Source organism: Narcine bancroftii, chromosome 5, assembly GCF_036971445.1.
Source record: "Narcine bancroftii isolate sNarBan1 chromosome 5, sNarBan1.hap1, whole genome shotgun sequence".
Lineage (NCBI taxonomy): Eukaryota > Metazoa > Chordata > Chondrichthyes > Torpediniformes > Narcinidae > Narcine > Narcine bancroftii.
In genome coordinates, this window is record NC_091473.1 from 127,346,026 (window position 1) to 127,418,114 (window position 72,089).

The 72,089-nt window shown below is 42.0% G+C and overlaps 2 protein-coding genes across 8 annotated transcripts; one reads left to right on the top strand and one right to left on the bottom strand.

Annotated features, from left to right (window-relative positions):
- Window positions 1-332: 332 nt before the first annotated feature.
- On the top strand, window positions 333-42,773 carry ap1m3 (adaptor related protein complex 1 subunit mu 3). 7 transcript variants are annotated; one of them, XM_069939020.1, is made up of 15 exons: window positions 396-466; window positions 3,005-3,118; window positions 7,267-7,339; window positions 12,301-12,387; window positions 13,380-13,536; window positions 14,878-14,945; window positions 15,830-15,960; window positions 24,107-24,254; window positions 30,194-30,320; window positions 30,983-31,125; window positions 32,125-32,196; window positions 35,493-35,651; window positions 37,075-37,200; window positions 38,987-39,062; window positions 41,946-42,773. In XM_069939020.1, exons 5-15 carry the CDS (start codon window positions 13,401-13,403, stop codon window positions 41,969-41,971), a joined length of 1,212 nt encoding a protein of 403 aa, XP_069795121.1. In that variant the 5' UTR covers window positions 396-466; window positions 3,005-3,118; window positions 7,267-7,339; window positions 12,301-12,387; window positions 13,380-13,400; the 3' UTR covers window positions 41,972-42,773. The 7 variants fall into 7 exon arrangements, with proteins under 7 accessions (XP_069795120.1, XP_069795126.1, XP_069795119.1 ...); XM_069939024.1 differs by lacking the exon at window positions 12,301-12,387; XM_069939021.1 differs by lacking the exon at window positions 3,005-3,118 and having other exon boundaries at window positions 401-466.
- Window positions 42,774-65,917: 23,144 nt separating this feature from the next.
- Window positions 65,918-67,137, bottom strand: LOC138762798 (transmembrane protein 125-like). Its single transcript, XM_069936358.1, has one exon. The coding sequence runs from the start codon at window positions 67,028-67,030 to the stop codon at window positions 66,368-66,370; it is 663 nt and encodes a 220-aa protein (XP_069792459.1). The 5' UTR covers window positions 67,031-67,137; the 3' UTR covers window positions 65,918-66,367.
- Between the last annotated feature and the right edge of the window lie 4,952 nt (window positions 67,138-72,089).

Sequence of the window (72,089 nt, forward strand, 5' to 3'; positions counted from 1 at the left end):
CCATCAGAGTCCTCAAAGACAAACTCAATCAGGGTCCCTGACCTCTGCACTTTATTGGTTTTTCTCTCTCTGTGTTGCCCAACATTTCTTTATTGTTTACATGTGAGCAACTGAGTACAGTTTTTCATCCATTACCAATAAGTGGTAATTCTGCCATGCAGAGAGAGAAAAAAAGAATCTCAGGGTTGTATGTGAAGTCATGGTGGATGTGAAATCAAAAATCTGAAAAATGCATCTGCAAGTGGTCCCTGCAGAGACCATTTCCCGCGTATGCGCGCGTTTTATTGATACACGCCGGCTCCCCTGGAGTGACAAAGGAGCCAGGATCGCTGTCCATGACGCGGAGGACGCGGAAACAAGTTACACTACCTCCAGCACGGCTGCAGTCGCCAACAGGGATCGGACACCCGGCTGCTGAGCTGCCATGTCAGCCTCGGCCGTCTTCGTGCTGGATCTGAAGGGAAAGGTAAGGTCCCGCGGCGTGCTCTTGCTGGCGAGGTCCCGTACCTGAGGGCGCACAGGTGAGTGGGGTTTGGTGGGGGAGGGGGGTCAATTTCTGCTGCAGGAGAAATTAAGTTTGGAGCCAACGTGGGCGAACTTGCATTGGACCGGCAAGTCTTCTCATGGAGGGAAATCCACAGAGGGGGGTTCTTGTGGCAAGAGAACGGAGCCGAAGTTCTGGCTGAATTTCAGTCTCCGCGACTCATTGCGATCAGTGTTGATCGTGGTTTCCCAGCGCACAGCCTGTCCTTGAGACACCTCCTCATACCGGCTGATGGATGAGTCCCTGAAGCTCGCTAATATTCAGAGAAGACAGTTAAGAAGAATGTGTTTCAAATCTTTTCCCCCCATCAGGACTGCTGACCTCAGTGTTAACTTTCTGCGGGGGATTTTCACATCCCCCCCTCCCGCCGAAGATTAAGGAGCTGAGATGTTAAACCCTGCCTAGTGTGAGCCTTTAATCCTGCATTGCAAATCCGAACATCTGTCCCGCCGTTGTCACTCTCTTCTTGAGCTGGGCAAGGTGGGAAAGAGAAACTGCTCACTTCTGGGATGGCCTGGACCCACCACTACTTCTCCTGCATGTTCTGCCTTCTGCTAATTCCACCCCCCCCCCCCCCCCCACACACACCTCACTCATTGGGAAGTAAGGGCAGCAATGCTGGGGAAGAGCTGCCCCTCTTGTCCCATCCCGGTGGGTCCAAAGGTGTTGCAAAAGGCGATGAGGACAAAATTCAGTGCCTCTGCCCTATTCAGAGGAACAAAGGAGCCACTCAATTCTTCAAGCCAGCACCATTACTCGAGGGTTTCACCTCCTCCTTACTGCCAGTTCACCATAGCCCTCAATTTTTTGATCTTTCTTTTTATTTGTTTTTGAAAATATATATCGGATACATATAAAGTTCAAATAGAAATAAATTAAAATCATAGATAATAAACAATGATAAACAAGATATGTATGATCCATGTTATTGATTAAAAAGGAAAAAAAGAAATCTATAACTAATCTAATTTTGAACCCCAAGCTATTATATAAGCGATTATTATAAGAGCCAGGCGTCAACTACTAGTTTCAATGCTAATTGTTCAAGAAATAGAAAAAAAAGATTTTTAAAAAATAAAAAGCAAATAAATTTTGAAAATAATTGAAAAAGGAACCCCAGAGAGAAGAAAATGTAATGCTCATTTTAGAAGTTGAACACCTAATTTTCTCTAGAGAAAGGGATGCCATCAAATCCAATAACCATCGGTGGGAGGGACGACATCTTTCCACTGCTGCAGTATGAGCCTTCTAGCAATCAGGGAAGCAAAAGCAACCACATGGGATTGAGATGGAGTCAAAATTAAGTCCATTGCTCCACTCATTCCAAAAATAGCAATAAACGGGCTCAGAGACAGATTACATCAAGAATTATAATGTACTAAATATCTTTTTCCAGCATTTACAATAGCCAGAACATATATATTACATTAAAAGGATATATTGGGGTAAAATTGAGCTCATTAAACTTTGGAAGAGTGGACCTGATGGACTTCTTTAAATTGTAATAAGCAATGTGTAGCACAGAGAGAGGATGAATGTGTATTTTTCGGAATAGAGTATCTTCAGCAAACAGTTGTTGAAAGTCATGTAAATTTCTTGATCTTCAAAGATCAAACCCCCACAATGATCCAGGGCAGAGAATTCTCAAGATTGACTACCCTGCTCCTAATCGGTTTCCTCCTTTAAGATTCAACCATGACTGGAACCAGCCCAACATTCACACCCCAAAGGCTCCTACATGTTTAAAGAAGATCACCCTCATTTTGTAACCTCCAAATAATACACAACAGTTTCACTGTTCCCCAAATCACTACCCTATAAACCTTATCTTTCTTGGCTTCATTTATTTTTGACTGCCACCAAAAGAATTATTTTTAATGAGGGCGAAAGAGAGTTCCGCATTTCATTTTTGTGAAGAAATGCTGTCGAACATTTATTATTGAATAGTCTAGCTCTGCTCCTTACTTTATTATAGTCTATCCCTTGGAAGGGAACAACTGTTCTTATAAAGTTTAAAGTCCAAATTTATCAGAGTACATACAGGACATCAAATACAAATGTGAAATTCTTTTCCCTGTGTAAATCTGGCAGATTTCTAATTACCAGTAATTGTAAATTGTATCTAAGGAAAGGAGAAATGTAAACAAAAGAAAGAAATGTAAACAAAGTGTGCAAATACCGAAGTACAGTATAAATATTCAGTAAAAAATTAGCAAAGTGCAAGTCTTTCAATAAGTCTTTTGTTCAGGAGTCTGATGGTAGAGGGGTAGCAACAATTCCTGAACCTGGAGGTATGAGTCCTGTTGTGTCTGCACCTTCTTCCTGATGGCAGTGAGCATGTCTTGTGTAGTGTGGATCCTGCTGCTTTCCAATGTTAACATTTTATGTATAGTAGATGTTCTCGATGGTTGGGAGGGTTTTACCTGTGATGTATCGGGCCGTATCCACTACCTTTTGCAGGGTTTTTCACTCAGAAGCCCCCATACCGGGCCATGATGCAGCTGGTCGACACAGTTTCCACCGCACAACTGAAGGTTCCAAAGACATACTGAACATCTGCAAACTCCCAAAGAGGTAGAGACGCTGACGTGCTTTCTTCACAATGGCATTAATATGATGGGTCTAAGACAGGTCTTCTGAGATAGTGACACCCAGGCATTTAAATTCAGTCACCCTCTCCACCTCTGATCCCCCAATGATCACTGGATCATACATCACTTGTTTTCCTTTCCTCAAGTCTACAATCAGCTCCTTGGTCTTGGTGACATTGAGTGAGAAGCTCAATTTATCCTGAACATGTGTCATGAAATTTGTTGTTTTATGGCAGCAGTGTGGTGTAGAACAAGGTGCAAAACTGGCAATTTCATAAATACAAGATATACATAAATAAATAGTGCAAAATAGAGAAAATGTAGGCCATGTCTGTGGTTCATTGTCCATTCAGAAATCTGATGGTGGATGGGAAATAAGCTGTTTTTGTACTGTTGAGACTGTCTTCCTCCCTGATGGTAACAATGAGAAAAGGGGATGACCTGAATGGTGAAGGCCCTTGATGATTGATGCTGCTTTCTTGAGGCATCACCTCTTATAGATGTCATTTCTGGTGGGAAGCCTGTGATGGTGCTGGCCAAGTTTACAACCCTCTGAAGTCCACAATTAATTTCTCAGTTTTATTGATGTTGAGTGCAAGGTTGATGTTGTGACTCCACTCAACCAGTTGATCTCTCTCACTGTATACGCCTCCCCATTGCCACCTGTGCTTCTGCCAACAGCAGTGGTGTCATCGGAAAAATTTGTAGTGTGCCTGTGTTGATTGTCAGTGAGGAAGAGATGTGGTGGCTGATCTGCACTGAGTGTGGTCTTCCAGTGAGGAAGTCAAATATCCAGTTACAGATGGAGGTTCAGAGGCTCATGTTTTGAAGCTTGTTGACCAGTTCTAAGGGATAATGGTGTTGAAAGCTGAGCTATAATCGATGAAAAGCAGCCTGATGTAGGTCTTGCTGTGGTCCAGGTGTTTTGGGGCTGAGTGGAGTGCCAGTGAGATTGCATCTGTTGTGGAAAGATCATGGTGGTTGGCAAATTTTGCAGTGGGTCCAGGTCTGTGATTAGGTAGAAGTTAATTCTGGCCATAATTCCCGTGCTGTCTGTAAGAAGTGTGCACATTCTCCCTGTGTCTTTGGGGGCTTCTGTTTCATCCCACCATTCAAAATATACTGGGGGTTGTAGGTTAATTGAGTGTAGTTGGACGGCATGGGCAAGTGGGCTGGAAAGGCCTGTTACTGTGTTGTATGTCTAAAAGTAAAATAAAATAAAAGTAAAACCAACTTCTCAGAGCATTGCATTACAGTAGCTGTGAGTACAACTGGGCGAGAGTCATTGAGGTAGCTCACCCTACTCTTCTTGGGCACCAGTGTGATGGATCCCCTTTTTAAGTAGGTGCAGCAATGAGAGGTTGAAAATGTCTATGATCACTCCGGCTCATGGTTGGCATAGATTTTCAGTACCTACCAGGTACTCCTGATGCCTTCTGAGCGTTTGCCTATTGAAATATGTTCTGATGTTGGCCTTGAAACAGCTATCACAGGGTCACTAGTTTCTGCAGGGATTCTGCATGTTGTCATTTGGTGCGCCAAGTTTTCAGTCTCCTTCCAGTAGGCTGTCTCATCATCCCCTTTTATACAGCCCACTACTGTGATATTGTCAACAAATTTGTATATGGGGTTGTTGTCGCACCGAGCCACACAGTCATAAATCTAAAGCTAGTAGAGCAGGGTGTGAGAAGTACACATCCCTGTGGTGTTCCATTACTGATGGAGATTGTGGGGGACACTGATTGCAATCTGGAAATGAGGAAATCCAAGATTGCACGGTGGGATATTGAGGCCCAGGTCTTGGATTTTGCTGATTAGTTTTGAGGGGATGTTGGTGTAATCAATAAATAGCATCCTGTTGTATGCATCTTTGCATCAACATAATCATCTTAGTTGGATGAAACCTTGTCTACTCAAGCCTGACTGAGGTAAGTTTTCCCCAGAATTTAACTCTTCTACTCCTGGTATCATTCTGGTTGATTCATACTTCAATCCTGAACCAACATATTCTTCGAGGTGCAGGGCCTAGATCTGAACTTGGTACTCTAAATGGAACTCAAGCAGAGATTCATAAGACAGTAACATGATAATAACCAACCCAAATGAAATAAATCTTTGGCCTTTTAAACTTCTTTTATATCTACCTGCAGTAATATAGGTGCACAGGCCTTTAAATATCTCTGAACATCCACAGGTGTGATATGACTTGTTTATTTTCATTCCTTTTAATTTAGTTTCCCCACTTGCCTTCTATCTTTATATTTTCAATAGTTTACATTTGAAACTATGGTTTCAAATTGAATCTGAAATTAATTTTTATATAAAATTCCTTCATGTACTTGAAAGCCCTTAATCATGAGACCATTAATTAACAATTTAGGATTGTATGATACTCAATGTGAAACTGCTTGCTCCCTTGATAATTCCTTACAAATACTCGTGTGTAAAAAACATCTTTTATACACTCCATGGATTAATTCTCCACCTTATCACAGCTCATTGATACCCTCCATCATTGTTTCATGTAGCTCCAATTTCTTGATTTATACCCACAATATTTAGGCAATACCCATCAATGTTTTCTTTCTCTTACTGTGCATCAGCTCCATCCAAATGAATAGGAATGCATCTTTTTTAGTTAAGATATTTTCTGTTTACTGCTATTATTTTTATCAGCATTTTTTAATTTTCTTTTTTGCCTTTTACTTCTAAAACATTCTGGAATAGTTAATTCCCAGCCTTGGCCACTTTGTCCCTGTTAAGGCAGTTAACAATCATTAATATTGGCGTCACTTTATTATTTTATGTTACAGAATCTGCATGTATTCAGGTAAGGTGTCTATAGTCTTGTCTTTTTACCATTTCGCCTGTGAGTCTAATTGGAAATATACTTGAATATTTGTGTGCTTTATTCCTTCCTGTCAAACTTGGGCAACATTATCTATTTTGCTAGGTTGCCTTGTCACTTCCCTTTAACTTCCAAATTTCCTCTGTGCAGATCCTTCCCTTCCACGAGCCCAATATTTGGTTTAAAGCAAGTTGACTGATTTAAATATTGCATTTGCACAGGCACAAGTTCCAGCCAATAAGGTGGTGTGATTCTGACCCCAAAGATTAGCTTCTTTTTTTCTCCAATATGGATGCCAGTGCACCATGAATTGAATCCTATTTCGCCTGAAACCAATCCTTGAGCCAGAGTTTTAACGCTCTGCGAAGGAGTCGTAAGGGAGCTGCTGTGCACCTCAGCTATCTGGGATGGGACCATGTGAAGGCCAGGTGCAAACAGTGTAGACATGCACCTATCCTGTTAACCACCAAATACCCCACCCATCGCTGGACTGATGGGATTTAAACTGAGATTTTTAAATCCTCACTGACTGCAATGTCTTCATTTTCAAAATTTAACAATGAGAAAGACCATCAGCAATCACATTATCTTTCCTCCTCTTTATAAGTTATTATTAGGTCATATTCTCGCAAAATCAAACTCCAATTCAATAATCATCTATTCTTATTCTTCATTGTACATAGAAAAACCAGTGGATTGTGATCTGAAGGTATAATAATTGGTCATTGTGCTGTACAAATATAGACATTGAAATGTTATAAAGCCAACACAAGAACCAACGGTTCTTTCTCAACTGTAGAGTAGTTCTTCGGGAGTTTATTGAAATTCTTCGAGAAATATACCACAGGATGATCAACCTCGTCATCTTCCTTCTGCAGCAGCACGACTCCCACGGCTTTGTCACTGGCATCCACAGCAAGAGAAAAAGGTTTCCTTAAGTTCAGAGACTTAACTATGGGTTTGTGGCATAAAATGGCTTTAAATTTTATGATTGCCTCTTGGCAACCCTCTGACCAAATGAATTTTTCACTTTTTCTAAGTAATTTCATGAGAGGGAGTGCAATATCTGCAAAACTTTTACAAAATTTTCAGAATTAGCCAATCATTACTAAAAATCTTCATAGATTCTTCCTGTTAGTTGGAGCAGGGAACCTAGACATAGTTGCAACTTTTGCCTCCACCAGCGTTAATTGTCACTGTCCTACGATATAATCCAGGTACATGACAGTTGCATGTCCAAACTTGCTCTTGCTCAAATTAACTGTGAGATTTGTTTCTGACAGATGAGTAAATAATTTTTTTCAATTCCACCATATACTCTTCCCAAGTGTGAGTTTCTACAAGCAAATCATCCAGGTAAGCACTCGTGTACCTCAATTCCTGAAACACCGAATTCACCATTCTCTGAAAAGTCCCTGAGCATTTTTCATCCCAAAGGGCATCATATTATACTCGTACAGCCTTGTTGGGCTTATGAATACCAAAACCTCTCTTCCTCTTTCTATTAACATCACACACCAATACCCCTTTAGCAAATATATCTTAGTAACAAATTTAGTTTCTCCCACTTTGTCAATACAGTCATCTATTCTAGGAATCGGATAGGCATCCATTTTCGTCACCGTGTTAACCTCTCTATATACTCTGTACAAAATATAGCCATGCCATCTGCCTTAGGTACCAACACATACAGTGAACTCCAATCTGAATTTGGCTTTCAGATCATTCCATTCTTTATCATATAATCAAGTTGCTGTTTCATTAATCTACTCTTTTCCAAGTTTATCCAAAAAGGATGCTGCTTAATAAGCCTAGCATCACCTATGCCCACATCATGGCATGTTATGGTAGTTTGTTGGGGTACATCTGGAAACAAATTCTTGATTTTTAGATGTAATTGTTTCATTTCTTCCCTTTCTAAAATTTCAAGATGAGCCAATTTTGTTTCCAGGTCCCAAAAAACTATGGAATTCTCCAATCTCGGACTTATCATTATCTGTGTCCCATGGCCTTCTTTGAAACTAGGTCTATTTGTTCTTTCCTGGTTAATCACCATCTCCTCTGGCGAGGGATTCATCTCATTAGGAAGTACCTGCTCAAAATGTGGCTTGATCATATTTACATAGCAGACTTGACTCTACCGGCTGTGATCAGGTGTTTTAATTACATATGTAACCTCACTAATTTTAGACTGAACCTCATATGGTCTGGAAAACCTTGCCATTAGGGGATTCAATTGAGTAGGAAACAATACTAACACCCTTTCACCAGGTTTGAAACTCCTCACTTTTGCCAGACTTTCATTCTCTGCTGAGTGGCTTTCAGATTTTCCTTTCCCATTTCACAGACTTTCTGTAATCGTTCTTTAAATTTAGAGACATAATCCAATAAGTTCAAATGTATATCCTGATTAATCCATTAGAGGACCTCTCACCTCTTGTCTGAAAACTACCTCAAATGGACTAAAACCAAGTAATTCTTGAACTGATTCTCTTGCTGCAAATAAAAGTAAGTGAACACCTTCATCCCAATCTCTATTGTGTTTGGAACAATAAGTTCTCATCATATTTTTCAGGCTGGAATAAAAGCTTTCCAAGCCTCCCTGATTCTCTGGGTGGTAGGCAGAAGACATGGCCTGTTTAATCCCCAACTCATGAATCACTTGTTGGAATAGGCCTGATATGAAATTGCTCCCCTGTTTTGATTATATTTCCCTGGGATGGCCAACTAAGATGAAAAACCTTTAACAAGCCTTGGCTATCATTGGTTTTGATATTTCTCAGAGGAATGGCCTCTCAAAACGTGAAGCGGCATACATAATTGTTAGTAAATACTAATTTCCAGCCTTTGTTCTAGGCTAGTGGTTCTCAACCTTTTTTCTTTCCACTCACATTCAACTTTAAGTATTCCCTATGCCATAAATGCTCTGTGATTAGTAAGGGATTGCTTAAGGTGATATGTGGGTGGAAAGAAAAAGTTTGAAAATCACTGTTTTAATAATTCCTAAGTGACTCATTATGTGCACAGTTTCATAGCTCCAAAGGAAATGGGCCAATGACAATTTTTCTCAAGCAAAACTCTAGAGCAGTGATTCTCAACCTTCCCTTCCCACTCACATACCACCTTAAGCAATCCCTTACTAATCACAGAGCACTTATGGCATAGGGGTTACTTAAAGAGGTATGTGAGTGGAAAGAAAAAGGTTGAGAATCACTGTTCTAGACAATGGGCCCACACAGTCCTCAACTACCTTTAAAAATGGTTCACTAAAAGTGGGGATTGGCTGTAAGGGTTTACCAACCATCTGACAGATGTGACAAACCCTACAAAAACATGTAACATTCTTCCTTACAGTCAGCCAATAAATTATTTATTGATCTTATTTACAGTTTTATTCACCCCAAAGTGACCTCCAAAAGGGGTGTTATGACCCAAAGTCATAATTTCATTTCTGTAAGCTCTCGGTACCACAACCTGCTGCATCACTGCCCAGTCTTCACTGGCAGGAATATCAAGTGATCTCCATTTTCACATTAGCACTCCATCCCTAACATTATATCCTACTGGCACTTTCTTTAGTTCTTCTTCAGAGAGGGCCTTATCCCTTACGTCTAGCAGTTCTGGATCCTTCTTTTGTTAGATGATCAATTCTTGTCTAGACAATGACAGCTTGGGACCCTTCAATCTACTACCTAGACTGGGATTGGCTAATGATAATTTCTCATTTTGAACCAGGTCAGTTTTACTTGAAACTTGTTCTAAACCACTACCAATTGCTTTATTGTTTTATCTAGACTCACCACATTTTTAGACATTGCCCTGCTTATCGCATGGGAGTGGCGGGGGGGGGGGGGTGGTAGGGTGGGGTGTAAATATCCAAGTCCTTCCTAGACAGCTCACTGACTGGCTTAACTAGCAATTGTACTGTGGGAATAACCTTACGTTCTGCCAAATCATTACCCAGTAACAATGAAACTCCGTCCACTGGCAGGTTTGCCCTAGCTCCTATGATAACCGGTCCATTGATCTTAGCACTATTCAGTGCAAAGGAATAGGTTTAATGTCACTCCTGATCCCTCAAATTAAGTTTATCTCACCTGTATCAGTTTCCTCAAAAGATGCTATCCAGCACGAGTGACTGAGCCACTGCCGTATCTCTCAAGAATTTAACTGGCATTGGCTTCAACCCTTCTCTGACTGACACCGAACCTTCTGTCACAAAAGGTTTAAATATTTCCTTAACCCCATCAGTAAGTTTGGATCCTTCCCAGTTGTTAGATCTCCTTTCACTTTGAATACAAGCATTTGGGGCTACCTCCCTTTCCTTCTTTCTCTTCAATACGGGGCAACTGGCTATCACGTGAGCAATCTTTTTGCAGTAGTAACAAAGAAGGCTCAAGCTTTTCTCATATCACATTCCCTTCATATTTGGGTCTATTACTACTCTCAGGTTTACTTGCTACCTTACTCTGACCTTTGTGGAAATTTTACTTGACATCCACCTAAACTTATGGGTTAAATCATACTCATCTGCTCTTTTAGCGGATTCCTGCCAAGTTGTTGTCTCTTTCTCATTCAAAAAGGCTTTGATGTCATCAGGGACACATTTCTTAATTTCTTCCATTATTATTAATTCCCTCAACTGTTCATAATCATTATTTGTGTTTCTGGAAGTACACCATTGTACTTTCTCGTATGCAAAATTGGTGTACAATTGGGTTGGGGATTTATTTAAGTTCCTGAACTTCTGTTGGTAGGCCTCTGGGTCTAGTTCATAATTCACAGCTTGTGCAATTGTAAGGGCAAAATAAGCATATTGAGCTTTTCCCCTAATCACACTCTACAGCATAAGGGACTTCTGACATTTTGGCCAGTTCAAAGTCACAGCCACCTTTTCAAATTGCTGGAAACACTTGTCTATTCCAGCTTCATCAAATGTTGGAACTAGCCTCATTTCTCTGCTACCTATAAACCTTCCACCGAGGCCTGGAGGTGGGTCTTGTGGCATTACTTCTTTCCTTCTCCATTCTAAGCTTTTCTAACTCATATAGCCTAGTTCTCCTCTCTGCTTCCATTTCTAATCTCTTTTGTCTCTCAATTTAAGTTCCATTTCCATATCCAATCTCTTTAGTTCCAACTGTATTTGCCCAGAAGTTGTGCAAATGTTTTAACACGTTTCCTTCAAATTGTCCTTCTGCTATGCAATACTTTGTAATCTTTCTCCCAACCTCCACCTTTTTCATTGGTGGTTTTACTGAAGTAATTTCTAATTTTTGAGCAATTTGGTTCATATTTGGGTCTATTACTACTCTCAGGTTTACTTGCTACCTTACTCTGACCTTTGTGGAATAGCCACCAATTTGTGGTTTCTAGGCCTCCACAATTCTTCCAGAGAGGGTGACTCTATAAATTTCTTCACATTCTTGCTGCTGATCTTTCCACACTCACAAACCTTTTAATTAGCTTGTCAGAGGAATTTAACCGATCAACCAAAATTCAATCGACTAATAAGCTCCATATTCTGTGCTCTTCCTATAGCACATACACAAATAAGCTTTCCAAATTTGGTTAACTATACCCCCAGACATGATCCCCCTATTTATGTTACACCTCACCAGCAGCGAATAAGAGATAAATAAACAGGTGAGTTAAGTTTAACACAAAATTTATTAACAAATTAACAATAATAGAATTACTCGATAAACTTAACACAATGAACATAAGCCTTTATAGTAACTCTAGATTAACAAAAGATGTGTATGTGGGGGAAAAAAACCCCAGACAATTACAGTCCAAGCTCAAAATGCCCCAAAAGCAAACTCCCAAAACAAAGCCTCGAGTCAATCACGTGAAGTCTGTCAGTCAAAAAGGAACAGCTCACAGAGTCTGGTCTCCAGGCTTGGGATTCTTAGTTTGGTTGCACGCTGGTCTTTTAGTTGGATGTGGAGACAGATGGCTGTGCTCACTGTAGACTTAAGATTTTCTTCAGTTTTGAATGGGGCAACACCTCCTTTGATTTCTTCAAACAGGAATTTTCATCCAGTGACCTCCTCGTCACTAAATGAGGTTCCCACCTCCAAAGTCCATGGAAGGGATAACAAGTGACCTTCTGTCATACAAGTTTTCCCCTCAAAACACCAGTCTTGGGTTGTCAAGTGACTCCTGTCACATGAATTCCTCCTCTTGGAAGGGGAATGGGGAAGCCCAGGTTGGACACACATTCTGGGTATCAGAGTGGTGCAAACTGCAGTCAGGTCAACAGTACTGGCACCCGCAGATAGAGTAGCTCAGTCTCCTTTCTCCCACTGAAACTACAGGGTGAATACAATGACAGACAGTTATGGACAGCAGTGCTAACACCCATGAACAAAGCAACTCGGTCTCTTGTTTGCTGAAGCTGTCAGGTAAGCACGCACACTCGGACCAAACGTCTGACTGGCTCTCCTCCGACCAACCAGCTAAACCGACCAACTTTTTCAAAACAGCATGCTGGGCTCTTCAACAGCCCTAGCACTTGCCTTCAGCTCTCCCGATTGTAGAGAGAGGTTGACTACAGCCTGGGCACTCTCCTTGAGTCCACTGGCTTGCAGCGCATGGCTCTCGCACTTTCCACACACCTGTCAATTTTCCCTGTGCTACTTGAGTGCTTCACAGCAGCGCATGATCCTTTCTCTTCCACTGTAGGTTCAGACCTGTCCCTAGTGCGAAAATAAAATTGTCCAGGGTCCATAACAGTACCAAGGGAGAAATTGGTGGGAAGGGAGGAAAGGATGAAGGGAGTAGTCCCTGCAGAAGGCGAAGTGTGTTCCTTTTCCTTCTGCCAATCCTTTTCCCCCATTTCTGCATATTCCCTGAAATAATGGGCAGCATGGTTAGGGTAGTGGTGAGCACGGTGCTGTTACCGCGCCATTGAACAGGACTAGGGTTTGAATTGCAGTTGGGCAGCATGGGTGCATGGGTCGAAAGGGCCTCTTACTGTGCTATAGGTCTAAATTAAAATAAATTAAATTAAAGCTGTTTGATGCAATGGGAGATTTTTTTGTGGCTCCTCCAAATGACTTGCTCCAAGTCGTGTTATCTGTGAATTAATTAACTATCACCCCATCAAAATGAACAATTAAACTGTTTTGGCCTGTGGTTTGGTGCATGACTTGAATAACTACTCAGACTTATTGTACTTTATGTTAAACGATTGTGACTTGTCTGGTGCAATATAATTGATAACTGCTTACAGCCCCAAATGAACACCATACATGTCCTAGAATTCCTAACTTATTTTGATAATATCATTCACCACCTTTTCATGGGAATCTGTTCTCATCACTAATAATTACTGCCTCCACCAGTGATGTTTGTTTCATACACAATTCTAAACTTTAATCTATTCTTTTGTTAGGTTCTAATATGCAGGAACTACATGGGTGACATGGACATGAATGAAATTGACTACTTCCTACCTATGCTGATGCAGAGAGAAGATGAGGGGTCATGTTCTCCATTCCTCATTCATGGACATGCTCATTTCCTTTGGATAAGGCACAATAACTTGTACTGTATCCTTTAAAACAAAACTCCTGTGGTGGAGCACACTTGAGAAATCCATTTACATGTGGTTGATCCAAGGATTTGGTGGTGGTGGGGGGGGGGGGGGGGGAGATGATTGGAGATTCCTGTTATGTTAACCAATGAGGTACAACCGTACAACACGGAAAGAGGCCATTGTCTGAACAAATAACTCCTCATATTGTCTCACTGACATCAAGATTAGCTAAAGAGATCTCATTGTTTTTTATTTAAAGAGATCTTTCATCAATTTTATGCAGATCTATGGTGATAACTTTGTCTTATTTAGAGGGGGACACGATATTGTAACTATAAGGCAAAGAACATGGCAAAATCTCACTGTAGGGGCAGATGGAAAGTAGGAACCCCTTTTGCTTATAACTACGAGAGCAATGAATCTTCTACACATTAGGGATAATAATCAACTTTCAGCTTAAAGCAATACAGATGTGGAAATGAGGGAAATGGTATTGGAACTTAGGAATCAGTTGACATCTCCAATTGGAGAGCACTTGGATGAAAATTAAGGACAGTTTAAAATTATTCAAAAATTGAAAATGATTGTAAAATATTATCATACAAAAGTGCTGCAGAAACTCAGCAGGTAACATAGGATCCATCGGAAGCAAAGATGTGTAACCAACTTTTCTGGCCTGAGCCCTTCATCAAGGTGTGGAAAAAAAAGCAAGCAGATGACAGAATAAAAGGGTGGTGGGAGGAGGGAAGAAGGGGCCAGGGAAGGAGCACAGCCAAGTGGCAAGAGGTTATGGGTGGGAAGGCAGAAGAGAAAAGCTAAGATGATGGAGGAGGGGGTAGCTCTCCAAATGAAGAGACAAGGGGGTGGGGAACTAGATGAAATGAGAGAGGAGAGGGAAAGAGAGAGAGAGTCAGAGGAGGGGGCTTAACAGAAACTGGAGAAGTCGGTTAATGCCATCGGATGGCGTTCCTCCAATTTGCGGGTGGGTTTGGATTGGCAGAGCACGAGGCCAAATGCAATGTTTATCCAACAGAATTACAGAAACAATTTCTAACCTATCACAAAATATTATTGTTGTACTGGATTCTTTTCAATTATAAGTGAACACATTTTCATGTTCAGCTCCAAATTGAAGTCCTGTAACGCTTAATGAGTTTGTTACTCCACAACTGTGAACTAGAGTGAAAAAATTAATTTTTGATTCTGATCTTTATTGTAACAAAATGTCATTTGGCTCTTTCTAAGATGTCCAGGGCTTAGAGATTGGCAGATTAGATATTGTTGCTGGAAAATGCCTGCTCTATTGTCTAACCTGCTGTTCAACAATTTATTTTCTTTAACCTTGATCACCAAGTGGTAGCAATGACAAAGAAAAACGCGAATGCAGCTCTGGTTTTTGCTTTTTTATATAAAATTATTCAAGTATGTGTTGTTCAATTGTTTCTTGTGCTTTTGCAATATTAATATTAGTCTCTATGCCTATGCAACTGAATTTTTCTGGCCTTGAATTTGAAAACTGCACTAAACTGAAATAAAATTTTACTCTCGTTTTTGTATTGTGGCATAATAGCCAAAAAGTGGTTAGATTTGTTTACTGTCATAAAATGAGCTAAAATATTGTGGAATTGGAGAAAGTTCTGGAAGAGCAAACCTTTATCTTGCAGGCTCTTAGCAAAATCTATATTTCAGAATTAACAGTGTTAGGTTGTTGTTAGTTACTGTTATTCTTTCTTCATGAGCTTATGACTGAACCAGTTCACTGATGCTGTCATATCAGACAGGAATCCATAGCTAACAGTCGAAGTCTCTCAAACCAGTTGTTCACTAGATTATGCATGTTGTTATAGTTCTCAATGGAAAGGTAACTCAAGCATGAGTGAATGATCTTGCTATACTGCGAAAATACCTCCTGATGAAACAGCAGCACTCTCTATCTAATTTCCCAACATCTCCTCCATTCCATCGAGAGCCTAACATCTGGACCAGGCCTCGCCGCCCCACCGCCCCCCCCCCCCCCACACCCTCTATAGCTTCACCTTGACAAAAAGTAGGTGAACCACAGGTAGACAGAGTCGCATCAGTGATTCTGATTCCTCTGCCTTCAAGTCCTCTGACCTCCTATTTCCTTGTCTGTTATCCACACGGACCCCAGTAGCCTAGCCCCATTCTGCCTGACCAACCATCCAATCTGAAGTTAAGGTGTACCCGTTTCTTCAATCACTGTCACCTGATCTATCCAGTCATATTTTCTATGCCATCATTCGAATATCATCCATTCTTCCACTCTAAATATTTGTCACCCTCAGGTTTTCACAGAATATTTTAAAGAGGTCGAAGAGGAAAGTATTCGAGACAACTTTGTTACTATTTACGAACTGTTGGATGAGGTCATGGATTTTGGATTCCCACAGACAACAGATAGTAAGATATTACAAGAGTAAGTGTAGAATTGTGGGATTTTTTTTATCTATTGAAAGCAAATGTATTAATTTTCCCATCTGTACTTCTGTCTTTATTTTCTTCACTTTGCATTTTTGTTTCTACTTCAAATATATGGTTACATGTACCAAGAGGCAGTAATGGAGGTTGTTTAGTGAGCAGACCAGTTGGACATCTCATAAACAGTGCAACAAGTAAGCCATGACTCAGAAGTGTAGAGTTACAGAGGGATATCAGTTGGTACAGAGCAAAGGGAATGTAAGTTTATTATGTTGGTGTACATTCAGGTGCCTGACAATGGCATCAAAGAAACAATCCTTGAATTTGATGCTCTCGTACTCATGAATATTTTCCTGACAGCAAAAGCATGACGAGCATGTGGCCAAGGTGAGATTTATCTTTCAACACGATTGCTGCTTTTCCCAAGCAACAGGACTAATCGATGGAGTTTATGGAGGGGAGGGGGCGTGTGTGATAGGCAAAGCAATCCTCTGCAGTTTCTTGATGTCTTGGGTGGAGCAGTTCTCGTATCACTCAGTGATGCCCCCTGATAGGATGGTTTGAATGGTGCACCTGTAGAAGTTGTTAAGGGATGCAGATGACATGCCAAATTTCCTTAGGCTGGCGTGCCTTGGGTAGACCAGGGCAAGTCACTGGCAACTTAAAGCTGTCTGCTATATCCACCTCAGCACCAATGATGCAGACTGAAGAGTGAAATCCACCCTTCTTCCAGAAGTCTATAACCAGTTCCTTAGTCTTGCTGACATTGAGGGAGTGATTGTTGCCCTGGCACCAAATCACTAGTCCCTCTATCTCTTTTCTTATGTTCTGCTTTGATCCTATGTGTCAATTCTCTTCTTATCCTTCACCTTCTACATGATCCTCATTCAATCTTTTAAAGTTCCATGTACTGTTCCACCATATATGGATCATGATCACTTTCCCTTGGCAGAGACAAGGTAATAAGCAAACTGTCATTCACCATATTCTTGCCTATTCTATAACTAGTGGGAAAAAGATTCGTAGAATTGTTATGGCATAGTAAGTAGGAAGCCACTTATTCAACAACTTCATGAGGACTCGGTGAAGAACATTGTCATAAGTTACTTCTCTCTGCCACTTCCCCATGGCAACCCACATCACAATCCCTCAAGGGCCTAACCTGAGTGCAACAGTCCCGGTGGATGGACGTGCTGTAGAAAGAATGACCGGCAATGAATTTTTCCGGTACAATTTACACTGCAAGCTTCCCCCTAAAAGTTGTAGCAGTCCTGCAGGATAAATCGCGGTGCAGGAATTGACTCAAAATTCCTTGATTGTGCCATTACTTGCCTGCAGGCTAAAAACCATAATCGACTGCTTCCAGGCTTGAAGCAGGTATAAGTAATTCACCCCTTCAAACCAGTCCTGCCATTCAATAAGATCAACTGATCATTTTTATGAATACTATTTGCCAGCTTGTAGTGATATGATTATATGTACTGGCTGGTCCGCCCTCCTGGTGTCCTCCTACCTTGGCTCCTCCCTTAGTCCTGCCCATGTGACCCCGAGCCATAAAGATAGAGTCCCCTCTCCTTCATACTCATTCCTAGGCTTGGACCCAGGCCAGCAGTCTCTAGTACAATAAAGCCTATTGTTCCCTTCAGTCTTTGTCTGTGTCATTATTGGGGCTACTGATAGCACCCAACAATCTATTGTTCTAGATAATGGCTAGAAGTTGACCCCCAAGTCCCAGGTGCTTCGGTGCTCTTCAAACAGTGGATGAACTGCTTCAACAACTTCCTCGATGCTGCTGCTGAGGTGGTCAACTCTGACGAGAAGAAGTTAAAGATCTTTCAGGCATGAGTCAGCCAGAGGGCCTTCCTGACCATCCAAAGCAGTGCGACCTACAACGAGGGGATGGATGAGCTGCGGGCGCTATACAAGCCTAAAGTGAGCGTGGTATACCCCCGTTACCTTCTGGCATCCAGAAAACAACAGCCTGGTGAGTCCGCTGAAGAGTTCATCCAGTTCCTGGTCACACTGGAAAAAGACTGTTTGGGGGAACCCACGGCCACTATATCCCTAACCCAGTACGTGGAATAACTGATTTGAGACGCCTGCGTGTCGGCTCTGAGGTCGGATTATATCCGGCAACGACTCCTCGAGGAGGACCCGCTCCCACTCAAAAGGTTATCGACTTGATCAGGACTTTAGAATCTGCCCAATGCCACGCGGTGTCGATCGCGGGCAGAAGCGGGCCATCTCCGTATGTTCCACCACGACGGTCTTCGGCCTGGGACTCAGCATCGAGTGTTACTGACCCGACCACGGCTGCAATTACACCGCCAGCATTGTCGAAATGCAACTTCTGCGGGCAGTCCAAGCATTTGTGATGCCTCTGCCCTGCGAGGGGGGCTACATATTCGGGCTGCGGGAAGAGGGACCATTACCAGAAGGTCTGCAGGTCCTGACTGCAGTCCGAGAGCAACGCAGCATGTGTTCCAGAGGAGCTTCCGGCGCTGACCACGTGCACGGTAAGGGGAGCGCCATCTTGTCGGCCATCGCTCCCAACCTCAGCACCTCGGCCTAGCACACCGACGACATCACTTCCGACTGCCACAACTCCACTTCTGCCTTCTTCCTCATCGAACATTGCGTGGTCAACATGGAGGTCGTCATCTTGGGAAGACCTCCCCACCGATGTCGACGATGAAGGGATGCCTATCTTGGCATCGGTGACTCTGAATCAAGCCAGCTCTCACCCGATCTCGAACTCCATGAAGCAGATTGAGGTGAATGGGCATAAAATGAACTGTCTTTTCGGTAGCGGCAGCACGGAAAGTTGCGTGCACCCCAACGTGGTCCAGAGACTCTCCCTGTCCGACCCATGACAGGATGGTTTCAATGGCTGCAAGGGACCAACAGACCAGTATCCGGGGGTATTGTGTAGCATCGCTGATGGTGGGGGGGGGGGGGGGGTAGAGTCTTATAACGATTTTGTATTGTTAATTATGCCTTACCACTGCATGCCGATTCTCCTGGCCCTCGACTTTCAGAGTCAGTTCAGGAGCATGACGATGGTGTTCGGGGGCCCCCAAACACCACTGACCGTCCACAACCACAAGTCCCCGGCACCACCTTGTGGTCCCAGCACTCAGTCTGTGGCACTGTCCTGCAACCTCACCACTCTATGGATGCCCCCCTGTCACTGTTCACAAACCTCACCCTGGATTGCAAACCAATCACCACCAAGAGTAAACGCTAGTTCAGAGGACATGCAGTTCATCTGGGCTGAAGTTCAACAATTCCTGGTGGAGGAGATCATAGCCCCCAGCACCAGTCCCTGGAGGCGCAGGTCCTCGTGGTCAGAGGTGCAGGAAAGCCCTGGATGGTAATTGATTATAGTCAGACCATCAACCGCTTCACCCAGTTGAACGCATACCCGCTACCCTGGATAGCCGACTTGGTCAATAAGGTGGCTAAGTACAGAATTTTTTCGACCATTGACCTTAAGTCGGCTTACCACCAACTCCCCCTCCATCCAGCCGATCAAATCTATACGGGTTTTGAGGCGGACGGGAAACCTTTCCACTTCCTGCGGTACCTTTTGGGGTTACTAATGGTGTTTCTGCTTTTCAGAGAGTGATTGACTGATTGGTGGAAGAGCATGAGCTGATGGCGACGTTCCCCTACCTTGACAATGTCACCATCTGCGGCCAATACCAGCAGGACCATGACACAAATCTCGCAAAGTTCTTGCGTACGGCCAAGTCCCTCAACTTGACGTACAACAAGGACAAGTGCGTGTTCAACACAAAGCGCCTGGCCCTTCTTGGATGTGTCGTGGCACATGGTGTCATTGCCCCCGACCTAGACCGCATGCGACCCCTCATGGAGCTCCCTGTCCCAAACTCCCAGAAGGTGCTTAAGAGGTGCCTGGGACTTTTTTCATATTATGCTCAATGGGTGCCCAGCTACGCCGATAAGGCCCACCCTTAATTTGTACAGCCACCTTCTCATTATCATGGAGGCCCAGGCTACTTTTGACCAAATTCGAGGAGATATTGCTAAAGCCACGACGCATGCCATGGATGAAACCATCCCCTTTCAGGTGGAAAGAAATGCCTCTGATTTCGCACCGGCTGCCACATTAAACCAGGCCGGCCGGCGGGTAGCATTTTTTTCCCTCACCCTGCATGGTGTTGAACTCCGGCACTCCTCCGTCGAGAAGGAGGCTCAAGCTATCGTTGGGGCGATGCACCACTGGCGGCACTATCTAGCCGGTAAGAGATTTACCCTGTTGACTGACCAGAGGGCAATGGCCTTCATGTTCAGTGCCAAACAAAGGGGTAAAATCAAGAACGACAAGATTCTGAGGTGAAGGATTGAATTATCCACCTGCAACTATGATATCTTGTATCGGCTGGATAAGCTCAATGACCCCCCCCCCCGGATGTCCTATCCCAAGCGATGTGCGCCTGAGCGCATCTCGACCGTCTCCAGATCTTTCATGATAATCTGTGTCACCCCAGAGTCATGAGGTTGTACCATTCTGTCAAGACACAAAACCTCTCATACTCCCGTAGAGGATGTCTGGTCCACGACCAGACACTGCCAAATCTGCGCCAACTGTAAGCCTCAGTTCTACCAGCCAGAAAAAGCACACCTCATTAAGGCCACCCACCTTTTTGAACGAGTTAGTGTCAATTTCAAGGGCCCCCTCCCGACCACAAATAGGAATGCCTACTTCCTGACGGTGGTGGACGAATTCTCCAGGTTCGCCTTTGAAATTCCCTGCCCGGATATGACCTCGGCTATGGTCATCAAAGCCCTGAGCAGTATTTTCACTCTTTTCGGGTACCCCAACTACATTCATAGTTACCAGGGGACCTCATTCATGAGTGAGGAGCTGTGATGGTACTTTTTGGTCAGAGGCAAAACTACCAGCAGGACCACCAACTATAACCTCAGAGGTAATGGCCAGATGGAAAGGGAGAATGGCATCGTCTGGAAGGCGACGCTCCTAGCCCTTAGGTCCAAATATTTGCTAGTGTCCCGCTGACAGGACATCCTGCCCAAAGCTCTCCACACCATCCAGTCGTTACTGTGCACCGCTACTAACGCCACCCCACATGAACGCCTCTTTGCTTTTCCTAGGAGATCGGTGAATGGTTCTTCCATCCCTCCCTGGCTGACAACCTCAGGGCTGGTTCTGCTTCGGAAGCACGTCAGGGGTCATAAGACAGACCCACTGGTTGAAGCGGTGCACCTCAAACATGCCTGAATACACCTGAAATTGTCTGATCTCAGAAACTAAACAGGCTCAGGCCTGGTCAGATCTTGGAGGGGAGATCGCCAAGAAACAGCAGGTGCTGTCGGTTTCTGTGAGGGGCCCTGGACAAAGTGGTATCTCCCTTGTCTGCCTTACAGAAGACAAAAGTTAAAGAATTTCATGTAATACTACATTGAGAATGTAGTAGTATGTGAAAATAATGTTACTTGCGGCAGAGTTTGATGAAAGTAATACTTCCACTCATTTGAGAATGCCTTAATTCAGTGCATAAGTTTGAAATTGGGAATATGTATGGTGAAAATCCTATTACATGAAAAAGATATTTTCTCATATCTAATTACATATACAAAAAATTAGTTATTCACTGTGATTCTAATCCAGTCTTGACCCTATAATGGAGATTGCCCATAAAATATACATGTTGCCTTATCATTTGTTCCTGCAAATATTATTTAACTTTAAACCAAAAATTATGACATAATTGATAGGTAGCTTTGTTATACAATCTTCTGGTGGAATTCAATGGGTCGAGCAACATCAGTGGGAGAAAAAGAATGATGTGTTCATAAAGAAACTCTCCTTTTTCTCACTATTTTTGCTCAACCCATTGAATTCCCCCAGCAGATTGTGTTTAGCTTCAACTTCCAGCATCGGGCGGCACAGTTCGCGTAGCAGTTAATACAATCTTACTACAGCACCAGCTGTAACAGAGAGGTAGAATCGGAGGGGTAGAATCTATATTCCCAGATCCCTCTGTCCTACTGCACTTCTCAGTGCCCGACTATTTACTGTGCATGTCCTTTCTTAGTTTGTTCTTCCAAAATGCCACACTTCACACTTATCTGCATTAAATTTCATCTGCCATTTTTCAACCCATTTTTCCATCTGGTCCAGATCCCTCTGCAAGCTTTGAAAACCTTCTTTGCTGTCCACAATGCCTCCAATCTTAGTGTCATCTGCAAACTTGCTGATCTAATTTACCACATTATTATCCAGATCATAGATATAGATGACAAACAACAATGGTCCCAGCACCGATGTCTGAGGCACATCACTAGCCACAGTCCTCCAGTCTGAGAAGCAATTATCCACCACTACTCTCTGGCTTTTCCGGTCCAACCATTGTTGAATCCTGTTCACTATTTCACCACAAACACCTTCCTGACTGACTTCCCATGTGGGACCTTGTCAAAAGCCTTACTAAAGTCCATGTAGACAACATTCACAGTCTTTCCTTCATCAACTTTCCTGGTAACCTCCTTGAAAAATTCTATAAGAATAGTTAAAGATGACTTACCATGACCAAAGCAATGTGGACTATCCCCAATCATTTTCTGGATCTCCATATAATTGTATATCCGATCTCGTAGAACTCCTTCCACTAATTAACGTACTACTGATGTCAGGCTCACCATCTATAATTTTCATGGTTACTTTTGGCACTTTTTTTAAAGAATGTAACAATGTGAGCTACCTTCCAATCCTCTTGCACCACACCAATGCCTAAGGACATTTAAAAATATTTCTGCCAGAGCCCCTGAAATTTCTATTCTACCCTCCCTTGAGGTCTGAAGGAATATCTTGTCAGGACCTGGTGATATATCCACCCTTATTTGTTTTAAGACAGCAAGGCCTTCTTCCTCTTTTATCTGTATAGATTCGATGACCTCACTGCTTGTTTTCCTTATTTCCCGTGACACTGTTCCTGTTTCCTGAGTGTATACTGATTGGGGATAAAAACATATAATATCTCCCCCATCTCTTTTAGCTTCATACAAAGCCGACCACACTGATCTTCAAGAGAACCAATTTTGTTCCTTAATATACCTGTAGAAACCCTTAGGATTTTCCTTAGCATTGTTTGCCAAAGTAACCTTTTGTCTTTTTTTGCCTTGCTGATTTATTTCTTGAGATTTTTATTGCTTTTTTTTTTATAGTCGTCAAGTACCTCATTTGCTCCATGTTGTTTATACCTGCTATACACCTCTCTCTTCTTCTGATCCAGATCCCCAATGTCCCTCAAAAATCAAATCAAAGTTCCCTATACTTGCTACCCTTGCTTTTAATCCTGACAGGTACACACAAACTCAGTACTCTCAAAATTTCACATTCAGACATTGATGTGAAAATTCTGAGGTTCTAAAAGATCCACCATCCTGATAATGATTTTATGTAACATCACAGCATCTGCCAGAACTTCACTCATCTGAAGGTGACCGAACACTCCCATTGAAAGGTAATCCCAACAGAGATGCAAAGTGAAGATTTTTCTTTGACCAGGCGGATCTTTTGCCTAAAGGATGTTTTTTTGCAAGGAATGAACTGGCTGACCTAAACTGACCCCAACAATAATCTTTGTCAAATGTAGAGCATCAGGTGGGACTTAGATACAGTGAATAAAGAATGGAATGGAAGGGTGGGGAGATGGATGGTGACTGAATTCCACCAATCCTCAAAAGAAGAGTGGAATATCAGGAAAATTTCCTCACAAGCTCAACAATTGAGGTATCTCCGATTGCCCTTTAATTATGTATTGTCACTACTGAAGGACAGACCAAACTGTAAGATATTCAAAAATAAATAGTAAATTACCAATTTGAAAGCAAAGTCCCCAAATGTTGAAATTCTGAAAAAAAAATAGAGAATGCTAAAAATACTCAACACCTGCCGGCATCCACAGTGAAGGAAACAAAGTCAGTATTCCATTTTCTCCCTGATTTGCTATATTTTAAGAGTTTTTCGTTTGTAACTACTACATTACTGTTGCACTAACCCGAATCTTACACCACTTATGTATCTTAATCAGATTTAGAGTGAATTGAAGTGCTCATTAAATGGCCTCTTGTCATTTTTAACCCTTAATTTTCAGGTACATCATTCAACAGGGACACAAGCTGGAAATTGGAGCACCACGTCCCCCTGCCACACTCACAAATGCAGTGTCCTGGAGATCAGAGGGCATTAAATACAGAAAGAATGAAGTATTCATTGATCTGATTGAATCTGTCAACTTACTGGTGAGTAGCAGTGAGTGTTATAGCAACATCTTACAAAAGCAATTTAAACCTTAAGTATTGGAAGCTTTAACACAAGAAGGGGAAAGTTTGAAGGAGATTTATGAGGCGAGTACTTGTTTTTAACCCAGAGAGTGGTAGGTGCCTGGATCATGTTGCCAGGGGATGTGGTAGAAGCAGAGTTGATAGCAACATTTCATAGACATTTTGACAGATGCATGAAAGGCAGGGAATGGAGGGGTATAGACCACATACAGGCAAATATGCAGTTTAAACTGGCATCATGGTCAACACAGATAATGTGGGTTAAGGATCCTGTTTCTATGCTGTACTGTTCTATGTTTAGTTAACAGTCTCTTTCCAAGAATTACTGTTTACATGAGACTGTGATGCTTATTTCTTTATAGGTCTTGAATGTGTTCCCACTGATTGACATAATTTACATTCCTTATTGGATGACCAAACATAAATGCATGTGTGTGGTGGATAATATTTATGCTCATACGCTGTCATGTTGAAGTGATAGGAATAACGAGACCATACCCGAAGTTGTCAACCAGAGATGAGTAGAAGCATTTACTGACATGCTGTTAGGCTTAATATAGACACACAACATGTGACCTGGCGCCATGACATCTAAAGTGAGAACAACCTCATGACGTGGCTACGCTGAGTAGGCCAGGGCTTCTCAGTAGACCTGTGGGTTCTGCTGAATCATTGTGCCTTGTGGCTGTAATGCCAGTAGATATGACGCTGTTGTGTCTAGCTGTCACAAGACGGGAACTGTTAACGTTGGTTCTGTCCAATCCCTCCAAGTAAACCGCTTCACAGCTCACCCCCAGAACCAGCGGTAAGCAACCAACTGGCTCTGTGGTTCTGAATTAGTGCGGCCGTTCTGCCGTAGAACTGTGCAGGGGAGCGAAACCGACTTGCCATTTGTGGCGCCATGCCGTGTAATGAAGGCTGTTGGGGGAGTAAGTGAAATTTACCATACATATTAACAGTGCTCTATTAATTAGAAAGCCAAAAAACAATAGTTGACAAAACGAATAAATTATAGTAACAGTCATGTGAGACACTTAACCTCTGCAAAAGGCAATCACAGGCAGTTGCAAAAAGTCGAGTTGTTTACATATAATTACAGTTAAGGCACATGAGAAATCCAGAACAGTATCAAACATTTGAGATGCATTACCGAACTTGAAAGTCATACTGTAAGCAGATTGTTGGTAATTGGGAGAGTCCATAGTACTGATACCAAAGTCTGGTAGGAAAGAGTTAACTTTTAGAATGTCAAGCACCAGCTAAAGTCTGCAATAACACATAGGAGCCTGTAGGCGGCGCTCTGCGGAGCAGCTGTCCATTGCTGCTTAAAGGCTATAGTGTTACACAGGAGCTGGTAGGTGGCGCTCTGTGGAGTGGCTGTCCATTGCTGTTTAAAGGCTATAGTGTCACACAGGAGCTGGTAGGTGGCGCTCTGTGGAGCGGCTGTCCATTGCTGCTTAAATTCTATAGTGTCACACAGGAGCTGGTAGGTGGCGCTCTGTGGAGCGGCTGTCCATTGCTGCTTAAATTCTATAGTGTCACACAGGAGCTGGTAGGTGGCGCTCTGTGGAGCGGCTGTCCATTGATGCTTAAAGTCTATAGTGTCACACAGGAGCTGGTAGGTGGCGCTCTGTGGAGCGGCTGTCCATTGATGCTTAAAGTCTATAGTGTCACACAGGAGCTGGTAGGTGGCGCTCTGTGGAGTGGCTGTCCATTGCTGTTTAAAGTCTATAGTGTCACACAGGAGCTGGTAGGTGGCGCTCTGTGGAGTGGCTGTCCATTGCTGTTTAAAGGCTATAGTGTCACACAGGAGCTGGTAGGTGGCGCTCTGTGGAGCGGCTGTCCATTGCTGCTTAAAGGCTATAGTGTCACACAGGAGCTGGTAGGTGGCGCTCTGTGGAGCGGCTGTCCATTGCTGTTTAAAGGCTATAGTGTCACACAGGAGCTGGTAGGTGGCGCTCTGTGGAGCGGCTGTCCATTGCTGCTTAAAGTCTATAGTGTCACACAGGAGCTGGTAGGTGGCGCTCTGTGGAGCGGCTGTCCATTGCTGCTTAAAGGCTATAGTGTCACACAGGAGCTGGTAGGTGGCGCTCTGTAGAGCGGCTGTCCATTGATGCTTAAAGTCTATAGTGTCACACAGGAGCTGGTAGGTGGCGCTCTGTGGAGCGGCTGTCCATTGCTGCTTAAAGGCTATAGTGTCACACAGGAGCTGGTAGGTGGCGATCTGTGGAGCGGCTGTCCATTGCTGTTTAAAGGCTATAGTGTCACACAGGAGCTGGTAGGTGGCGCTCTGTGGAGCGGCTGTCCATTGATGCTTAAAGTCTATAGTGTCACACAGGAGCTGGTAGGTGGCGCTCTGTGGAGTGGCTGTCCGTTGCTGCTTAAAGTCTATAGTGTCACACAGGAGCTGGTAGGTGGCGCTCTGTGGAGCGGCTGTCCGTTGCTGTTTAAAGGCTATAGTGTCACACAGGAGCTGGTAGGTGGCGCTCTGTGGAGCGGCTGTCCATTGCTGCTTAAAGTCTATAGTGTCACACAGGAGCTGGTAGGTGGCGCTCTGTGGAGTGGCTGTCCATTGCTGTTTAAAGGCTATAGTGTCACACAGGAGCTGGTAGGTGGCGCTCTGTGGAGTGGCTGTCCATTGCTGTTTAAAGGCTATAGTGTCACACAGGAGCTGGTAGGTGGCGCTCTGTGGAGCGGCTGTCCATTGCTGCTTAAAGTCTATAGTGTCACACAGGAGCTGGTAGGTGGCGCTCTGAGGAGCGGCTGTCCATTGCTGCTTAAAGGCTATAGTGTCACACAGGAGCTGGTAGGTGGCGCTCTGTAGAGTGGCTGTCCATTGCTGCTTAAAGGCTATAGTGTCACACAGGAGCTGGTAGATGGCGCTCTGTGGAGCGGCTGTCCATTGCTGCTTAAAGTCTATAGTGTCACACAGGAGCTGGTAGGTGGCGCTCTGTGGAGCAGCTGTCCATTGCTGCTTAAAGGCTATACTGTCACACAGGAGCTGGTAGGTGGCGCTCTGTAGAGTGGCTGTCCATTGATGCTTAAAGTCTATAGTGTCACACAGGAGCTGGTAGGTGGCGCTCTGTGGAGCGGCTGTCCATTGCTGCTTAAAGGCTATAGTGTCACACAGGAGCTGGTAGGTGGCGATCTGTGGAGTGGCTGTCCATTGCTGTTTAAAGGCTATAGTGTCACACAGGAGCTGGTAGGTGGCGCTCTGTGGAGCGGCTGTCCATTGCTGCTTAAAGTCTATAGTGTCACACAGGAGCTGGTAGGTGGCGCTCTGTGGAGTGGCTGTCCATTGCTGTTTAAAGGCTATAGTGTCACACAGGAGCTGGTAGGTGGCGCTCTGTGGAGCGGCTGTCCATTGCTGCTTAAAGTCTATAGTGTCACACAGGAGCTGGTAGGTGGCGCTCTGTGGAGCGGCTGTCCATTGCTGCTTAAAGTCTATAGTGTCACACAGGAGCTGGTAGGTGGCGCTCTGTGGAGTGGCTGTCCATTGCTGTTTAAAGGCTATAGTGTCACACAGGAGCTGGTAGGTGGCGCTCTGTGGAGCGGCTGTCCATTGCTGCTTAAAGACTATAGTGTCACACAGGAGCTGGTAGGTGGCGCTCTGTGGAGCGGCTGTCCATTGCTGCTTTAAGTCTACTAGCTGGCCGACAGGCCAGTAGGCAGTACTGTGCTGTATGGAAGACTGAAAAATCTGTTGCAAATCTACCTTGTCAGCAGGAAAATGTCTCAGAATTATCATCGACAGGCGACATTTAAAAAAAAATTTAGTTCTCAGGTTAATACCTGGATCTCAGAGTCTTCCATCGGTGGGGTTAGAGGGGGTGTGCCCCCCCCGGATCGTGTGATCTTCCCTCGGAGGAATAAGTGGTCATCCCCCAGAACACAGGCTTCTTCTCTAGTGAGGAGGGGTCGCTTGTTGTTGGTCTTCCCGGGTTGAGTGGTCTATCTTTCGGGGAATTAACTGGTTCTCACGTGGATGGGGGGGGGGCTCCCCCTCCCCCCGGTCCCAGCCGCTGAGATGCAAACATCCCTAAGTTTGAAAAGGCAAGCTGCGCTGTCGAATGCAGACAACTTGCTGATGTATGACCACTTCCATCAAGGGAGCCCAGAACCAGTGCATGGGGAGCCTGGAATCAGTGTGTGGGGATCCCAAAACCAGTGCATGGACATTTTGAAAAACTGAGGCTCCAGTGCTATGATGTGATGAGCAAATACATGCAGCCTTTTGATGTATGCAGTCAATTTGAAATGTTGAGGGTGTTTCCCCTGACGTTACAGCTAGTTGGCCAGACTTGCTACTCAGTTCGTGAGGCACAAAAAAACAACAGGTCACTAAAGTAGTGAGTAAGTTGTAAAACTGTCTTTCATACTTGTGGCAAATTTAGAGTTTTTCAAACCATTATCTTCTACGACGCCATGCCCCTTGCTGTAGGTTCAGTCGATCATGAGGGTAAAAGAAACTGGCCTCCTGATCATTTATTTGCTGGCCTTTGATGTTACGCCAAATGATTTGTAGTCAATATTAAGATCAGCTGGGTAAGGCGGTCATTGTTTGTTGTTAGCACGTTGGCTCGTTGCTGTTTCTACAAGCAAGCTGCTTGTTGCAGAAGCTTGCAGAATGTCTGTTGTAGGGTCTAAGCCGGCTAGACCTGTCGGGGTCACCAATATGGTGGATACTATTTAAGCTCATATGCCATCATGTTGAAGTGCTAGGAATAACAAGATCATATCTGAAGTTGTCAGCCAGAGATGAGTATAAGTATTAGTCTTAGTATAGACATACAACATGTGACCTGGCGTCCTGGCATCTGAAGTGCAAATGTCCTCATGATGTGGCTACGTTGAGTAGGCCAGGGCTTCTCAGTCGAACTGCGGGTTCTGCTGAATCATTATGCCTCATGGCTGTAATGCCAGTAGATGAGCTGTTGTGTCTAGCCATCACAAGACAGGAGTTGTTAATGCTGGTTCTGTCCATTCCCTCCAAGCGTACCACTACACATGTTAATCAATGACGTTCTATATAGACTGCAGATACACATGTAGATTCTAAAAGCTGAAGAGTTTTTAAAAATTCCCCTTGTCCCCAGAAAAAAAATTAACAGATGGAAAGCATATTATAGCTTAATTCTCAGGTTTGCTTTCAGTGGTCATTGACATTAATAATTTGAGTGTCTCACTGCATTTCTAGAATGGAGGGCATTTCAACTATTGAGCTTGTGCCAAGTCCTTGGTAGAGCTATCCTAATCTCAAGCTTTTTCCCCACACACACCCTGCATTTGTTTCCTCTTTATGTATTTGTGCAGTTCTACTTTAAAATTTCCCATTAGCATTTTCAGGTCATCCATTCTGACTTCAATAACTCACCTGCATGAAAAATTTCCACTGACAAGGGTTTCTCCTCATTTTGTGCATTACCATCTCTCTTCTGAACCAATGCAAGCTAGCTGCTGTTGGATTGACTGATGTTGGTTAGGTTTCAAGCAATAACTTTTATTTTCACTCACAAGCTCAAGTGGGCAAACAAATCTAATAAATCAGTGGGTTTTTTCTATCTATCTATGAGAGAGAGATATCTATAAATATGTGTGCACTATACATATATAACATACACATATACATGTCCGTACGTGTGCGTTTTGCTTGTTCTTGCATGAATGCACATATGTGTGGAAGCTTGTGTGTGTGTTCTTGCGTGTAAATGTGTCCTTTTGTTTGTCTGCATATGTGGTTTATATGTGCATGTCCTTGTACATATGTTTGTATAGCTGGAGTTAACCACATTGCCTTTGTGGGTGAATGCATGTGATAGAAAGTGTGCAGGTGATTAGATGTGGTTAGATGTGTGTGTGTGTGTGTATGTCTACTTCATTGTATCCTCTTCCTTCAGGTGAGTGCAAATGGCAACGTCTTGAAAAGTGAGATTGTTGGGAATGTAAAGCTGAAGGTTATACTCTCAGGAATGCCAGAACTACGACTTGGACTTAATGATAAAGTTCTGTTCGAGATTTCTGGAAGTAAGTAAATCTGAAGATGCAAACCAATGAAATAGAAGCAGGAATAGACCACTCTCTCATCTAGCTATTCTTGTGCCTAGCTGTATATTCAAAGCCCCTGCTTTCCTTCCTTTTGAAGAATAGTTCCAAAGTCTTCTAACCATCAGGGAATTAGAATTTTTGTTCCGAGGACCTCCCTGTATTTTTGAAGTGGACCATGATCTTACTGAGTGATGGACCAGGCTTTCGGCCTATGTAGCATACTCCCACTCTTCTTTGTTATGTTCTCATGTTAGGAACCTTGCAGGTTTATTGTTAGAATACCATTAGCTACACTAAGCCAACAACATAGCTCAGCATAACTACACATGTCCTAGAAGCAAAGTAACTTGAGCTCATTAGCTCCCAGACACTGGGATGATTCATGGGAAGGAATGTTAATCACTATAAAACAGAAACATTGATCACCATTCATTCCATTGTTAGTGACATGATTGACCCAATAAAAAATTTCATTCACAAATCATATTACATTGGATGCCATACTCTGTGGGTGCTCTGTGGTTACTAAGGGATTAATCAAGGTGTTATGTGAGTGGGGGGAAAAATGATTGAGAACCACTGTTCTTAAGGATTTAGTTCAGGTTCTCCTTTAACTGTTCTTTTGTTTTAATTTATATCAGGGGACAAGACTAAATCTGTAGAACTAGAGGATGTAAAGTTTCATCAGTGTGTGCGCCTCTCCCGCTTTGAAAATGATCGAACGATATCCTTCATCCCTCCAGATGGAGAATTTGAACTCATGTCATACCGGCTGTATACTCAGGTATGTGTTTAGAGTAGTGCTGGGAGTAAGTGTGCAGCTGGGCATGAAGCATGCTCATTATTATTAAACTGGCAAATGTTCACTTAGCAATGATTCACCACCTGTATTCTTTGGAAACATAGAACATTACAGCACAGTACAGGCCCTTCCACACCTGAAGCTGTGCCGACTTATATAATCCTACCAAAATAAAATACTAAACCCTTCTTACCTCATAGCCCTCTATTTTTCTTACATCCATGTGCCTGTTTAACATCACCACCTCTGGCATGGCATTCCAGGCACCCAAAACTCTCTGTGGAAAAAAAAAACATATTCCTGATGTCTCCCCTAAATTTTCCTCCCTTCACTTTGTAGGGATGTCCCTTGGTTTTTGCTATCCTGCCCTGGGAAAAAGGCATGGGCTGTCCACCTTATCTCTGCCTCTCAGAATCTTGTAGACCTCTATCAAGTCTCCTCTCATCCTTCTTGCATGGTCAGAAGTAGTGCTGGCAAATGCATCGCTCAACTACATGATGCATACATTGGTATTAAGAATAATGTTATCTTCAGTAGGCACACAAGCACTTCTGCACTGGGAGAACAATTTAAGTAATATGCTGGAACATATTTTGGTTGCAGTCTTTTATCATGTTAAATTGAGGTGTGTATTTTCATTCACAACAATGACCTATTCTCTCATTACGAGATGAAGGGCATTTTAACCTGCATGTCACCCTCTGTCAAATTTAAGAAAGAATTTGTCTGACATTCTTGTAGTAAGAATATAAGCAGATACTTTCACACTGTTTTGGAAGTAATACAATTGAAGCTCTTACAATTGAAGTTCACTTTGAGATATCTGTTCATTCTGAGTGGAAATACTTTACTTAAAGACAAAGTGTGCCTTTGTTTGCTCCATTTCTTCATTGAATCCTACTATTAAATGTTAGTTATTAATTTACGTAGCCTCCTAAAATTTCACATGCAGACAGATTGTGGCAGAAGTTTATTTTGTAGGTAAAACCCTTGATTTGGATTGAATCAGCAATTGAGAAATACTCGCACAGCCGGGTGGAGATTTTGATAAAGGTAAGAGTGGAATTATAATTCAGATAAAAACCCTGCTAATGGATGTTTGCTCAGTCATGGTGGTGTGTTTTGGGGCACGTGCAGTCTGATTCCCCCAATGACAGTCTCAGGTGGGTCCATTAACCTTGATATAGTATGGAGTTTGCGCTTTTTGCTTCTGTTCCTCTCCTTTCACTATCCCATCCAACTCCTGGGGTACAGTCTTTTAGTTCCTGATCTAAATGGCCAAACTCATCGGATGGGACCCATTATATGAGTCCAAAGGATTCAAGAACCACCAGCAACAGAACTTAACTAAGGCAACGGCTACTTAAACAAGTGTTTTTATTTTTCTTAATAATAAGATCAACACTTAACATTACTATTAATTTAACTTAACCTAACATAATATCCTTCTAATTCTAAGCACACGTGTATGTAATATTTATTTGTTCAGGAAAAGTTCTTTTTCACTGTCCAATCAGTCACCTTCCACTTCTCCAAGTTCGCTGGTATCAGGCGATCTCCATACTGTGCACAGAATTGAATAGGTATTATATTCACCAGGCTCTGGTGCTTTAACTTACCACTTAGTTGGTTTAAGAGAGATACTCGTTCATACTGGTGTGTCCGAGATACTCGGACACGCAAACTGATCTCCTTCAATTAGTAACTGAAGTGTCTTACTGAAGAAACTTTCCCCCTCTTGGGTTGTTCCAGAAGATAACCTCTTCTTCCAGGTTACCACAGGGAGTTCTTTTTCTCCTTTTCCAGGAGAAACACAATAACCAGCCACCACCTCTGTGATTGACTACAGAGATTTAGAATAGGCTGAACTCAGAACTCGAAACCCATCTTAAAATGGTGTTTTGCTGCAGGTCTGCCAACTTGCAGCCTTCCCCACAAACTGTTGCAGAAATCTCTGACAAACAAGGGATGTTTTCTCTCTGTTTGCAAAACCACATGGCCCCTCTTAGGACAAGAAACTCCAAACAGCCATTTAAAACTGGCACCAGTTTAAAAGCAAAAGAGTTCTCAGTTCTTGAGCCTTGTCACTGTTCAAACATGTTGGTCCATTAACACCTACTTGCAAAACTCTCACAAGCACTTACCTTGTCTCTGCAAAGCCAACAGTTGACACAAAATCTATCCAAACATAACTTGTGCATGGCAAATGGAATGTTTGTGAAATGTGACCTAACAACTAAACCTCACAATTTTACCCTTTTAAGATATATTTTATCATAATTTTATTAACATTCTGTAACAGCCCACAATTCCCAGCACAGATTTAAGTACACAAGATCCAGAACAAGAAATACACCAGGAGGAGGTGATCCTATCTGTCTAAAGTCTACACTGTCTTTCAGTTACTTCCCTGTTATCTTCCCTACAGACAAACCAATTCGTAAAATGGTGCCTTACCAAACTTAATATCTGCCCCTTCAACACAGAAAATGGTGATGATAATCAATGCCTCCACTCCTCCTCCTCAAACCTGTTATTTAGTCTATCAAATCAACATTTCTGCTTTCTACAATATTACCCATGTAGTCCAACTCTGTTCATTTCCTGTTTGCTTTCATGCCATTAATGTAATTCTGTTTGTTTAGATAAGTAATGCCAGATGAAAATAATTAAGGTAACCCACCTTGGGAGACTCGAAAGAAAATTGACATGGATTATTTTCCTTTATGCTATACACCAGGATACTCAAAATAGCCAGAACCACAGGGTGTATTTCAGATCAGGAAAGGGTGTGAAACAGAACAAATAATGTGGAACAATGGGAATACAATGTCTGAGTAAGACCAGGAATGTAACATACCTGAAGGCCAAAGTGTAACTGACAGTAATCTTGTTCATCCACTTTCATCCACTATAATTCAACCAGTGTTTTTTAAGATAAAAAGTGGGCCTTCTGTGATGGAATGAATAATGTCTTGGCTAAAAGTCATTCTTCTTGAGTTGTAACTATTCCTCAAAAGAAAATGAGGAATACCTATTGAGCAAGTCAGCATTGTTGTAAATGGATCTATGTTGGATTGAAGGGTGTTTCCTTATATCTGCAGCACATCAATTTACAGTAAAATCAGCATTATCCGGCATATATGGGGATCGTGGTGTTGGATATGTGAATTTTCCAGTTGACTGAGACTCACTCTTCCAATACCTGCATTAGAATATATTGTATAAAAAACAAAAGACAGGACAAAATGTAAAGTAATTTGAAAAAAAAATCAGTATTGTAGTCTTTAATTATGTCAGGTTTACTTTAATTGACTAATTCCTGTAACTTACAAAATTTAAATTGAACCTTGGTCGCTGGTGCTGTAACACCATTGCACTAGCTGCTATGTTAACTGTGCTGCCATCATAATTAACCTCCTCCTCTCACACTGACAACTTGACTCACCTCCACACAAGTGTCCCAATCAGACCCTCAGCACAACACGATTCATTTCCACACACAAATGTCCTGGTCAGACCCTCGGTGTACTCTCTTTTATTTCGAACCCTGGTCACTGGTGCTCACCACTCCACCATCATAATTCACCTTCCCTCTTCCCTTGTTTACAGCTAAAGCTTTACCAAAAAACTTAATAATATATTAATAAAAATAAATACTCTTACTTGGCAGGGATAGGGAGACTCTTTGGGAGAGTCGCCCCAACAGCGACTGGCATTGACTGGCTCTCCATCCTGGGCTCCTCCATTTTATTCAAACACAACATTATTGAAACCTTGTTCAAACAGCTGCTGGGGTTCCCACAAGCTGAATGTTTGCTCCCATCTTCCCCAAGGGGTTATGTGTTGCTTCAAAGAACCTTTACTTTTTCAATCATTTTGCTTGTTGTTTGATTTTCCATTTGATAGAGTGCTGGATAATGGGAATTTTACTGTACTTTGCTTTATAATTTAAATATTGCAGCTATCTTGCTATTTTTTTTCTAAAGCTCGACCAGCTTTAGCTTGGGATTCTCAAATTAAATAAATCAAGTTATGAGGCCTATTCTAAAATCGTATGGTATTTAATTATTATTTTTTGTCTGAGTGTTTGTGTGTGTGTGTATACATATTTATGGCTAGGTGCATTGACATAAAAAGATCTTTAATAATTTTACATATTTTTATTGCATTATTATTATATTTGTGTATGAAATTTTCAGCCTTAATTAATTTTGTGTGTGTGTTTGTGCATTTACATAGAAATATCTTTGATAATCCTTCATACTTTTATTGTATGTGTTCAAGTCTGATATCAATTATTATCTACTCTATTGTTTTCCATACATTCTTGTACCTGCTCAATTCAGGCTAAGGGCCAATTTAAGCACCGTTCCACGGCGAACAATGTTGAGATCTTCGTGCCAGTTCCTAGTGACGCTGACTCACCGAAATTCAAGACTAGCACTGGCACTGCAAAGTGGCTGCCGGAAAAGAATGTGGTTGTCTGGTCAATCAAGTCTTTCCCTGTGAGTAATGTGGTGATTCAAAATAGTGATACCACGGTGGTGAGGCAGACCAGAGTTGACAGTGTGTCCTTCCCTTGCCCATTATATTGTATGACTGACAAAAGTGAAATAGAAAGAGATACTCTTCGAGAGTTCTAAGCATTATATTTGGTGAATAGCCTTTCTGGAACTGTTAACATGACTAATTTTCTATCAAACATTCTCAAGACTAAATAAAAAAAGAAAAGCAGTAAAATCAATTGTTAGATAGTTTGATCCTGGTTAAGTCATTTAAGATACAATTTGCATTCCTGTGTTGAATGTCATCTGTCAGAACATTTTGAGCCCAATGAATTATGCTTAGTAGTCATTTTGTATCCAGAAACCTTTATACCTTTCCTTTCTTTTTCAATCTCTTTAATTAATCATATTATAGGTAAACAATACATGAGGAAAATAGGAATACATAATCAAGAAGGGGGGGGTAAAAAATCATTATATGACATCATGTGATATAAGATATTGCATTACACCACAATTAACAAATATGTTCTCTTCTCCTCAAACTGAGATCTTAAAAAAAATTATTATATAAAACCCCACCTAATCTAAGAAAACAAAACCAAAAAAACGCTGGGAAGCCTATCTTGAGAATTTATTAATAAAAAAATAATTATCTGGTCTTCCCCAACAAATAATAAAGAAATAAAAATGAAATATAATCCAGAAGGGAAAATAATTACACTAATTAAGTCATGTGGAAATAATTTATAAAAGGTCACCAAGTCTCTTCAAATTTATCAGAAGTATTAAATGTACAACTCCCAATTTAAACATGACATAATTTGAAAGAATCATCGAGACTTTATACCGAACAGTTTATTTGTTTTAATCTTCAGAAGTGAAGGATAATTATTGATAAGAATACCTGGGTGAGTGTTATATCATAACAAAAGGAGGCCGAACTCTAGTATTTTGACAATTTCATTTAATGAGTTGCTGAGCAACATACATTGGATAAACCCAACTGTAATAGAAAACTAGGATTAGACAATAACACAATGTGTAATGACCTCTATTGGCATGGTGGAGAACGAACAATTACACCTCACAATAGGGAACTCTCCTGCTTCTCTTGAAAATGCTGTCATGGGATTACTTGCATCTCCACCTGACAGGGCAATCTATTATAGCTTCTGTTGAAAGTCTCATCAAAGAAGGAGCACCTCCAACCATGCACTGATGTCTCAATACTACATAAGAGCACCAGCCTCAGTTGTTCTGCTGACATCGGTGGACTGGATCTTCAACCAAAAACCTTCCATTTCAGCATGAGCACTTAAATGGGATTCGAAATATGTTCCAAACTTGCCAGCAGTGCTAGATTCTGCAGTTTCAAAGATTTTCTAAGCCCTTGTGTATAAACTGTTTCTGCTCTCCTCAGGGTGGTAAGGAGTACCTGATGCGGGCTCACTTTGGTCTCCCAAGCGTTGAGGGTGAAGAGCAGGAGAGGAAGCCACCCATCACTATCAATTTTGAAATTCCATACTTTACCGTCTCTGGAATTCAGGTCAGCATTTCATTAAAGGGGGATAGCTGGAATTTATTTCATTTTATTTTTTTTGTTTTCAGGCAACTTTAATTATTTTTGCGCGTCCTCTTCAGGCAATGATCTGAGCAGATCACATCGATGGGAGGTTGAGGGGGTCTTCAGTGATCCTCTCTGCCACTCTTATGGTCCTGTGGATTGATCTACATTCCATTTTTCCACAGCAATTGTACCACACTGTGATGTAGCTGGCCAGGACGCTCTCAATGGAGCTCCTGTAGAAAGATTTAGGATTTTGCAATAGATTTGAAATAGATGAAGCTAACCAGGCTAATTTGGAACATTCTAAATCAAGCCTATCTTGTTATCTGACCCACTCCAAATGCTGAGCTATGATTCTGTCCCCCTTCCAGCCAACACCCTAATTCTGCACCCTATCCACTCCTTGCCAAGTTCACAAGGCCATCTTGTCCTTTCCCAGCTGGTATCTATTATCTCCTGACAATTGGGTTGTTTGTCAACATCTAACTGCCAGACATGAAAGAGAATTTTTAAAAATTTCCACCCACGTCCACCTGCATCTCTCCTGCCACCACACCCTCTTGCCCAACTCCCCCACTACCAATAATGAGGAATGCCACTCAGATAAACAGACTTCCTCCTCCCCAACCAAAGCAAAAACACAGTCATGGTGCCTGCCTCAAGAATCGTTTGAGGCTGGTACCATAATTAATGTCCTGAGCAAGTAGTATAGGCATGTGGGGCAGGAGATCTGGGAAATGGAACTGATGGGATTGTGCAAGAATAGAGCCAGCATAAACTTAGTGGACCAAATACTTTCATGGTGCAAAGATTCTATGATATCAGAAATCTGTTGATGTATCTAATAACATTTTCCTGAACAACAAAGCTGATAAGAGAGGATTGGCCTTTCCTTGTTCCCTACTCTCTTATAACACACAGCTATCAAAGATTAAGGGGAGAAGGCAAGGGAGTAAAGCTGAGTGGGAGAATGGATCAGCTCATGATGGAATAGTGGAGTGAATTCAACAAGCCAAATGGCTTGGTTCTACTCCTATATCTTATGGTCTTATGCTCACAATCCCAATCTCCAATTGCCTCGAGGTTCTTCACAATCAGCATCATCTCTGTTCCAGGCAAACAAGAGCTTCAGAGAAGGGCTTGAAATTTTCATTCGTAACTGAAAAACAAAACACTCCCAAATGATTGGTTGGAAAAATAAATACATTTTAGCGATAAAATTTACAGTGTGTTCATTTTTCTTCAACGATGCTATACTTGGCTTTGCAGAATGCTGATTAGGCCTATAAGTCTGCTGGTCAGTGGTTATAACGTGGTGAAAAGGCCTTGACTAGTTAAAACATGGCCAGAATAAATCAAGCTGTGTTTACTGCTGTGAAAGATATTGAAGAATCTGTCAAGGAAGTAATTAAGTTGAAGGCGGAACTCATTGGCCATTGTCAGGATTACTGAGTTTGATTGAATTGTACCTGATAGAGGGTTATGAATCTTGAGTGTTTTTTTAACATAGAAAATACCTAATTTTGCCTGACAATAAAAACTGCAAAATGCCCTACAAACTAAAGCAAAAATAAAAATTGAAAATGTCAAGCCCTGATCATGAATGATTAGATAACAGCAGTGGTCTGAATTTCTTTTTAATCATCTCTCTCTCTCTCTCTCTCTCTCTCTCACACACACACATACACAAAATGATAGAGGCAATGGTTCAAGATATGAATTGAAAATGGTTGGGAAAATTTATTCCTGTGTCTGATTTCACTAGGTGCGTTATTTGAAAATCATTGAAAAGAGTGGTTATCAAGCCCTTCCCTGGGTCCGTTACATTACCCAGAGTGGAGGTAAGCATTTCGATAAGATGCCCAAAGGTTGCCTTTCGTGCCATTCAATTTTATGATTTTAAAAATTAATGAACATAATCACTTTTTCTTATCTCTCAGATATGAACTTGCACCCTTTTTATTAGCTCAACGATAGTTCTTCTGGATGATTTAAGCTGAATCTATCAAGTTTATCATATTTTGAGGGATTCCAGGACAATGCTGGATAATTGGCACTTCTCTGCATCTTTTTCTCCAATTTTGAATACAAGATTCCTTTATAATTCATAAAATGTAATCTTACTTGAAATTTCCTTCTGGTTGCTGGAAGGCAGAGAAAGAGTCGCCATTATTATTGCTCGGTGCCCCTTACAGTAAAAAAGAGAGAGTAGCAAAAGAGAGACCCTCAATGACTATAACTTCGCCTCCAGTGCTCCTGCGATCTCTGCAACTGCACAGACCCCTGTTTGATCTATTGGCAACATGAGCTCCAGTTCCAAAGCTCCAATTCGACCAGGAAGCCTTCAAGTCAATTGATGTCATTACAACAATTAAGAAATAAATATGGAATAACTCAGAATACATTTTTTTTCTCTCTTCATTTGAGAAGATACTTGCAGGAAAAATTAGGTTCAACAATGTACTTACGGCTTGTAGTGTCCTGGAAGTTCTTAATAGGAGAGGTTATACTAAGAAATTTATTTCTTCAATGTACCTTTTATTACAAGCAGGTACTATTAAATAGGGACTTAATAAATCTAGACAGAAATAGGAGGCAGATTTAAACATTACAATTGATGAGAAAAGATAGGCAGACCTTTGTCATGATTGTATCATGTCATTATAAATGTTAGGTGTAGCAGTCCGGTCTGGCCCCGTACACAAGGGGCTGAATCGCCACAGCATGCAGCCTACACACAATGGCGCAGAGATTTCTGTGAAGGTACTTCTGTTTCTAACAGTATCATAGGTGCTACATAGGAACAGTTTAGTTCAATATAATTATTTACATCAATTCTATTTAATGCCAATAAAATTGCATAAAATGAAATCGGATTTATTAAATAAATGTTTTAGGTGTGGTGAAGAAATAGGAACATTTTTACATTCTACTTGGTTATGTTCTAAAGTTAAAACCTTTTGGGTGGATTTCGGAAAGTTTTTAGAACAGGTTACTGGTATTGTATTTCCACAAAATCCAGATTTATTTTTATTGGAGAACATAGAAGGAACAAGACCTAAATTTAAATTATCATTTTATTTAAGTGAAATTTATTAAAATAGCATTAGCGGGTGGCAAGAAAGTATATTGCAGTGACTTGGAAATCAGATGCACATTTAGGTATGGAGAGATGGAACATGGAAATTCAAAGTTGTATACCTTTGGAGAAAATCACGTAAAATTTAAGATTTTTTTACAAATTTGGAGCCTGTATATGCAAAGTTTAGGAATAAATATGTAAAATTGTATTTCCGGCCTCTTATGACCTATAATAATCTTCTTCCCAAGAATGGCTAAATGAATACTGTAAGATCCCAATGTGTGAGCCAATTCTTTGTGCAATCCTCCAGAATAACATTATCTTTTTATTTCTTCTTTTTCCTTTAATTTTTATTTCATATAATTATATATTATATATATTTCTATGATATGTTTTTTTTTAGTCAGAGGGAGGGAGGGATTAAACTGTAATGTAATCATTATAATTTTAAAGTTAATCAAATTTTACTTCTGTAAAGTATACAATTGCAGGGATGGAATTTTTAAAAAATAAAATATTAAAAAAAAGGAAGACTACAGTGTCCAAGAGGGCACCCTCATGAATCTCGGATCCATGAGTCCCTCAACCATCAATATCGATGATTGTGTGGGTCCTTCAGCGATGAGCCCCTTGTTTGACCGCTGTCATGGTTACTGTCCTGTAGGATTATCTCCTCTTCTTCTCCTTTTCAACATGGGGTGTCCTCCCCATTTCTGGAACCTTCCAGCAGTCCACTGCTCTCCTGGAATCTGCAGTCCTTTACGGCCTCTGCTGAGCATAGGCGCCAATATAATCCCTTTACAGTGGATATACACAAATGGGACATTTGTGATAGGAATGGAATGGATTATCCCATTGAAATAATTTTGAAAGCTGTCAATTTTTTTTTGGATTGGTACATAGTTGATCATCTGGAACACAGCACATCAGAGAGTATTGATTTAGCTAAAATCAAACTAAATAGCTGGTGGATAGGTGTACCTTATACCATAAGCAATATAGAGTGCTGGTGACTTAGCAACTCTCCAAGTAAGCAGGGAGCATTGAATTGCAGAGCAAAATCATTTTCACTCCATCCTGAAACAAATTCCTACCCTCTGCTGAACATGTATCACATGAAGAATAATCAACTGCTGAAAAGGAAGAGCGAATACTGAGTTTTAATAGCCAGACCAGTGGGAGATCTGACAGAGAGATATGGACTTTTAAGCAAATATAGGTGTTTGAAAGAGAAGTGGATTAACAGAGAGGAGTTCTTTTTGAACCATATACTGTATAAGTCTGAATATCCAGACAGCTTGGGGATTAGGTCGATCTAAATTTTTGGATTTTCCGAATTCTCAGGCAGGACTTTTAAAATTCAAATTTAAGGAGGAATAAGGAAGAGAAGAACAGGTAAATTTTTGTCATTTATTCATGAGCCATGCTACATTTATCGGAACAAGGAGTATTAAAGAAAAAAATAAAGTGGTCACTTGTTGCATCTGTGGCACTCACACACGCACACGAAAGCCCACTAAATTTAAAAAAAGAATTGAGCTTTCAAAAAGTACAGATTCTTGGCATCTAGAGTTTTGGAGTTATACTGTAATTATGACTTGTCATTACCATGTTCATGTCGTCTTGTGTCTCTGTGTTCCAGATTATCAACTACGCACCCATCAATAGGAATGCTGCTGTCGAGTGGAATTCCTAAATTAGGAGGACATGCCATTTGATAAGTAAAGAAGGGGGAAATTATGTCCCAAATCCAAAGTCCACAAGGTTTCAGGATCACTGATTACGGATGTTACAAGTGTGGAAACTGAGCTCCGATCAGCCAGCTAGGACAATGTGACTGTTACTGACGTTACATTTCTTTGTACCTTCTGGATGAGGTGTTAGGTTACAATTTCATTGTTGGTCCTTCCTGGTTTTATTGTCAGCTGGCTACGGTCAGCTGATGACTGCGACCAGGCTAATTGCTGTTCCATGATGGATTTTCCATCGTTCTTCAACCACCCTGAAATGCTTCAAACATTCTCACCAGGCAGACACAGTTGGAAATCTAACATAAGAAGTTCCCTGAAGAGGCAATGAAGGAGGTGGAGATTATGCTTCCTTTTCCTGGATTAGGTAGCAGAGGGGTAACTTTCCTCAACTAGGTGCAAAGCCCTGGAGACAAAGATTCAAATAAAGACCATGGCAGCTGAGGAATACATGTTCAAAGTAATTAAATGAATCTGGAATAAAATCCAGTAATGGTGATTACTATGTTTAAAACAAACAAACAAACACACACACTTCACTAATACCCTTTAAGAAATTAGATTTTCCACCATGGTCTACATATAACTCCAGACCCAATAATGTGGTTGATTTTTTTGACCATTACTTTAGTTCAGGGGCATAAGGGGTGACAATAAGTGCTGGCATTACCAGTAATATCTGTATTCTATGAGTTATTAAATAAAAAAGACAATGAATGTAACTCTTTTTCTGCCTTTCCTTCCACCCTCTGAAAGACAGCAAAGATTCCCACTCTTTACACCTTATTTGGGGGAAAAAAATGTAAGGCTATCAATTAACAAATGGTATGTTGGCCTTCATTGCTAAAGGGATTAGATTTAGGAGCAGGGAGGTTATACTGCAACTGGTCAAGGTACTGGCAAGGCTGCATCCGGAGTACTGCATGCAATTCTGGTCTTCTTACTTGAGGAAGGATGTACTGGCTTTAGAGGCGGTCCAGAGGAGGTTCACCAGGTTGATTCAGAGATGAAGGGTTAGCCTATGAGGAGAGATTGAACTCACTTGAATTTAGAAGAATAAGAGGGGATCTTATAGAAACACATAAAATTATGAAAGGCATAAATATGATAGAGGTAGGTAAGTTGTTCCCATTAGTGGGGGAGACTAGAACTAGGGAACATAGGCTCAAGGTTCAAGGTGGTAGATTTAGGATGGAGATAAGGAGGAACTGGTTTTCCCAGAGGGTGGTGAATCTACGGAATTCACTGCCCATCAAAGCAGTGGAGGCTACCTCAGTAAATATATTTAAGACAATGTTGGATAGATTTTTAGAAAGTAGGAGAATTAAAGGATCTGGGGAAAAGGCAGATAGATGGAGATGAGACTGTCATTAGATCATCCATTGAATGGTGGAGCAGGCTTGATGGGCCAAATAGCCTACCACTGCACCTATTTCTTATATAACCATATAACAATTACAGTACAGAAACAGGCCATCTTGGTCCCTCTAGTCCGTACCAATTTAAGTGATCTCTAGTCCCACTTACCTGCACCCTGCTCATAACCCTCCAATCCCCTCATATCCATGCACTTATCCAACTTTTTCTTAAATGACAAAATTGACCTTGCTGCAACCACCTCTTCTAGAAGGTCATTCCACTCAGCCACCACTCTCTGAGTGAAGAAGTTCCCTCTATTGTTACTTCTAAACTTTTGCCCCCTAACCCTTAAACACATGATCCCTCATTCCAATTTCATCTATCTGCAAGAGGAAGAGCCTATTCACATCTACTCTATCGACCCCTTCATAATTTTAAATACCTCTATAAAATCCCCCCTCAACCTTCTACACTCCAATGAGTAAAGACCCAGTCTAATCAATCTTTCTTTGTATTCTAGATACTGCAATCCAGGCAACATTTTAGTAAATCTCCGCACCCTCTCTACCTTATTGATATCTTTCCTATAATTTGGAGACCAGAACTTCACACAGTATTCTAAATTTGGCCTCACCAATGACTTGAATAGTCTCAATATCACTTTCCAACTCTTATATTCTACGCTTTGATTTATAAAGGCCAGCATACCAAAAGCCTTCTTCACCACTTTATCCACATGAGATTGTACTTTCAAAGACCGATGAACCATTATTCCAGGATGTCTCGGTTCCTCTGCATTCCTCAATGCCCTCCCTTTCACTGCATATGTCCTGTTTTGATTATTCTTCACAAAATGAAGCACCTCACACTTACCGGTATTAAACTCCATCTGCCATCTTTCAGCCCACTCTACTAAACAGTCCAAATCCTTCTGTGGTCTCTGAAAACAATCTTCACTATCCCCAACTCCCCCTATTTTTGTATTGTCTGCAAACTTACTAACCCAGTTTACCACTCAATCATCCAAAGCATTAATGTAAATGACAAACAAGGGACCCAACACCAATCACTGAGGCACACCGCTCATTGCTGGCTTCCATTCTGACAGACAGTTATCCACCATGACTCTCTGGCATCTACCTTCTAGCCACCATTGAACCCATCTAACTATCTTAACATTAATACCTAGCACCTGAACTTTCCTTACCAACCTTGCATGTGGAACCTTATGAAGGCCTTACTGAAATCCATATAGACAACATCTACTGCTCTACCCTCATCAACCTTCCTAGTCACCTCCTCAAAAAATTCAAGATTTGTCAAACATGACCTTCCCTGCACAAACCCTTGTTGGGTATTCCTGATCAGTCCCAGCCTCTCTAGATACTCATACATATTATCTCTAAGAATACTTTCCATTAGGTTACCAATCACCAATGTCAAACTTATTGGCCTATAATTGCTGGGCCTATACCTGGAGCCCTTTTTAAACAGAGGAACCACATTTGTGACACTTCAATCCTGCGACACCACACTCCCCCTCTAATGAATGTTGAAAATTCACTGTCAGAGCCTCCACTAATTGCTCTCTGACTTCGCTCAAGGTCCTGGGGAAAATCCCGTTGGACCTGGAGACTTATTCACCTTTATATGCTTCAAAAGTTCCAACACCCCCTCTTTCCTAATCCCTACATTTTCCATAATCGCCCCTTTTGCTTCTCTTATCCTATATGATTCTATATCCTTTTCTATATCCTTTTCCCTAGTGAATACAGTAGAGAAGAACTCATTCAATATCTCCCCCAGCTCCACACACAGTTGTTGGCTCTGATTCTCTAAGGGACCAGTTTTATCCTTCACTCTCCTTTTTACATATTTGTAAAAACTGTTCAGATTTACTTTCACCCTGTTCGCCATAGCCACCTCATACCTTCTTTTTGCTTTCCTAATGTCTTTCTTAAGCTTCTTTTAACAATCCACGTATTTTCCAAGCACCTTGTTTATACCTTGTTTTCTTATATTTAATGTCGAACCAACTTTCTGATCTCCCTTGAAAACCTTGGTTCTCTTGAATTTTTGGCTCTACATTTTATCCTAACAGGAACATAAAGATTCGGCACCCTCAAAATCTCACCTTTAAAAGACCTCCAATTCTCCTCTACCTCCTTCCCATAAAACAAATCAACCCAAACCATTCCTTGCAAATCCCCTCTCATTTCTTCAAATCTGGGGTCCCCCCCACTCAAAAACCTTAATCTTTTGACAATAATATTTGGAGAGAATTTATAAGATTTAGAGTAAGTCACATACATTCACACATTTTAAAACATCTTATTTGAAAGACTGAAGAATTCACATTGCAGGATCCCTGGGGAATGTAAGCACCTTTCACAAGTAGTTGTTAATTCAACTGACATCATGAAATGCTTGACTATTGTCTTGCTGAAGTCATGCTGTCAATCAGTACCCTTTCTGAAAAGTGCTTATAGAAAGGTCACTCCTGGATTTTGTTTATCTAAGATAACAACTTGAAAAGAAGAAAGAACTCCTGTTGTTTGCTGGAGAAGGTGGGGGGTTTTGCAAGACATGAGTCACAAGTTCTCTTTGGAGTTTGAGTTGGAAGAGAGAGAGAGAGAGAGAGAGAGAGAGAGTTGAGTTAACAGCTCAGTCAGTCAGTCAGTCCGTGTGTGGGACACTTTCAAATAACTGAAAAGTGCAATCCAGGGAAAACTGATGAAAGCAAGTTCCAGAGCTGTAGATGGCTAGAAGTGCTATCTGTCTGATGTTTCTCTTGAAATAGAGGAAGGAATGGAACTCTGTGGTAGCTTGAAGAAAGAGGTTACCATCTAGAAGACACTGATGGGGCAAGTTTCATCAGCGAGACCCTGAGGTGACTAGTGGTGGTACCTCACTTGTGGAAGTTCTAGAGTAACAAATATCTCTCTCTGCAAACCCTACAAGAACCTTCCTGAGTGGTAAAAATTTACCTTTCAAGCACCAAACCTGGTGAACTTTATACATGTTAAATTCTGTGCACAGTATGGTGATTGCCTGCAACCAGAGAACTTGGAAGAAGGAGAAGTGAGATTGAACTGTGAACCAAAGAACTTTTCTTGAATTTACACACACATTATATACATGTGTGCTTTGAATTAGAAGGGGGTAATTTGGGTTAGTATAGAGTATAGTATAAGAATAGAGTTAAGTTAAAGTTTGATTCTATTTTCATGTTTGAAGTTGATTAAAAATAACATGTTTTGAAAGCCACTTGTTTTGGTGAATGTCTATTGCTCCTGGGTTTTGGGGTCCTTTGGGCTTGTAACAACAAGATCTATCCCTTTCCATAATTATATTGAAACTAATGGTACCATGATCACTGAATCCGAAGTGCTCCCCAACACACACCTGCCCTACCTCATTCCCCAACAGTAGATCCAACACTGCCCCTTCTCTAGTGGGTACCTCAAAGTATTGCTGCCAAAAACTATCCTGCACACATTTTACAAATTCTAATCCATCCACCCCCTTCACAGAATGTGTTTCCCAGTCTATATTAGGAAAATTAAAATCCCCTACTTACACAATCCTGTGCTTATTACAAATCTCTGTTATTTCCTTACACATTTGCTCCTCTATTTCTTGCTCCCCACTACTTGGTCTATAATACACCCCTATAATTGTAACTTCTCCTTTTCCATTTCTTAATTCCACCCATACCGCCTCTCTTGATGAGCCCTCCAATCTATCTCGCATCAGCACTGCTGTAATATTTTCCCTGTCAAAGAATGCCACACCACCCCCACCCCCCTTACCCCTCAAATTCTATCACACCTAAAGCAGCGAAATCCCGGAATATTTATCTGCCAGTCACAACCCTCTTGCAACCATGTCATACTGCCAAGTGTCTATCCACACCTTCAGCTCGTCCACCTTCCTTGCAATATTTCTAGCATTAAAGTAAATGCATTTCAGAGATTTCCCACATCTTATCTCTGCTTGTCCCCATCTTTACGAACAACTCTATTATTTATTACATTCATTCCCCCCTCCATCACGGCACTGATCCTTTTCCTTCTCAATCACCTGTCTTTTCACCCCCAAACTTTGTCTACACGCCTTCTCTATTTGCGGACAAACCTCTTTGCTGTTCTCATTTATATGGACCCCTTCCCTCAACCGTACTAGTTTAAAGCCCCCTTAGTAGCCCTAGCAAATGCTCCCACCAGGATCCTGGTCCCTCTGGGATTCAGATGCAACCCATCTGTTTGGTATAGGTCTCACCTCCCCCAAAAAAGATCCTGGTGATCCAAGAACTCAAATCCTTGCCCCTTACTCCACCCCTTCAGCCACACATCCATCCTTCGCCTGATACTGTTCTTGCCTTCACTATTGTGTGCACAGGACATAATCCAGAGATTACTTCCGTTGTGGTCCTTCTTCTTAGCTCCCTACCTAATTCATTTTTTAGGACTACTTCACTCTTCCTCCCTATGTCATTGGTACCAAGATATACCACGACCTCTGGCTCATTGCCCTCCCCCCTTAGGATGTCTTAGACATGAGAAGCTACATCCTGGTCCCTGACACCAGGGAGGCAAACCACCATTGTATTTATCACATTCACAGAATCCCCTTTCTGTCCTCCTGACCATTGAATCCCCTATAACTATTGTCCTCTTCTTTCCCTACCTTTCTGGGCTACAGAGGCTGACCTCGTGCCAGAGGCACAGCCACGGATGCTTTCCCCAGCCTGACTATCTCCCCCCCACCAACAATACTTAAGGAGGCGTACCTATTGTTGAGGGCTACAACCACAGGGGCCATCTCTTGAACCTGTCTCTTCCCTTTCCCCTTTCTAACTGTAACCCACTGATCCTCCTCCCGTGGCCCTGGTGTGACCACCTGGCTATAACTCCTATCTATAACGTCCTCATTCTCCCTGACCAGAGCTAGGTCATCGAGCTGAAGCTCCAGTTCCCTAACATGGTCCCTGAGACACTGCAGCTCAGCACACCTAGTGCAAATGTGGATGTCCTGGCGGCTAGAAGTTTCCAGGAACTCCCACATTTGACACTAAGAACAGCAAACTGCTCTTACACTCATCCCTTCTCTCTCCCCCTCAAAGAAGAAAGAGAAAAAAAAACTATAATATGTGACAAATATTCAGTCTTTAATCCAGATATGCTCGACTTTAGCCTCTGCTCACCGAAGCCTCTTGAGCTAAAGTCTCGAAGCCCCACTCCTTCACCAGGCCTCTCGAGCTAAATTCTCAAAGCTCCACTCCTTCACCAGGCCACACTCACTGGGCCGCTCCTTTGCTTTACCCTCCTTTTATTGGCCCTTGATCAATTAACCCCGTCACTCTCACCTTGCTCCTCCTCCTCCTCCTCTGAACTCTGCCTGAGCACTGGTTGCTGCCTCCTCCAACTTGGTGCTCGAACTGACTAGGCCCGAGCCCTGGTAAGGAACAGAATTTATTACCTTCCTCCTCACTCTCACCTTGCTCCTCCTCCTCCTCTGAACACTATTCTTATAAATGTCTTGAATCACACATTGCTATCATTTCAATACATTTTCTGCATATCTTCACGTTGAAATGACAAATAATTCAGTGTGAACCACTGTGATGGGAGTGGTGAGGGAGGGGAACAAGCAAATTTCTCTTAGTTACCTGGAGATTTGCCTCTCTTGCACTGATTGACTTTGTGCTCCAGCAATTCACAAATCATTCACAATTTTGGATGCAACTTGAAATTATGGTGTCCAGTGAACCTTAACCCAACAATTTCACCAGTTTAGTGCTCAATCTGTTATTTACTAAACAGCATAATGTTGTTTATCACTGAGTTTATACCTGCAAAAAGTTAGAGAGCCCGGTGATGATATTTCGGCACCATTTGTCAATGTCAAATGACTTGTCAATAAGTTGGAAAGGAAGCAGAAGAGATTCACTAGGATGCTCCAGGGACTGGAGGACTTGAGCTGATGGGAAAAGATGGGTAGGCTGGTTCTATATTCCCTGGAGTGAAGGAGGCTGAGGGATGATATGAAAGAGGTTCACAAAATCAAGGGGAGTTTGGGTAAGGTGAATCCTCATTTACTTTTCTCCAAGAGTAGATGATTTGAGAACTAGAGGAGATACTTAATGGGACCTGAGGGGCATATCTTTTCACTCAAGCGTAGTCCATATAAGGAATGAACTGCCAGAGGGAGCTAAAGGAGTGGTACAATTTTGATATTCAAAAGACATTTGGGAAGATCGATATGGATAGGAAGAATTTCAAAGGACATGATCCAAATGCAGGCAAATGGACAAGCCCAGAAACCACTTGGTTAGAATGAATGAGTTAGGGCAAAGGACTTGTTCTGTGCTGTATGGCTCTGTGACTCCCAGTTTTTGTTGAGCTGATCAGCCAACAATTAGCCCATTCTTCCAGAATCTGCAGGATGCCAGCCTACCAATGGCATCTTTACAGGAGCACAGGCTGGCCGCTTGCTTTCCTCCTCAAGAAGAAGGTTGCAAGCCAGAACCTGGACCATCAGAAACCTTAGTCTGCAGGGAAGCTGTCACAGTTGCCAGTAAGGCTCTATTATCCTGAACAGAGATGGCACTGTCTGGTTAACTGTCAGACCAACATATGGCCTAATGAGTAGAGTAGGAAGTGACTGCTGTGGGCCATTAAAATCAGTTCATTAAAATCTCCTTCACTGGAACCAGGAAATACAGGACTCCATCTCTCAAATGCATGTCAAAAAAGCCGAGCTTCTGGGCAGTACTTCTTCACATGCCCTCCTTTTCTTATTAATCCCAACAACCAACCGCCCATTCCCAATGACTTGGTCGTCCTTATCACTGTCATATTTAAAAGGTACCCAGATGGGTTCAAAATGTACCAGGATGGTGGGGGGGGTTTGTAGTGTAGGTCAATTGGGTGTCATTTGGCAGCGTGGGCTGAAAGTGCATGCTATGTGCAGTATCTTTACATTTACATTTAAGATAATCAACAATGCAGCTGGCTAATTCTCTAAAAGTGTGACTTATCTAAATAGTCCTTGTTTAAAGGTGTAGACAAGATGAGCAAAAGGTGTTCTGTGTGATAAATCTCTTAAGATTTTATGCCAGGAATAAAGCAAAGCAAATAGATTCCGTTTGCTTTTAACACAAAAATGATGGGATATCTTCCTTCTGTATTATAAATAATTCAGTATATGAATGATAAATGGGAAATGTCACAGCCAGATGTGATGGAACAAATATTACTGGGGAACATCTGGAACCTGGATTTTGAGGCAACAATTGTAGTTTCCATCATGCTAATGCCTGTATACTCTGTTACTTTCCACACTGCTTGGAATGGTCATTACTTAGCTTGAAAGTAATCAACAACATTGTATGTTGATTATATTTCACCAAATTAATCAACATGATAACCTGGTGTGAGTGGAAGTGCCCCCTACCTCCAGACAAGCTCCCTGACAGCTATTGGAATGCACTGAGTGGGTTGTCAATGCAAAGCCACCATCCTTTCATCATCTTCTGCTGTCTCTGAAGCAGGGCTGGATATGCTAGGTCCAGGATCTTCCCGGACTTTCCTTGCCTTTGTGTAGTAGACTTATTGTGACTTCCCCAATGAAAACCTATCGTATAGATCACTGAAGCAAGCAAAATGCAATTATCAATAAGGAAGAATGACAAATAATCTCAGAAACTCCTATATTCTACATTCCGAATAAACCTGTGCCTACAAAAGGGTATTGATGAGTTATATAGCCCCTTTTCCACTACCAAATAAAATGGGCTCAACCAGGCAATTTCGCGGATCCGTAGCAGGCAATATGGCAGTGTAAAAGGTCCCAACTGGGTAAAACTTAACCGTCTCTGACTCTTGGTGGGGGGCTGTTTCAGAGCCCGGCCGAGTCAACTCAGATTTGACTTGGTATCTGGTAGATTGCAGTGTGAACGGGCAATCAGCTCTTCGAGGTGTGACCACTGGATGTTGGGCCTCATTGGATATGAGCTAGCCACATGAACCAGGTAATTCATGGCCCAGTGTGAACGGCTTACCCGGGTCATTTACTCGGCTTTTTGGAGGGTTGGCAGTGTGAAAGGGGTTAAACTAGAGCTGGGAGAAGCAGATGAATGACATCCATGTCGAGTGAGTGAGGGAGAGCATTTAGTGGAAGAGAAACATAAGAAAGATGTCCAAAAGCTCTGTGGAGCATGTATGTTTTGTGGATTCTCCAGCTTGTTTTATTGTTAACCCAGCCTTACCGCTCCACCCCCATATGACATGTGGCATTATGATGTTGTGGCCATTAGCGAGATGTGGTTGAAGGTAAGTTGTGATTGGCAGTTGAATGTTCCAGGATTTCGCTGCTTTAGATGTGATAGAGTTGGTGGATTAAGAGGGGGAGGTGTGGCAGGGAGGTTATTACAGCAGTGCTGAGGCAAGATAGACTGGAGGGCTCGTCAAGGGAGGCAGTGTGGGTAGAGCTGAAAAATATGAAGGGTGAGGTTACTATTATGGGGATATATTATAGGCCTCCAAATGGGGAAAGGGAACTAGAAGAGCAAATGTACAAGGAAATAGGTGAGATCTGCAGGAGAAATAGGATGGTGTTGGCTGGGGATTTCAATTTTCCAAACATAGATCAGGAAACGCAGTCAATAAAAGGGCAGGATGGCTTAGTATTTATGCATTGTGTTCTGGATTGCTTTTTGCAGCAATATGTTGAGACGCCAACTAGAGGGGGAGCAGTGGCCAGAGGACATCTGTTGTTTGGGAATGCAATGGGGCAGGTGATGGAGGTAAGCGTTGGAGAGAACTTCGGATCCAGTGATCATGGGTCCATTAGCTTTAGCTTAATGATGGAAAGGGATAGGTCGGGTCCAAGGTTGAAGGTCTTCGAGTGGGGGAAGGCAATATTTGGAGAAATGAGAAGGGATTTGCAGAGTTTTGTGGGCAAATCTTTTTGCCGGAAAGGATGTAGAGGAAATTTGGGGGGCATTTAGGGGTGAGATTTTGAGAGTACAGGATCTTTATCTTCCAGTCAGGCTGAAAGGGAAGACTAAAGGTTTGAGGGAGCTGTGGTTTTCTGGTGAAATTAAGAAGTTCGTTCAGGACAAGAGGGAAGCCTATGCCAAATATAAAAAAAAACAAGAGATTGAGGAGATGTATGGTCATTACTTAGATTGCAGGAAGAACCTTAAAAGGAAAATTAGAAAGGCAAAAAGAAGTATGAGGTGTCCATATCTAATAAGGCGAAGGTGAATCCTAAGGGTTTTTACAGATATGTGAAGAGTAAAAGAAGGGTTAAGGATAGAAAAGTCCACTGGATGATGGAACCGGTGAACAATGTCAGGAACCATATGAGATGGGAGAAATATTGAACAATTTTTTCTCGTCCATATTCACGAGGGAAAAGGACATTGGGCTATACGAGATAAGAGAGGCAAAGGGCTTAGTTATGGAAAGGATACGGATTAGTAAAGCCAGGGATTTGGAGCTTCTAAGGTCAATTAAGATGGATAAGTCTACTGGTTCTAATGGGATTTTTCCCAGGACTTTAAGGGAGGTCAGATAACAAATAGCGGGGGCACTGACAGTGATTTTTCAAAGATCACTGGAGGAGGGGGTGGTACCACAGGATTAGAGGGTTGCAAATGTAGTTCCAATGTTCAAAAAAGGCAGTAGGTGTAGGCCAAGTAATTATTGGCCAGTAAGTTTGAATTCGGTGGTGGGGAAGGTTATGGAGGGTATTTTTCGAGATAGTATATACGCATATCTGGATAGGCAGGGATTGATTAGGGGGACCCAGCATGGGTTTGTAAAAGGAAAGTGAACCTTGTTGAGTTTTTTGAGGAAGTGACAAAAAAGGTGGATGAAGGTAGAGCAGTTGATGTGATCTATTTGGATTTTAGTAAGGATTTTGATAAGATTCTGCATGGAAGGTTAATAAGGAAGGTTCAGTCACTAGGAATTAGTAGAGAGGTTGTGACATGGGTTCCAAGGTGGCTGGGAGATAGACACTGTCAGGTTGGAAGCCTGTGACAAGCGGGGTGCCTCAGGGATCGGTTCTGGGTCCCTTGTTGTTTATCATTTATATTAATGATTTAGAGGAGGGTGTGGTCAACTGGGTAAGCAAATATGTGGATGATACAAAAATATGAGGAGTGGTGGATAGTGAGGTAGATTTTCTTGGATTACAGAAGGATTTGGTTTGTTTGGAAGAGTGGGCTGAAAGATGGCAGATGGAATTCAATGTAGACAAGTGCAAGGTGCTGCATTTCAGTAAAAAATAACCAGAATAGAACAAAACAAAACAAAGGACTCTACATCACCTTTGTTGACCTCACCAAAGCCTTCGACACCGTGAGCAGGAAAGGGCTTTGGCAAATACTAGGGCGCATCGGATGTCCCCCAAAGTTCTTCAACATGATTATCCAACTGCACGAAAACCAACAAGGTCGGGTCAAATACAGCAATGAGCTCTCTGAACCCTTCTCCATTAACAATGGCGTGAAGCAAGGCTGTGTTCTCGCACCAACCCTCTTTTCAATCTTCTTCAGCATGATGCTGAACCAAGCCATGAAAGACCCCAACAATGAAGACGCTGTTTACATCCGGTACCGCACGGATGGCAGTCTCTTCAATCTGAGGCACCTGCAAGCTCACACCAAGACACAAGAGAAACTTGTCGGTGAACTACTCTTTGCAGACGATGCCACTTTAGTTGCCCATTCAGAGCCAGCTCTTCAGCGCTTGACGTCCTGCTTTGCGGAAACTGCCAAAATGTTTGGCCTGGAAGTCATCCTGAAGAAAACTAAGGTCCTCCATCAGCCAGCTCCCCAGCATGACTACCAGCCCCCCCACATCTCCATCGGGCACACAAAACTCAAAACGGTCAACCAGTTTACCTATCTCGGCTGCACCATTTCATCAGATGCAAGGATCGACAATGAGATAGACAACAGACTCGCCAAGGCAAATAGCGCCTTTGGAAGACTACACAAAAGAGTCTGGAAAAACAACCAACTGAAAAACCTCACAAAGATAAGCGTATACAGAGCCGTTGTCATACCCACACTCCTGTTCGGCTCCGAATCATGGGTCCTCTACCGGCACCACCTACGGCTCCTAGAACGCTTCCACCAGCGTTGTCTCCGCTCCATCCTCAACATCCATTGGAGCGCTTTCATCCCTAACGTCGAAGTACTCGAGATGGCAGAGGTCGACAGCATCGAGTCCACGCTGCTGAAGATCCAGCTGCGCTGGATGGGTCACGTCTCCAGAATGGAGGACCATCGCCTTCCCAAGATCGTGTTATATGGCGAGCTCTCCACTGGCCACCGTGACAGAGGTGCACCAAAGAAAAGGTACAAGGACTGCCTAAAGAAATCTCTTGGTGCCTGCCACATTGACCACCGCCAGTGGGCTGATAACGCCTCAAACCGTGCATCTTGGCGCCTCACAGTTTGGCGGGCAGCAACCTCCTTTGAAGAAGACCGCAGAGCCCACCTCACTGACAAAAGGCAAAGGAGGAAAAACCCAACACCCAACCCCAACCAACCAATTTTCCCCTGCAACCGCTGCAACCGTGTCTGCCTGTCCCGCATCGGACTTGTCAGCCACAAACGAGCCTGCAGCTGACGTGGACATTTTACCCCCTCCATAAATCTTCGTCCGCGAAGCCAAGCCAAAGAAAGAAAGAACATATACAGTTAAGGGGAGGGCATTGAAGCAGAGAGGAGCAGAGGGACCTTGGGGTTATGGTACAGAGTCCACTGAAGATGGATTCCCATGTAGACAGAGTGGTTAAGTATGCATATGGTATGCTCGCCTTCATAGTATAGAGTATAGGAGCTGGGAGGTAATGCTGCAGCTCTTTAAGGCATTGGTGAGGCCAGGTTTGGAGTACTGTGCTCAGATCTGACCTCCAAATTATAGAAAGGATATAGATAAGGTGGAGAGGGTGCAGAGAAGGTTTACAAGGATGTTGCCTGACTTACAGAATCTGGATTACAGGGAGAGATTAAGGAGACTGGGACTTTATTCATTGGAACGTAGACGATTGAGAGGGGATTTGTTAGAGGTATTTAAAATTATGAAAGGAATAGATAGACTAGACATAAACAGATTCTTTCTCCTGAGGGCAGGGGAGGTTGGAACAAGAGGCCATGTGTTTAGGGTTAGGGGGGAAAACTTTAGGAGAAATATTAGAGGTGGCTTTTTCACTCAGCAAGTGGTGGCAGAATGGAATGAATTTCTGAATGAAATAGTTGCGTCAGGGTCCCTTCTGTCATTTCAGAGAAGGTTGGATGTATACATGGAGGTGAGGGGGTTGGAGGGTTATTGGCAGTGAGCCAGAGGTTTGAGCTAGTGGAGTTGTTCTAGTGAACTGGTGCGGACTTGAAAGGCCGACATGGCCTGTTTCCACTCCATAAATGGTTATATGGTTACATATAGTAACAATTAGGTCTAGAGCAGTGATTCTCAACTTTCCCTTCCCACTCACATATTACCTGAAGCAATCCTTTACTAATCACAGAGCACTTATGACATAGGGATTACTTAAAGTAGTATGTGAGTGGAAAGAAAAAGGTTGAGAACTACTGATTTCAGGGATATCAGCTGAACACAGGCAAATGGGACAAACTCTGGTGGGTAATTTGGTCCACATGGGCAATTTGGGCTGAAGGGGCTGTTTTGCTGCATGATTATTATTCATTGAAAATGACAAAAGATTTAACTTCTAAGGACTGAACATGCAATGGTGTTAGTCCCACTGAGCAGTGCCTCGTAGAGAAAGCTGAAGCATTTGTCCATTGGTGTTGGGTGGAGTTCACTCCACGGCACTTGTCACTGGTTCGGAAGATTGGGGCTTAGATCCCATTTCATTGAGTGAGCAAATGCCTCAATACTGTTTGCAGAATGACATTAAACCAACCTATCCCCTCAGGAAGAGGTTACTATTCCAGGGTATTATTTTGAGCCAGAGGAACTCTGTCCCCCAGTGTTCCTACCTATATTTACCTCTAAATCAAAATTATGAAGTTAGTTCACTGCTGTTTGTGAAAGCTTTTGTTCAACCTTGCAGCTGTGTTTCCCACCTTACAGCTGTGTCTATACTTCGTAAGTACCTCATAGGTTGTGAAGGGCTTCAGGATGATTGGAGCTGTGAAAGCCACAATTCAAGTGCAGGAGAGCTGAATTCATTCCAAAGCACATCAACTCTGCTTTTGAAGTATTCTGGCCCTATTAAATCTTTGAATGGAATATTTTCAGTCTAGGGGAGGGAGGGAAGGTTTCTGCCATATGTTCTCTTGACAATTAAAATGCACAGGCCCCCTGGAGAGTGAAGGTGTTGATATACCTGGGTACAGCTCAGATAATGCTGTGCCTGAGAGTTGGTCAGATTGCAGGGCAGAGCGCATTACAGTCTCCCCCCACCCCCCCCCCCAATCTTCCCCCTTTCTCTCCCCAACCTTTAATTCAGACACCTGCCTGTTTTTTATGGATACCTCGAAGAAGGGCTTTGGCTCAAATCATCAATAATATATCTTTAGCTCCCTTCGAGGCTGGCTGAGTTCTTCCTGCATTTCTGTGTTTTGACTACGGTGACCTGAACCTATCAACTACCCATGACCTTGTCTTACCTGTTGCTGAGTAGTGTCATGTTGCACAGAATGCAGTTGCCTAGAGCCAGATCATTCAGCCCAAATGCGTTATCCTGGGTTACTGCCCTATGCAAGTTTCCTACCACCCTCTTTGTCTTTTTATTCCTTTTTTTTTAAATTCCATTCTCCTCTTTCCCTTCACTTTGAATCATTTCACACACAACATCTGTGACCCTGGTTAGAATCTGGCACTGTTTGTAAGGAGTTTGTATGTTCTCTGTATGATTATGTGGGTTTCCTCCCACTCTCCAAAACAAAATGGTATTTGGTCAGCATGGGTTCATGGGCTGGAAGATCCTGTTACCGTGTTGTATCTGTAAATTAAATTAAATTAAAGGAAAATAATAATTTGCTACAATATTGAGTTTCTCAATCTAAATAAGATCTCTCCTCAATTTTCCATTGGATTCATTTATGACTAGTTCACCGTTGTGGGCTTGATTCTCTCATTCCCCAACATGGCATTGACCTTTTATGTCTGTCCCATCAAATCATTTCCTGGTCTAATACCTCTGCTAGTTCTTCTTGTTCCAGGAGAAAGCCTGAGAAATGATGTGGCAAGCATCACTTTTAGACAAAGGTGGCAATTGCACAGCTCCAGCACTGTGTGGAGAGGAGTTTTCTGTTTTTTTTTAAACTTTATCTATTCATTCAAAAAACAAATAATATATGACATATACAACAATAAACCATAAACATGAATGTTATTTTTTATATATAGAAAAGAAAGAAGAAAAGAAAATAACACCCCCCCCCCCCACCTCCCCTTCAGCCAACTTGGAGAGGAGTTAAAACCCCAAACACTTCTGGGTCACAAGATTCCTTGGTATTTTTCATAAATAACCAAAAATACTGGGTGAAATCCAAAAGTTTGCAAAGTTTGTTTTGAAAGTGGAAGTGTGTGATATTTGTATGTGTGAAAATCAATTGTTCTTTAAATATTCTTATAACTTAATTCTTTAAGATTCTATAAATGAAACAAATAAACTACAAAATGCCGATTAAAGTTTTCCACACGAAAGGCACTTGGTCTCCTTTACTTTAATAACCCCTTCTGGCTGCACCATAAATGCCAAACTTAATTCTTTTCTCCATAGGTACAACAAAAAAGATAACCTAGATAGTCAATACTCATGTGCAAGATGATAAGAATATGGCAGCTGTGTGGCTCTGTACTCAAGGAGTATTTTCCGAACCCCACAAATTTACTGTTGTAGGGTAATCCAGAAGGAAGGTCATGTGTACCTTCAGCAAAAACATATGTAATTTCTTTTTTCTTTGATCACTTTCGTTCTTCAGTTTTATAAAAAACAGGGAGTCCCTGAGGGCATCTGTTTAAGGCAAGTGGAGGAAAGTTTAGGGAGATCACAGAGGTAGGTTTTTCTGTTAAACAGAGTGGTGGGTGTCTCTAATCCATTGCAAGGGATGGTGGTAGAGGCTGGTACAATAGAGACATTTAAAAGGTTCATAGGGATATAAGAAAAATGGAGGGTTATAAGTGTGAGGCTGGGATGGGTTAAATGGACAACATAGTAGGTTTGCATCATGGGCCTGTACTGTGCTGTGATTTGTTAAAAAAAATGAAAAAGGTAAAAACAGGCCATCTTTGGATTAGTCCAAATGAATAATATGGAGTCTGTTCCTTTCTGAATTGGAATAGAAGGTGGTTGTTACTGCTGGAAAGTTAGCAGCAAGAATCTTGGATTGGGCTGATTATGGTAGAAAAGGGATAGACCTAGAGATGACCCAACCAGAGATGACAAATTGAATCATGGACCAAGATTAATCAGCATAAGGTGATTTTAATGTGAAGATCTTTGCCAAAACCATGTGATATTTTCTCTTGAATATCTCTCCAGTTTGGTTCACATAGTGGAGATCAGTAAGGCTACTCCCAAGATTTACATCTCCTACTAGGGTAAGCTATGGTATTTTGGTGGATGATATTGAACACCTCATTCGGATTGGATAAAAGGAAGCTGGGAATGGCCTTTTAAATATTTTGCAATTAATTCCTGATATGTTCTTCAAAGACAAGACAGTTAATCAGAGCAAAGGAATTCCTCTCATAAATCAATTAAAACGAAACAAACTTAAATGGGTCTGCATGAAAAACGACAGAGTATCATTTTTAATTTTTAAAAATTTATACATAAAGCACATTAACAGGCCATTTCGGCCCATGAGTCCATGCTGCCCAATTAACCTACAGCCCCCGGTATGATTTGAATGGTGGGAGGAAACCAGAGACCCCAGGGAAAAGTCAATGGGAGAATGTACAAACTCCTTACAGACACCGCAGGATTGAAACCCCGGTCCTGAACGCTGACGCTGTAAAAGCGTTGCGCTAACTGCTACGTCAACTGTGCTGTCCGTGGCCAAAGGAGAAAAAAAACATGATATGGAAAGGTAGAAGCAATGTGAAGAATGTTTGTAAGAATTCAATCATGAAATAAAAATATAAGCAGATAGCAAAAGAAAGAACAAACTATTATAGTTTATCACTGTGTTTCAAAGGTACTTGAATTCATCTGATGAATGGTCGCTGTTGTGAGGCAGGTAATTTTCACAGGATCCCCACAGCAATAATGCAGCACAAAATTCTGGAACAAATATTGCATCCTCTTTAACACAGATGGCAAATAGACAGCACTGAGCTAGTTGGGTAGTGTCACAACAACAACCTTGCACTCAACGTCAGTAAAACGAAGAAATTGTGGTCTTCGGGAAGGGGAAGCCAGGAGAACTCAAAACAGTCCTCATCGAGGGGTCAGCTGTGGAGAGGGTAAGAAACTTCAAATTCCTGGGTGTCATCATCCCTGAAGACCTATCCAGGGGTCATCATATCGATGCAATTATGAAGATTGCTCAGCAACTATATCTCATTACGAGTTTGAAGTGATTTGGTATATCACCAAAACCTCTTGCAAATTTCTACAGGTGCAATGAGGACAGCATTCTGACTGGTTGCATCACTGTCTGGTATGGAGGTGCTAACGCAGAGGACAGGAAAAAAGCTCCAGAGGGTTGTAAGCTCTGCCATGGGCATTCATCCTCATTCTATTAAGGACATATTTAAGAGGTGGTGTCTCAAGAAAGCAGCTTCTATCATCAAGGAGCCTCACCACCCAGGCCATGCCTGTGTCTCACTGCTACCATCAGAAAGGAGGTACAGGAACCTCAAGACACATACTCAACATTACAAAAACAGCTTCTTCCCCTCCACTATCAGATTTCTGAACAGACAATGAACCTACCTCACTTTTACTCTTTTTTGCACTAACTATTTATTTTTAAATCTTGTATTTATAGAACTGTAATTTATAGTAATTTTGTTCTGCACAATACTGCTCCACAAAACAATACATTTCATGACAGATATTCATGACAATAAACCATATTCCAATTCTGCATGGAGATAAAAAAAAACACAAAATCCTCCAATATAATAGGTTGAACATTGGATAAATATCCCAATCAATTTGATCCTACCTTTCTGAAAGGGCTTGTTGACCTACCCCATTGCTTTCCACAGAGGTTCCTGATTCAGAGACGAATGTGAGATTTGCTATCTGTTCTACAGATGGAACTGGAGGCGGCTGACAATGAAGTTCATGTGTCAACTCCAAGGAGCACACTCCAATTCATGGTCTTGGACTCAGCAGCATCTTCCTGACTGTGCCTTCTTCTTCTAGTTCCCAATGAGCCATGGGGGTGCTGAATTTCTTCATGGAGAATTTAAACATATGCTGAAATCTTTTCTTTGAACCCTGATAATCTCTTCCCATCTCAGAGCTCAAAATAGTGTGGCTATTATAGGCTTCAGGTGTTAGGCATGTGAATGAAACGACCAATCCAATGTAACTGACTGATTATAATCAAAGGTGAGCCAAGACATCTTCCAGCAAAAGATAGATGAAACCTACAGGCGCTGTCGGCATTGCAGATGACATCCAGATTTTTGGCAGAGATGGGAAAACCCACGATCTCCACCTCCATGAGGCCATGGAGAGAACAAGAAGGGCCGGCATCAAACCCAATGCAGACAAATGCATCATTAAGGTGGAGGAGTCCCAGTTCTTCAGAATGGTGTACACACCTGAAGGGGTCAGGCCAAGCCAGAGAAGGTAACAGCCATTGTTGAAATAGAACACTCAAAGGACATATAACCATTTACGGAGCAGAAACAGGCCATGTCGGCCTTTTGAGTCCTCACCGGTTCACTAGAACAACTCCACTAGCTCAAACCTCCCGCTCTCCGCCAATAACCCTCCAACCCCCCTCTCCTCCACGTACACATCCAACCTTCTCTTAAATGACAGAATGGACCCTGCCGCAACTATCTCATTCGGAAGATCATTCCATTCTGCCACCACTCGCTGAGTGAAAAAGCCACCTCTAATATTTCACCTAAAGTGTTGCCCCCTTACCCTTAACTCATGGCCTCTTGTTTCAGCCTCCCCTGCACTCAGGGGAAAGAGTCTATTTATGTCTAGTCTATCTACTCCTTTCATAATTTTAAATACCTCTATCAAGTCCCCTCTCAGTCGTCTATGTTCCAATGAATAAAGTCCCAGTCTCCTTCATTTCTCCCTGTAATCCAGATGCTGTAAGCCAGGCAACATCCTTGTAAACTTTCTCTGCACCCTCTCCACCTTATCTATATCCTTTCTATAATTTGGAGAGCAGAACTGAGCATAGTACTCCAAACCTGGCTTCCTATGAAGATCTGGATCACCAGCCTTAAACACCATTGATCTTGGCCTCAGCAGTTTGGAAATCTTTTGATTCATCCACGGCTTCTGGTTGGGATACTCCCAGTATGTCCATGTCCAGCAGCCTGAGATGTAGTAAAGGTATGTGCTGTAAACTTACAAGCTTCTCTGAGTGTTTATTAAGACCTCTGATGGTACAACCGAGGACATAACATGGCATTTAGGGATGAGATTTTGAGAGTACAGGTACACAATCCTTTATCCAGAACCCTTGGGTTACAGTGTGTTCTAAATTTTGGATTTTTCCGGATTTCGGAAAGCCCACCCGAATTGTGTTGCCGTATCCACCCCCACACTATTCCAGTCACCCAGCCGCCTCCCTCAACCACTGGTGTCTCGGCTGTCTCCTCCAACCGCCAGACCCTCGGCCGCCCGACAGTCTCCCCAACCACCAGTCCCTCGGCCGCCCGGCCACCTCCCCCAAGCGCCGGTCCCTCGGCTGCCTCCCCCAACCACTAGTCCCCACTTGCCAGATTTTGGAGCTTTCCGGATTTTAGATGCCCAGATAAAGGATTGTGTGCCTGTACAGGATCTTTATGTTCCAGTAAGGCCGAAAGGACTTTAAGGAAGTCAGGGAGCAAATAGTGGGGGTACTGACAGTGATTTTTCAAAGATCACTGGAGATGGGGGTGGTACCACAGGATTGGAGGGTTGTGAATGTAGTTCCATTGTTTAAAAAAGGCAGTGGTGTAGGCCAAGTAATTATAGGCCAGTAAGTTTTAATTCGGTGGTGGGGAAGGTTATGGAGGGTATTCTTTGAGATAGTATATATGCATATCTGGATAGACAGGGATTGATTAGGGGCATCCAGCATGGGTTTGTAAAAGGAAAGTCATGTTTGACGAACCTTGTTGAGTTTTTTGAAGAAGTGACAAAAAAAGTGGATGAAGGTAGAGCGGTGGATGTGATCTATTTGGATTTTAGTAAGGCTTTTGATAAGGTTCCACATGGAAGGTTAATAAGGAAGGTTCAGTCACTAGGAATTAGTAGAGAGATGTGACATGGGTTTAGAGGTGGCTGGGAGATAGACAACAGAGAGTCGTGGTGGACAACTGTCTGTCAGGTTGGAAGCCTGTGACAAGTGGAGTGCCTCAGGGATCGGTGCTGGGTCCCTTGTTTATCATTTATATTAATGATTTAGAGGAGGGTGTGGTCAACTGGGTAAGCAAATATGTGGATGATACAAAAATAGGGGGAGTGGTGGATAGTGAGGTAGGTTTTCTTGGATTACAGAAGGATTTGATTTGTTTGGAAGAGTGAGCTGAAAGATGGCAGATGGAATTCAATGTAGACAAGTGTGAGGTGTTGCATTTCGGTAAAAATAACTAGAATAGGACATATACAGTTAAGGGGAGGGCACTGAGGCACGCAGAGGAGAAGAGGGACCTGGGGGTTATGGTACAGAGTTCACTGAAGATGGATTCCCATGTAGACAGGGTGGTTAAGAAGGCATATGGTATGCTTGCCTTCATAAATCATAGTATAGAGTATAGGAGCTGGGAGGTGATGCTATGGCTGTTTAAGGCTGGTGAGGCATGGTTTGGAGTACTGTGCTCAGTTCTGCTCTCCAAATTATAGAAAAGATATAGCTAAGTGGAGAGGGTGCAGAGAAGATTTACAAGGATGTTGCCTGGTTTACAACATCTGGATTACAGGGAGAGATTAAGGAGATTGGGACTTTATTCATTGGAATGTTGACGACTGAGAGGGGTCTTGATAGAGGTATTTAAAATTATGAAAGGAATAGACAGACTAGACATAAACAGATTCTTTCCCCTGAAGGCAGTGGAGGTTTGAACAAGAGGACATGAGTTAAGGGTAAGGAGGGAAAACTTTAGGAGAAATATTAGAGGTGGCTTTTTCACTCAGCGAGTGGTGGCAGAATGGAATGATCTTCCAAAAGAAATAGTTGCAGCAGGGTCCCTTCTGTCATTTAAGAGAAGGTTGGATGTGTACATGGAGATGAGGGGGTTGGAGGGTTATGGGCGGAGAGCGGGAGGGTTGAGCTAGTGGAGCTGTTCAAGTGAACCGGTGCAAACTCGAAGGGCCGACATGGTCTGTTACTACACCATAAATGGTTATATGGTTATATGGACACACAAGATACTGCAGATGCCTGAATCTGGAGCAAAATCAAAATGAACCTGATGGAGGAACTCAGTGGGTAAAGCAACATACAGTACGTGGGAGATAAGGATTTGTCAATATTTTGGGTCTGAATCCTTCATCAAGACTGCTTGGGTAGAATCATGCTTGTTATAATCAGGGTCTCAGTACTGGGATGTTGACCTCAGAAAGAACACCAACTCTTGGTGAAGACAGATGTTGAAAAGCAATGTACCAGTACTGCCTTTAATCAATTGAGGAAAGGTGCACTTCCCCATCACAATCACTTTCCCTTTTCCTCCCTTCCTTACTGAACCTTGGAACCAGACTCAATGCTGGAGACATGGCTGTTGAAAGTTCCTCCTGATTGGTCAACCTCCCCAACAGTATCCAGAATGGTGTACTTGTTACTGAGTGGGGTGGGGAGATGGCCACAGATGGTTCCTGCACTCTCAGGTAGTAACTTCTATCATTCCAGTTGGTCACCTAGCTACTCCCTGTTTGTATGTTTGGTGAAATTGCCTCATCACTAAACTAATTACCTTTGATGCCCACAGTAACCTGAATGAGTATATGCTTCAGCCACATGGATTACTTACATAGGCAACACAAGGCACTGCAAGATAACAAGTAAACAAATGCCATATTTCCTACACAACAGTGAAGCTACTGAGTTTTGACCTATGGTGAAGAATATGAAAGGGCTGTGAGTTGGAGGTGGCCACACCTCATGATGAACAAAGATTGTGGAAGGAGTTTCACAGGAGTCTCCACATTACCACATTCTGCCTTCTTCACAAATTTTAATGGCATGACTGAGATAAAATCTCGATGTACAGCTTGGTTGCCTTCATTAGTCCAAGCAGTGAGTATAAGAGCAAGGAAGTCATGTTTCAGCTATGTTGAACTTTGGTTGCACTTGGAATGTTGTGCACAATACTGGTCACCCCATTATTGAAAGGATGAGGAGGCTTTGGGGTATGGAAGATTTACCAGGATGCTGTCTGGATTAGAATGTATGAGTGATAAGGTGAGTTTGCTCAAACTTGGGTAGCTTTCTCTCAGAGGGATGATCTGATAAAAGTTTACAAATTTATGTGAGGTATAGGTAGGTTAACAGCCAAGTTATTTTTCACCAAGAGGGAAAAAATGTCAATTACAGTTTAATTTTATTGGTGTATTTAGAGTAGACAGGAGAGATTAACAGAAGATGTGCGTGGCAAGTTGTTTTACATATAGTGAGTAGCAGGAGCCTGGAACGGGTAGTGTGGAAGCAAATATGATACTTGGCATTTCAGGTAGACACCTGAAGATGCAGGCAATGGAGGGATATGGGTCATGAAAAGGTAGGGGAATTCAGTTTAATTTAGCTTAATGATCAGCTCAGACATCTCGGCAAGAACTTTGTGCTGGTTAATTCATCTCAAACTAGATGTAAAACCATCAAATGAAAGAATTAAAGGAGTAAACATTACCCTAAAAGTGGTTTGTTAATAAAGAATGAGAAATACAAACGCCTCAACCTTCATGGCTGGCGTAGCGGTTAGCGCAATTCCTTTACAGCGCCAGCGATCGGGACCGGGGTTCAAATTCCACGCTTTCTGTAAGGAGTCTGTATGTTCTCTCCGTGTCTGCGTGGGTTTTCCGCAGGGGCTCTGGCTTCCTCCCACTGTTGAAAAAATTTCTGGGGGTGTAGGTTAATGGGCGGCACAGTCTCATAGGCCAAAATAGCCTGTTACCGTGCTGTATATCTAAATTTAAAATTTTAAATAGCATACTGATAAAAATAATGAAATGAGTAACGTCTCTGAAACTTATATTTACTACTAACTAAACAGAAGTACATTTCTTCAAACAATAAATGCTGCAACAGTTAAAAGTGACATCAAATGAGAATGCTGATAAAGGATCAGACAGATTAAATAACAAAAATTCACCAGTGACAGGATTGAATTCAATGAAATTCCACTCTTAAATATTTAACATTTATTTGCATTTATTATAGGCAGCTAAACAGTACCTGTTACTGACATGGCCAGAACAAAGGGTGCTTGTGTTTGACATTAATTTTGTTTGGTTCTCTGAAGTCCCGGAACCAATGTGCATTTTGTGAATGCCATTTGTGATAGATAGAGTAGCGAGACTATAGAAATTGGTCATCATAAATGGATTAATCTTTTCATCTGCAGATATCAAATCCCTGCTTCTAATTCATGCCAAATTTCCACCAACCTGGTAGGATTTAAGATCAGACTCAAACAAGTAGATATTGACCTACATTCATTCATATTGTTAAAAGATTATTCATGTTGTTAATATTCACCATGAAAATGGGACAAACTAATCTAGTCGCTTCACTGTTTGAGCATTTCTGAGCTTGAACAGCTCAGTACCCATTTTATATCAGGTTGGGTGTACTGGAAGAGACTTCTCTTCGCCTTCCCTCTGAAGTGCCTGCAGATATCACATAAATATTGAGTTCTCCCCTGCCTGGAGCCCTATTTACTATATGGGGACAAAGTTTAAAGGTTAAACTGTACAGTAGGAGCAAGAGGAGAATAATAGATCCAGACAATGTGATAGCTACGCCTGCAATTAACATGTCACTCCAGGATCTTGCCGAAAAACGAGGGTCAGAGTTTGCTAGGATTATCAGCACATAACCACATATAAGTATTATGACTCCAGAAATTAAAATAAGCAAATAGTCAATTAACCCTCCACTCCTTAGCTTGTTAATCTGGGTTCGGTTCCTCATACAGTTCATATCTTGGATGGCAGAGCTCAGCAACTGTTTTAAGAGAATACCTAAAGCTAGGAGACACAGAACAGTCCCAACTCCCAGCCGCCATTCACTCGTTCGACTTGTAGCTGTGGACAATAAAATGATTCCCCCCAATCCCGTTCCCAAGATCAGCATAACAGCCACTGAGTAACATAGTATCGAGCGCTTAAGATCTTGGAACCACCACAATTCCACCTGATCCTCCAGGATACTCTGCTGGATGCGGGAAGGATTTGCTGAAGAACGGCCGGGTGTGATCTCAGAAAGCTCAGGCATCTGGAGAAATTTCCCACAGTTATTCAAAATGGAAAAAAAAATCAAACAAAACCTCCAAATTAGTCAAGCTGTTGAACAAGCAAACAACATGACTCAAGAGCCTTAAAATTGAGTAGTCATTTGGCAGAATTCTTCAGTGCTGCCTAGATTCATAAGGGTAGAAAATATAAACAAGAAGACACGTGAAAAGGCAGGTATGTCTTGAGGTCAGAAAGCATGAACTTCACGGATTACGACATGGTTTTCACTTCACATCAGAGATATTTGAACTTGCTGTAGATATTTTAAATCCCATTTTATGCTTTCAGTGTCGCCTTTTTAATTCCAATTCCCCAGAAGTTTCTTAATATCACAAATAAGGTAGTCTCAGATAATATGCCCAGCCTTTTATATGTTCAGGTGCCAAGGATACTCCATAATCAGAAGGCGCATTAAAGAGCTACAGGAATTCACTGAAGAATCACAGAAAACATGATTTGAACATCCACAAGCTGGAGTCCATCAATGAAATCACCCAGAGACTTCAAGTGCACCTTGTCTCCTTGTCTTCTTTGCTCATTTCAGTACTAATGATGCATATTTCCCATCCCTCAGACTGGAATTGAGGAAAGTTGCATTTTCTATGGTTCATTGAGTCTGGAAGACAGGATAGTGTAAATTCACAGTTTGTCAACTGCAGCTGCTTTGCTGGATACTAGTTTCAATTCAGTGCTGCCACTCAGAATTAAATCTCTCCAACGTTTTCTTCCTCAGTAATAATGTGCTTGGGCCAACAGCGTAATTTGACATTGGTTGATTTTCTCAAAAATAAGGTAGATGCAAACCTAATGCAAAGTAAGGCAGACCTCCAGTTCATAAATATCTTGCACAAACAGATGTTGATGCAACATTGCAATTCCAAAGGGTATTTGCAGTTTAACAACGGAACCTGCAAAAAGTGCAGTCGCCAGGCTTTGTTTTCCAGGATGAGCTTACAATTTCACTCTCATCACACAGACTCTGGATTTGATGTTCCTTCCACGTTATCACCCTGATGCTTTCCAGCCTTTCACAGGTGAAGGTTTTTCATTTCCAGCTCAATTTACTGCTGCCTTAAAGGAGGTCACAAATTAATCCAGCATTCAAGGTGGTGAGAGTTGCTGCTTTAGACAGCCATCTCGGAGAATAAAGTCACTCAATTGTCAGTTTCCGTTCAGCAGTTGGCAGATTTTTCTGGAGACTTTGTGGGTGGGGCTTGTTTTCCAGTTTCAGGTAAACCTCCTGTGAGCGAGCTCTGACTCCGCCTCCACTTCTGCTCCCATGAAGGTTCAGGTTCTATTATTTTTAGATAAAGCCTTTGGCATTTATGTTGGAATGTTCCAGCTTCTTAGGCAGCTTAAACAGCAAACAGCACAAAACTACTTTGCTGAACGAAGACGTCCCTGGTGAGTTTATAATCCAGTTTCAACTTTTACCTGGCATATTACACTTAAGGTGGAATTCAGGAAACACAGCAAAAGTTATACATTTATTTACAAAAAAAAACACCGATTCACAAAAGCGTAAACTCAAATAGTTTATCATTTTAAAAATAAATAAGCCAGATTTCATGCATAAACACTCATGATAAAAAAAAAATTAAAAGTTAATCTCAGGTTGAGTTTGCTTAGATTTCCTTAAGGGGAAAAAAGAGCTTAGTGGTGTTATGTTAGCACAAAGACCTTCTCCACTATCTAGCATTTCTTTGCAAATATATTGAAAATACTGGGCTACCCCCTGACTGGATCACACACACAAACACCCGCTCTTTGTTTTGTTCCTGCCTTCAGTGTCACTTGCTACATGCATTATATTTTATTGCTGATCAGTAGTGAGTGAGTGTGATCTTTGTCCAATGAACAGACCCTCTCTGTAACTGTACAGCTGGAAGCGGTGGAAAGGTTGCTACAAATGGTGGGTCTGTGGAACTGAAGGGTCAGCTGGTACCAGCTCTTCAAAGGTAGCGTGCCCCTTTGCATTATGAAATAATAGTGTCTTATGGGGTATGACAATAGTTCTAAACTGAATGTTTGGTCATTTTGTTTAATAATTCAGAGCTGCAATTAGTACAAAACTGCTGGTATGGTAAGTAATAATATTGAAGGTTTTCAGAAAATGGAATATCAATAACTTACTTGCTTTCAATAGGTACTAAATTGCTATCTACAATGCCTGTCTCTTGAATCAGTCAGAGGACACAATTGGAGACCATTCAGCCCTTCATGTTCACATCAGCACTTCAACAGAGAAAACCATTTGATTTCATTGCTTATGGTTTTTCGTTACCCTGAAAAATACACCCCTTCCAGTATTTATCTAATCTCCATTTGAAAGTTACCATTGAATATGGTTCTGGCACCAGTTCGGGAAGAAGCCTCCAGATCTAATTGGCATTCTTCATTACAAAGTTTCTCCCACCTGATTTGCTTGTCTTTTCTTTTTGGATGACCTGAGACAATGGAAGTTGTTGTATGAATTCTGCTAAATCTATTGATATTTGATTTCTAATTTTCCTTTTAACTTATTCTATCAAAATCTTTAATTATTTGCAACCAACCTTCTCTTAAGCATTTCTGGTTTAGGGATACAGTCATGCCTACTTTAGAGTCTTCACAAACCTTAGATCCTGACCCCTGTAACCATTTCTAAATTTTAAGCTGCAGCATGTAACAGGGCAATCCAGCTCATGAGCTTGCACCGCCCAAATGCAGCCATGTGACCAATTAACCTAAACATCTTTGGAACATAGGAGGCAACAAGAGCTCCTCCCCTGGGGGAAACCCATGGATACAACATACAAATTCCTTACAGACAGTGTTGGATATGAAGCCAGGTCACTGGCACTGTGATAATGTGGCTCTAACTGCTATGGTAATTGTGCCACCATTTTACCATTCCGGTAAATCTCTCCTGCAATCCCCCCCAAGTTATCACACCATTTAGTAACCAGTCATCTAATCAGATCATGACTTTCCAAATGTGCATAAATCCTATCCCAAAATATCTTTTCCAATAATTTCTCGACCACTGATGCGAAGTTTACTGGTCCATAGTTCTCTGGATTATCCCTTTGTGTCCTTCCTGAAAAACGGTACAATATTAGCCACTCTCCTGTCCCCTGGGACCTCTCCTGTTCGCAGTGAGAACGCAAAAGATCTTTGATGAGGTCCCGGTAATCTCTTTCAATAATTACTGATATATCCCAACAGTCACAGGGAACTTGTCCACTGAATGCTCCTCAGAAGACTCATTAGCACCCTTTTCTTAATCTCAAAATATTAAAACATGAACATTCTCCACATTATGCCTCCGATTATTGTTCTCTGACTCTATGCATAAATGCCCTCCTTTGTGCTTGAGTGATCCTATCCTCTCATTTTTAAAGCAAGTATAACATGCCTCAGGATTCTAGTTAATCTTGCTCATCAAGTGCATCTTTGGCCCTTTTGGCCTTCCCAATCCTCTGTTTGAGCTCTTTCCTGCAATCTTTATCATCCCTTCAGGGCCCTAGCTGATTGTACTTTTCTGAACCTTGCATATGCATCCCATTTTCTTTTTGACTAAGCTCATGATCTCTCTGGTCATCTCTCTGCTATCCCTTTCCTTGCTGCACACTAAAACCTGCTGGTCCTGGACTCTAATTGGTCAGTCTTTCAACAATTCCCACCTGTCCACTGTGGGCTTGCCCGATAATATTTGCTGCCAGTTTATTCTCCACATCTCCCATCAAATCCTGTCATGATTTTCCATCCCCCAATTTTAGTACTTTTCAACAAGCCCCAAACTTCTCTTTATCCATAACTGTCTTGAAAATTCAGGAATTGTGATCGCTATTCACAAAATGTTCCCCACAGAAATTCTGATCACTTGGCCAGGGTCATTTGCCAATACAAGGTCTATTATAGGCTTCTTGCTGGTTGGGCTATCAAAATGCTGCTTCAAGAAGTTCCCTTGGACACACTTAAATTCTGCCCCATCTAATGCTCTGGCATTAATGACTTCCAGTGGAAATTAATGTCTACCAGTATCGAATTTGCAACTTCTCATAATATGTCAACACATCTGTTCTTCAACCTTCTGGTGGCTATTGGGAACCCTGTGGTATAGTCTATCAGTATGATTGTATCTTTCTTATTTCTGATCTCCACCCACAATGCCTCTGTATCTGCACCCAGTATTAGGACCATGCAATAATGTTAACGTGAAGTCAAGACACAGAAAACAAGCAGAAACATTTGAATTTCCTGCTTTAAGAGAACATCATTGAGCTTTGTTCCCCTTGAAGAATTATTAACCCAACCTATCATAAAGATAAAGGTGAATAGGTGAAATGATGAGGTGGTGAGAAGGTCGGGGTGTAGGAGGTCAGTTATGAATCAATTGATCAAGTGGTTTGTGAACAGCAATTCCAAGGTTACAGTCCATGCAAACTGTACTGAAGTCGACCAATAATTATTTTAAAGATATTAAGGGGGATGGCTTGACATTTTCTAACTTATAAAATAATGCCCCGGAGTAAAGAGAAGTGGCATTTTAATTAGCACATGATTCATTATTTACTGCATAATGTGAACCTTGATTCATTGCAAATTTATTTCTGATCGATGTGAGCTGTGACCTTTTGATAGAATTTCTTGCATTCATTAATTGAAATGAGGTGAACACATTGATGGGTTCACATCACATGTGACCTTCAATGGGGAAATAACAGCCAATAGGATGTGGTGGCAGAGTTGGCATAGTGGTTAGCACAATGTCTTTATGGTGCCAGTGATCGGGATGGAGGCTTGAATCCCACACTGTCTGTAAGGAGTTTGCACATCCTCCCTGTATCTGTGTGGATATTCCCTGTGGGCTCGGGTTTCCTCCCACTGTTCAGGGTTGCAGGTTCATTGATATAAATTGGGCAGCAAGGACTTGTGGGCCGAAAAGGCCTGTTACCGTGCTCTATGTCTAAATTTAAATTTAAAAAAATAGAAAAATACTCAAATGTGCCCAGTCCAATGTTCTGATGGGCAGGACCTCGGCAGACATAAGCTCT

Excerpts from the sequence above, each read along its gene's own strand:
- ap1m3 (XM_069939019.1), top strand. The coding sequence starts at position 425 with ATGTCAGCCTCGGCCGTCTTCGTGCTGGATCTGAAGGGAAAG. Across the intron at positions 14,946-15,829 it reads TTTTATATAAAATTATTCAA|GTTTTCACAGAATATTTTAA; the intron begins GTATGTGTTGTT and ends TGTCACCCTCAG. Across the intron at positions 35,652-37,074 it reads GGTCAATCAAGTCTTTCCCT|GGTGGTAAGGAGTACCTGAT; the intron begins GTGAGTAATGTG and ends TGCTCTCCTCAG.
- LOC138762798 (XM_069936358.1), bottom strand. The coding sequence starts at position 67,030 with ATGCCTGAGCTTTCTGAGATCACACCCGGCCGTTCTTCAGCAAATCCT.